This window comes from Nicotiana tabacum, chromosome 8 (genome assembly GCF_000715075.1).
Source record: "Nicotiana tabacum cultivar K326 chromosome 8, ASM71507v2, whole genome shotgun sequence".
Taxonomy (NCBI): domain Eukaryota; kingdom Viridiplantae; phylum Streptophyta; class Magnoliopsida; order Solanales; family Solanaceae; genus Nicotiana; species Nicotiana tabacum.
In genome coordinates, this window is record NC_134087.1 from 75,921,254 (window position 1) to 75,993,342 (window position 72,089).

The 72,089-nt window shown below is 40.8% G+C and overlaps 1 protein-coding gene and 1 long non-coding RNA gene across 2 annotated transcripts; both read left to right on the plus strand.

The window, feature by feature from the left end:
* Positions 1–21,242: 21,242 nt before the first annotated feature.
* Positions 21,243–21,880, plus strand: LOC107807125 (uncharacterized). The gene is made up of 3 exons (XR_001652832.2): positions 21,243–21,327; positions 21,547–21,663; positions 21,764–21,880. It is a non-coding gene; the product is annotated as an uncharacterized LOC107807125 (long non-coding RNA).
* A 2,096-nt stretch (positions 21,881–23,976) lies between these two features.
* LOC142163170 (uncharacterized) lies at positions 23,977–26,402 on the plus strand. Its single transcript, XM_075220430.1, has 3 exons — positions 23,977–24,243; positions 25,601–25,717; positions 25,818–26,402. Exons 1-3 carry the CDS (start codon positions 23,977–23,979, stop codon positions 26,400–26,402), a joined length of 969 nt encoding a protein of 322 aa, XP_075076531.1.
* The last annotated feature ends 45,687 nt before the right edge of the window (positions 26,403–72,089 follow it).

Sequence of the window (72,089 nt, forward strand, 5' to 3'; positions counted from 1 at the left end):
GGCATGCGATGGCGTTGGCTGGACTTGCTCCAGAATTTTGAGGACCCTCCTTAAAATTCTGCCCCAGTTTCTGATCTTGGGGGAAAAGAAAATTTTATTATGATATGACCGAAGCCATAAGGCTGCCTACATATCCCCTCTTAAATGGGAATCAGGTCAAGCGTACTTCAATTACATCAAATGAAGAAATGTAAGATATCTAAGCATAGTATCTCTTGACTGCGTCTGAATTGATTTGCTTTGGCCATATTTCTCCATCCATTTCTGCAAGTATGAGTGCTCATCCTGTCAGCACCCTATGAACCATGTACGGACCCTGCCAGTTGGGAGATAATTTCCTTTTGGCTTCATCTTGATACGGGAAGATTTTCTTCAATACCAGCTGCCCTGGTGCGAACTGTCTTGGTTTGACCCTTTTGTTAAAAGCTCTAGACATTCTGTTTTGATAAAGTTGGCCGTGACATACTGCGTTCATCCTCTTTCCATCGATAAGAGCCGATTGTTCATAATGACTTTTTATCCACTTTGCATCACTGAGTTCAGCTTCCTGTATGATTCTTAAAGAAGGAATCTCCACCTCGGCTGGGATGACAACCTCGGTACCATAAACCAGCATGTAGGGAATTGTCCTGGTTGATGTGTGAACCGTAGTGCGGTATCCCAATAGAGCAAAGGGTAACTTCTCATGCCATTATTTGTGGTTCTCTACCATTTTGCTTCGTATCTTCTTAATGTTTTTGTTGGCGGCTTCTATGACTTCATTCATCTAAGGTCTGTAGGCTGTGGAATTCTTGTGCTTGATTTTGAAAGCTTCATACATATCTTTCATTAGATCACTATTGAGATTGGCGGCGTTGTCAGTAATAATGGACTCGGGAACTCCGAATCGGCAGACAATACGATCCTTGACAAAGTCTGTGACGACTTTCTTGGTTACAGCTTCATAAGATGCAGCTTCTACCCATTTTGTGAAATAATCAATGGCTACCAAAATAAACCTGTGTCCGTTTGAAGCAGTGGGCTCAATCGGACCAATAACATCCATTCCCCAAGCGATGAATGGCCAAGGTGAGCTTGTTGCATTGAGCTCGTTTGGCGGCACTTTCATCATATCGGCATGCACCTGGCAGTGAAAGCATTTTCGGACATACTAGATGCAATCTGTGTCCATGGTCATCCAAAAGTAACCGGCCCTGAGTATTTTCTTAGCCAAGATGAAACCATTCATGTGTGGGCCATAGGTCCCCGCATGTACATACTCAAGTAGCTTAGAAGCTTCCTTCGCGTCGACACACATTAGTAAACCCAAATCAGGAGTTCTTCTGTATAAGTTCCCTCCACTGTGGAAGAAGTGATTGGACAATCTCCGGAGTGTGCGTTTCTGAGTGTGATTTGCACGCTCCGAGTATGCTCCTTTTGATAAGTACTCTTTGATGTCATGGAGCCAGGGCTTTCCATCCGTTTCTTCTTCAACATGAGCACAATATGCCGGCTGATTGTGGATCTTCACCGGAATAGGATCAATATAAATCTTATCTGGGTGTTGTATCATAGATGAAAAGGTGGCCAATGCATCAGCAAACTCATTCTAAATTCTGGGCACATGTCAGAATTCTATCTTCGTGAACCTCTTTCTCAATTCCTGCACATGGTGCAGATATGGCAATATCTTGGAATTCTTGGTGGCCCACTCTCCTTGTACCTAGTGCATGAGCAAATCTGAGTCACCGATCACCAGCAACTCCTGAACGTTCATGTCGACTGCCATGTTGAGCCCTAGTATACAGGCTTCATACTCTGCCATGTTGTTAGTGCAGGGAAAATTGACTTTAGCAGATACCAGATAATGCTGACCCGTTTCTGATACCAAAACTGCTCCAATGCCTGCTCCCTTAAAATATGCGGCTCCATCAAAGAACATCCTCCAATCATCATATGCTTTCTTCCCCTACGAATGACACTTCTTCATCAGGAAAAAATGTTTTCAAAGGTTCATATGCTCCTCCCACTGGATTTTCAGCAAGGTGATCTGCCAATGCTTGTCCTTTGACCGCCTTTTGAGTTACGTAGACGATATCGAATTCACTCAACAATATCTGCCATTTGGCCAACTTTCTAGTCAGCATGGGTTTCTAGAATATGTACTTCAGAGGGTCCATCCTGGATATGAGGTATGTAGCGTAGGCACAGAAGTAATGCCTCAAATTTTGAGTTGTCCAGGTCACAGCACAGCAAGTGCATTCAAGCAGAGAGTACCGTGCTTCGTAAGATGTGAACTTCTTACTCAAGTAGTATATGGCCTACTCCTTCCTTCCTGTCTCGTCATGTTGTCCCAAAACATACCCGAAGGCTCCATCTAATACAGATAGATAGAGTCGCAAAGGTCGTCCTGGTTCTGGTGGGACCAGAACTGGTGATGTGGACAGGTACTCCTTGATCTTGTCGAAAGCTTTCTGACAATCCTCGGTCCAGCTTGTTTTGGCATCTTTTCTTAGCATTTTGAAGATGGGCTTACATATGATGCTATGAAGTGACTGATATAGTTGAGATGCCCTAGGAAGCTCATCATATCCTTTTTGCTCTTAGGTGGTGGTAACTCCTGAATAGCTTTGACTTTAGACGGATCCAATTCGATCCCTCGACGACTGACGATGAATCCCATTAACTTTCCTGTGGGAAGCCCGAATACACACTTTGTGGGGTTCAATTTCAAATTGTACCTCCTTAGCCTATCAAAGAACTTTCTCAGATCCGCTATGTGGTCTGCGGCCTTCTTGGATTTGATAATGACATCGCTCACATACACCTCTATTTTTTTGTGTATCATATCATGGAAGATGGTTATAGTGGCCCCAACATTCTTCAGACCGAATGGCATCATCTTGTAACAGTATACACCCCACGGTGTGATGAAAGCTATCTTCTGTGCATCTTTTTCATCCATCAAACCTGGTGATAACCCGCGAAGTAATCTACAAAGGATTGAATTTCATGCTTGGCGCAGTTATCGATCAGGATGTGTATATTCGGTAGTGGGAAGTCGTCCTTGGGACTTGCTCTATTTAAATCTCAATAATCGACACATACTCTGACCTTCTCGTCCTTCTTCGGAACTGGCAGAATGTTAGCTAACTAGGTTGGTAACTTCCTCCTTGATTTTTAGGCTCATATTTGGTTTAAACTTTCTGAGTTTCTGCTTCACTGGCGGACATATGGGATTAGTAGGCAACTTGTGAGCTACTATGGACGTGCTCAAACCGGTCATGTCATCATATGACCATACGAAAATGTCCTCATACTCCTTTAGAAAACGGATGTACTCTTCATTCTCTATTGGCGATAAATGAATGCTGATGCGAGTCTCCTTGACAATCTCGGCGTCCCCCAAATTTACTGCTTCAGTCTCGTCTAGAATGGACTTAGGCTTATTCTCACAATTTTCAACCTCCCTGACAATTTTCTCGGGTATGTCATCCTCTTCCTCTAAATCACTATTCTCATGTTGCATTGCCTCATTACATGTCACAGTCACTTGTTCATCAAGACAAGTAATAATAATGCTGTAGAAAGGAAAAATGTAAAGATAGTAGTGAATAAGAAAGAGCAAATGCATTTGATTAAAACTCAAGAATCATCCAGACAAAGTACAGCTCGAGCATTTATTTTGAAACAAGTAAATCTTAAAACAAAATCACGGGAAATCTTAAATGCCTAGAACGGCTATAGAAGTAAAATTTGCCAAGATACCCACGGACTCGGTGGGCTCGGGATGGTGTAGCGGTCCAATTCCTGAGACCCGCTCCCTTCTTTACGGTCTAAATGGTGAGGCCTTCTTCCTCCTCCTCCTCAATTATGGCACCGCAGTCCATGTCCTCATCCTCCAAGAACAAATTCTTCAACCCAGATAGTGCTTCTTCTTCTGCAGTCCCCTATATTGTGTCAGCCTGGTGAAAAGCTTGTTCCAAACGTAGCACTGGTTTCTCAAGAGGGTAATACGGTCCACACCATGGAGGCGACCAATCATTGTACTCTTGCCATGTATACTGGTATCTGAGCCCAAAGGTGGTACCATGATTTTTCAGCTGTATTGGCTTGGTGATACCTTGGAGGTTCTTTCCTAACCCTTTGTCGGGTTCATATCCAGACCATACTAGTATGCTTTCTATTTTGTTACTCCACCACTTATCCTTTACGACAACATTGACCCATTCGATATGATGATATGTTTCCCCTCCTAGACTTCTTCTATGCCCAATGGCCGGGATGGTTAGCCTAGTGTAGATGGGGTTACTTCCATCTCCGTGAATGATTACCTTCTGGCGGTTCCATTCAAACTTCATGGCTTGATGTAGTGAGGAAGGCACGGCTCCAGTAGCATGGATCCATGGCCGGCCCAATAGGAGATTATATGACGCTGGTATGTCAAGCACCTGAAATTCAACGTCGAACCAAGTTGGCCCCATCTGCAAGCAAAGGTTGAGTTCCCCGATCGTGGCCCTCTGGGACCCATTGAAAGCCTTCACATTCATGCTTCCTACCCATATCTCATGGAAACCTTTGTACAACCTTTTCAAAGTGACCAATGGACAAATTTATGCTCAAACCTCCATCAACCAAGACCCTGGCAATAAACTTGTCTTCAAATTGCACCGTAATATGCAATGCTCGATTGTGATTCAGTCCCTTGGGTGGTAGCTCATCTTCGTGGAAGATGATCTTATGACTTTCTAGCACTTGCCCAACCATGTTGGCCATTTCTCCGCCGGTGATATTATTGGGTACATAAGCCTCGCTCAACACTTTTGTTAAGGCGTTCTTGTATGCCTCTGAATTCTGCAATAGTGACAGGATAAATATATGAGCTGGGACTTTGTTCAGATGGTCAACAACAAAGTACTCCTTTTCTTGTACTTTCCTCCACATGTCATCTGGCCCGGTCTCAATGATGGGCTACCTAGTAGTGGCATCCTTGCTTGATCCTCCCAAATGTTCCGGTGTATAGACTCTTCCAGTTCTAGTCATTCCTTGTGCGGCATCAGATTCCTCTATCTTGATCTTCTCTTTCCGCCGAGCCTCGGCAACATAATCCCAGGTTATTGCTTTTGAATTGAATGGGGGTGTGGTTGATACTGTCACAGCGAAAGGTGTGACCACTTTTACTTCAAATTGAGAAGGGGTGGCTGCGGGCGAAGCCACTTCCACCTCGAATGGAACTGATGTAGTTACCTCAACCTCGATTGGTGCCTAAGTCTGAACCACAATAGGAGTAAGTGTGACTGAAACCTTAAAGTCATCGCCTTCTCGAATAAGCCCGATCGACCACTCAGGGTCCCATTCTTCGTTCGTCTCTATCACATGTACTCCACCACCTTTATGATCAGGGAGGGGGTTGTCGCAAACATTAGGTGCAACTTCCTTTGCTTGTATGACCTTGTTGTCAATCAGTGCCTGGATCTTATCCTTCAATGTTCGGCACTCAGCAGTGGTGTGCCCCTTTATACCGGAATGGTATGCACAAGTTTTGTTTGGATTGACCCATTGGGATGGGTTTTCTAATTCCACAATGGAACAGGAGTGACGTAACCCGCGGCTTTCAACCTTTCATACAGTTGATCGATGGGCTTAGTAATGGCGGTGTATTGTCTGGGTGACTTGCGGTCGAATTTGGGTCTCGGTCTTGGAAAGTTTTGGCGAGTTGGAGGCGATTGGAAATGGGATGATTGGGAATTATAGGCGTGATGGACAGTGGCTAATTGGGAATATCTGGGAGATGAACGCTGATTTGTAGGCGATGATGCTTGGTATGTGGGTGGAGGTGTTTGATATGTGGGTGGAGGTGTTTGATAAACAAGTGGAGATTGTGGGCCCTGAGCCACCATTACTGCCCCAACCGCTCTCTTCTTTGATATGCCACCTGACTGTAATGCCTTATTTGTGGCATGTAGTGCCTCAAAATTTGTTACCATCCCGCTCTTGATTCCTTCTTCGATTTTTTCTCCAAGTTTTATGATGTCAGAGAATTTTATAATTTTTGATAACCATCAACCTCTCATAATATTGTAGATCCTGTGCCCTGACGAAGAGTTTATTCATCTGTTCTTCGTCCAAAGAGGGCCTGACCTTGGCCGCTTCCGACCTCCAACGAGTAGCGTATTCACAGAAAGTCTCAGTAGGTTTCTTCTTAAGATTCTGAATGTAGAAAACATCCAATTGCGTTTTCTGTGTTGAACCTAAACCGGTCCATGAAATCCGACGCCATGCTTACCCAATTGGACCATTTCTTGGAATTTTGGCTGATATACCAAGACAAAGCATCCCTAGTAAGACTCCTCATAAAGAGCTTCATCCGGATCTCTTCATCTTTTCCGACCTCGACAAGCTTGTCACAATAGGTCCTTAGATGAACCCTGGGATCATCTATGCCATCGAACATTTCGAACTTGGGAGGTTTGTACCCCTTTGGCAGTTCGACATCCGAATGTATGTACAGATCTTCATAGTTCAAACCTTCTATTCCTCTATCGCCTTCAACACCCTGAACTCGGCTTGTTAACTTCTTGAGCTCTTCAGCCATGTTTTTAATGAGCACGTCCTTCTCGGAGGATTCCGGTGTATATAAAATTGGTTGGGTAGAGTGAGGTACAGTTTTCACATATATAGGGTTGCTTTGATGGGTGCCAGGGACTTGGGTGTAATGATGGTCATTGGTGGAGTTTTGGGGGTCGGGAAGGGGTTATGGTGTGTTTTGGGGAGTGTAGTAAGTGGTGGTTGGTGGGTACTGAATCGGTTGATGATGATGTTGTGGCGGAGTTGGTATTGATAGCGGATTGATATTTTGGGGTGGTGTTGAGTATTGATTTGGTGCGGTAGGATTTTGTAGCTGTTGTTTTTGTGTGTTCTTAGGAGGTGCTAGGTTCTTTGTGTTTTGTTGGTGGATATCCAGGACATTGAGGGTGAGTGACAAGTTTGCCAAGTTGCGAACCTACTCAAGTTCTCCTTGCAATTCCAGTATCTTTTCTTCCAGTCTCAAGACTAGATCATTTGGGGCCGGAGTACTACGACCATCTGAAATCTCTGCATTCTCAATATTCTCCTTTCGGATGCCACTTAATTCGTCCATTTTTGCTTTTCCTTTGCCTTTTGTGTTGCTTGGAGGAGGAGGAGGTGGAGGGCCTCTGGATCTGGTGTGATACGCTGATGAGGCCAGTATGAGTGAACCAACCTAAGGGGATGGGAATAATAAAAATAATAAGAAGAAAAAAATAAAAAAAGTGACAAGTCAGTGAGGATCATGAAATGTTTGCAGTATTTAAACACATATTGCAGAAATGTAAATTCGCGTCTTAATTTAGGAATATCATTGTGCCCGAGGTAGGACTAGAAATAAATAGATTTGAAGAACTTTAAATGCCAATAAATGCTTCATTTCATAATGTAACAATAGACGAATCCCAAAACGACACTAAGATAATAATAAAATAAGTCACTACTAGCACTTGGCCTTATTACATTTTTAGGAAAAGGCAAATAAATCTAGCCTATTTGGTCCCAGAAGGACCTTTCCCAGATTCGATCTTCCGGATTCCATCATATAGATCCCCCAGCTCGCGCAGTCCCAGCTGCAAGTAGGCTCTGGCCAGATGTCCTCCTTCAACTCCTTCAACGTTCTGGCAATTTTCAATCCTCTTTATGATTTTACCTTCCAGCTCCATTATTCCTCGCTCCAGATATTCTAGTTTCCTGTTGGAAGTGACTGCCATTTCTTTCCATTCCTCGATTAACCTCACGTTCCTCTTATGTATTTCCCGGTGCTCATTCTTAGAGTCGTGGACCCTTTTGCGCAGCCTATTGTATTTGACTTGAGCGTCAGCTTCTTCATCTATGATTCTGTTTCCTCGACCGGACCCTGGTGTCACCATTTCTTTCAGATTGTCCTCTAACCATGCTGGGTAGAGAGGCTCGCACCCTACATGATACCTGTCTGGCTCAACGGTGTTCTTCTCCACAATGATTATGCAGTGCCACATATGCTGAGCTTGGCACTTGTAAGGGATGTCGTCGTCTTAAACGTTTGCCCTGAAATGACTCATCTTGACAACCCTTGGTACAACCTATTTCTTGCTTGCTTGTCTCATAACTTGGATAGGGACAAACGTGTATATCCCTCTCAACCCGATCAACACCAAGTGCGGAGCATCCCTGGATTTGATAATAAATTCATCTGTTGGGAACCATTCAAACATCCATTGCACCTATTCCTCGGTCAGATTGTCAAAGAAATCTACCCATTCTTTGCCACTTTATAGCTGAGCAAATCTGTCTGGAATATAAGTCATCTGCTTGGGGTGATGGAAGGCAATATGGTCGTTCCAAGCCCTTCGCGGAAATTCTTGGCTATAACGACCCTTTTGGAAATGCTCCAACAACTATAATTGCAACAACAAGTTACAACCCTCGAAATGCTTGACCCCTCTTTGACAGCGCTCCAAAGCCCTGTGGATGTCGGCTATGATCATGGGGACTATGGTATATGTCTGTCCATTAATCCCCTCCATCAAACTCTTGGCGACCATGGCCAAGCTAGTGTGGATTCTTCCCTTTTTATTGGGAACACTATCAAGCCTAGGAAGCATACAATGAGTATGAACACTCTGCGGTGGATGTGGCCCAGAGAAGTGAGAGAGATCTTATCATGGTAGGTACGAAAAGACTTGTTATGGCCATACCTCTCATACAAGTATTCGAAAGGTATGTAAGATTCCTTCAAGCACACTAGGTCGACATTCTTCTTCTACCCCATCATCTTTAAAAATCCCCTGCCAGTACGGTTTTCTGGTACCAATAGCTCGGGACTATCCCAAGTCAATCCCGCAAGACCTCCAATTTCTTCTAGAAGGGGTGTCATTTCTATGTTGCCGAAACGAAACATAGCCCTTTCACTATCCCAGAATAAAGTGGTAGCCTCAATCAACTTGTTGTTTGGCTCAATGTCTAGCAAGGTAGGCAAGTTACCCAGGTACTTTCTCACATGTTTCCTATCACTTGAGGAAAGGTCCTCCCACCAATCTAGTAGCAATGGTGGGATGTTGCTAACCATACCGAATCTGGGGACCTCATGCCTCATTTTCTGCAAAACAAAAGGGTTAGGCCTCACCCCCACCAGACTCGACTATTTATACATTTATGATCAACATATCGACATTTAGTTCTCCAAATTAATGCACATAACGTGGTTGTGTCGGTTGGGATTATGGAAAATCCGATGGACTTTTGGATAAGGCTTATCTTAAAGGATCATTGCGTGGACATCATATTGATCCGACTAGGTTTGACCATGATGCATGCGCAATTTTGACCAGAGTAAGACTACTATGGGGTTTTAGACTAGTACCCTCAAGCAGACAACTTGAGGGGGAAGGCACGGAACCGTCGACTGCACTGCTTGTCGCGCCCCCCTTTTCCCTCCATTTTGATGGGGAGCGGTCTGGGTTTCGACATTCACGGGGTGTATTGATTATGGGTTTCGACATCTGGGTCGCCACCTAACAGATTATGGTGCGTTAGGGCACCTAGAGCGATTAACTCTTGGATTGGTTTGCATTATCACAGATTAGGGTAAGGGCTCGAAGTAACCTCGAGGGAACGGTGTTAGGCACCCCTCTTGGTCCACAACTGTGGGTCCCGACAGAACTTATATTGACAAATTAGTCCATCACAAGTAAACAGTTGAATCATAGGTTGCAAGTAAAGTACGTTAGAATAACTCAAGTAGTAAGATAAATGTTTGAACAAGTTGTAAAATAAAGGTTTAAATAAAGAAAGGATTTGGTAAAGAGGGGTCCTAGGTTGGTTATCCTATAGGATCACCCCACACAATGTCCGTTAAACACTCCTCAATGAGGGGCTACACGTGACATTAGCACGTAGTCATCATATCACATGTCTACCCTTCCCATCCACTTATTGGTCATGCAAAGCGAGTGTTTGGTCAACGATTCCTATTGCATGCTGCTACCCGTCCCTCCTTAATGGTCTTAGAGGGAGTTAGGACCTCTACCTATAGGTGGTTCTAGACGTACCCCTAAGGTTTTAAAAGGCGAAAATTCTAAGGTGACTGTCAAAAGCATTTAGGACTTTCACACATAATGGGAGCAATTAAGAGGCTCAGAGTTTCCTCCTCAAATAAACACATAAGCAGCACGACTCAAGCACAGTTAAGGTCTTTTATTAGATAATGTCCTAAAGCAGGATATCTAAGTGAATATGCAGAAACAGACAAATAATTTTTTAGACTCAGAAGTTACAAAGGGACTCTTTTAAAAAGAAAAGCCTGTTAGGATCAGAAAACATTAAGCAATAGAGATAGTTTCAGAGAATGCAGTTTCTAAAACGCCCTAAAGGCTTGCCTACACGCGAAGTACTGATGTCTATATTAATGCAAAAACAAAATAGGTTTTGAAATAGACTCCTTTAATACCTATAGGCATGATATCTAATGAGATTGAGGCAGTTTGAAAGAACTTGTTTCAGAAAATGCCTAATACTTAATAAGACTAATTTAGAAATGAACTAGGCATAATTATTGAGACTAAATTAGATTAACAGACAGAATTGCGAGTAGGGCTCCCTATATGCATGGTATCTAAGTGTAATACTGATTTTAATGATTTGCAGGCCGTGACACTTGTTATAACTGAATCTGGATTAGGTCTTATAGGCATGTCATCTATTATTGAACTGATTTTAAGACATGATTGCTTGGAACCTATAAGCATGGTTTCTAAACATGACAGAATGTAAAACCTTATAGACATGGTGTCTACTTGATGAGCAAACAAACTTAAAAGTGAAATCCTATGGACATGATTTCTATTAGGAAAAGCAATCAGATTAAAGAGTAAAATCCTATGAGCATGTTTTCTATTTAGTAGAGCAAACAGACTTTAAAAGTAAGGTCCTAGGAGCAGGATTTGTACCCGTATTACCCCATAAAGTATGCACCCACCCTTTTCTACTAAATACCCCAATATCTGTTTACAAATTATTACAGGCCAATGAATGAATTACATAAGTACAAATAGAATATCAAGAAGCTATTTTATAGGAAGCCTTCAATTAGGCCCAGATTTCCCAAAGCCTCCAATGGCCTCGTACGCCTCAGTTCCATAGACAAATCAGAGTCTAAGTGCATCAAAGTTCCCTAAGGATCTCAATGATCCTGGGCAGTGCTTACACCTAGACTTAGTAACCAAAGATTGAACAAGTGCAGTGTGGAAAGGCCAGCCTCAGTATGACAGAGTTCAGAGGGTTCTCAAAAGGATCCCAAGGCAGTACACATATTAGAGGGGGCATAACTTATTGACTAAGAGTAGAGTGAAAAGTGATGGACACAAGTTGAAAAGGTTTTAGTAAGAAACTGTATTTAATAAAAGTATTTTTTTGAAAATAATCCAGTAAAGCAGCAGAGATTATTTGAAAAAAAAAGAGACTGGAGTAGTTAACAAAGTCCAAACACCTTAGGATAGGTTCATACACAGCTATGAGTCATAGCATCAAAGCAGGTTTGGTAGTCACAAACATGGGTACAAGGGGGCTTGGGAATACATAGGACACACATAGTTAGACCTGGGAATTAATAGTCATGCCCAGAAGTAGCTAATTAGACATAATCAAAGAATCAGACATAAAGAACAGACTTATATGCAAGGGGATAGGGATTTGGGAGATCCATGGTGGTAAACATATAACAAACAAGAGGTGACTAGTGTAGACATGCAGAAACAAACAGAAGGGGAAACATACCGATCTCAAGGGGAGGGGAAGACATGATATCATGCTAACAATGTAGCTATCAACTACAAGTTTCACAACAAAACCACAAATAGAAGCAAACTAGGAACAATGTGAACTGAAGCAACAAGAGAATCATATTGTATTTGGAACTTTTAATTGAAACTAGAACATACCAGTGAAGAGGATAGTAAGCAGAATGAAAGAACAAGAGAGAACAAATGGTTAGCCTCAACTTGCAGCCGACTAACTTAGAGCAGTAACAAGTAGCATAAGAGAGAGAGCAGAGATTTTTTAAGTATGAGAGATAGTTTTTGAACCCAAGAGTTCGTGTGTTGTGTGTGTCAATGAGAGAGCATATATATAGTTTGAAAGCAGGTAGTAAATAAGGTAAGAATCATAGCAGCATAGTAATTGAGTAACTCAGAATCAGTCAGTTAGAAAATCAAGGCAAGTACTCCCTTAAGTTAAGGGAATTAATTCAAACGACAAGAACCAGTAGCATATAAGGCAAGAAAATTAGTATATAACTGATAAGGAAAGAATCAAAGTTCAGTAAGCATAGGGAAACTAGGACTAAGTTCAGAAAACTCCAATTAGGGAAATGATTCAGTAAGAATAAAGTACCACAACAAATAAGGTAGGGGGATCAGTCAATTTAAACAGACGAGGTAGAATTTTAGGGTTTTAAAAGAAAGTCTTTCAATCAAACCACCAAATAAGGAAATCAGAATCAATCAAGAGGGAGTTATGATTCTATACTTCAACATATAAAATAGAGAAGAACAAACAGATGTAGCAAATAGGCAAGGCCAGCAATATCGACAGAAAGAGCGATTCTTGAACAATCAAGATGAATACAATCACATAAAGGTGATATAAGTGGGCTAAGAACTCAATAAAACCTATTCGAAGCATGGTAACCACAGAAACTTAACAAGAATCGAGTAGTCATGCTAACACAGAACCAAAACAAAGAAGATCTGAAAAAATTAGGGCTTTTAACATAGGCGAGTTGAAAAAGCAGTAAGAACATAGAATCAGTAAAGATATGCAAGGATAGAAGTTTCAACCATAAAGAATCAGTTTCAACTAAGTATAGAAGGAGTTCCAAAAAACCCTAATTGTAAAAAGGAGGTAAAACAACTTAAAGTTGATGATTTTTCAAAAGAGGTTTGAGAACAGTATAAAACACAAAGGAACAAGCCTGAATCGTTTAAAAAATGGACCGGATCTAAGAGATACAAATGAAAATTGGGGTTTCAAAGGAAATCCAAGTAGAGATAGAAGAACTTGCTTAGAACTTCATAGATCGTAACAAATATGGTGTGATTTTTTCCCAAAATCATACCGGAGAAGTCATGAACAACAAAAATAGCAACCCTAGATACAAGTCGGCATGGCCCAGGGCCCTTGAAGGCCTCAGAGATGATGAGCAAGGCAATGGAGGAACCATTGGAGGCTTGGGGTTGAAAGGTGGTCACCGGAGAAGGCAGGAGAAGGAGGCGGCGGTTGAAGAGGGATTAGGGTTAGGTTGAGAGAAGAGAGAGGACGAGAGCATCTGAAGCCGACAGAGGTTTGGAAATGAGGTAGGGTTAGGTGGTCTTTGAATTAAAAAAGGAAAGGGCTCGTGTGGACCGTTGATCTGAGAGATCAACGGTCAAGATTTGACCGGGTAAATGGATTCCGGGTCTAGGTAGGTGTTTATAGAATTTGGGTCGGGTTAATTGGGTAAGAAATTGGGCTGGGGAGTGGGTTTAGTTTGGGTTACAATTGAAAGCCAAATCTGGCTATAATTAAATAGCCAATTTTCCCTATTTAATTTATAATAAATAATAAATAGTTTTCTAAAAATAATTTTCTATACCAAAATGATTTAAAATATGTAATTATTATTTTAAAAATATAGGAACCAATTTTACGCATAATAATATAATTATACATTAAAAAGGGCTAATATTGCAATTATATGCAATTTAGCTTGAAAAATACCAAATGCAATTATAAAAAATATATCGGCCATATTTTGGCATAAGTATGGAGATTAAATGAACAAATCATCATAACAATAATTTAGGAAATAATTATTGGGGATTTATGAATAAAAGGGGAGAAAATAAATCATTTTAAATCCTTAAAATTGTGGGAAAAATTATAAAAACCTTGTGCATATATATGCTTATTGAAGGTATTTATGCATATTAAAAATATAGGGAAAATTGGGTATCAACAACTGCCCCTCTTTACCCGGGAAGGATAGAAGAGTTTTCGGGTAAATAAATGATGGCCAATTTTGACCCGATGGGATGTTTTGAAAGACAGAGACCGAACTCTAATTTTCGAGTTGCCTACATATCCCTGGTTTTATAGGAATCAGGCCATGTGTAATTCTGGATTCACCCGCGGAGTATGCCGATGAAATTATTGCAAGAACGGACACGAGATGCGGAAGCGGCTATGGTGAGCGGTTAAGGCTCGGGACGGTTGGAGGGAACTGGAGCGGAGCGAGATTGCTCCTGCTAGGATAAAGGTTGCTTACTGGTTTTCTGCAGATAAAAGATGCTACAAACGTATTTGCGAAAATTTACACATGATGCAAATTCCCTTTGGACCATGAAGGTTGTCTTCGGACGGTTAAAGATGGGCCATGAATTGTTTAGTGAGGGATTCACAGGCCATAAAATGGTGTTCTCGGGCCATGAAAATGGTGCCTTCGAACCATGACGCCTTTGAATAATGATATGCAAGCTCGAGAGATCCTCAGGCCATGACATGATGTCTTCCGGCTATGAGGATGATGCCTTTAGACTATGACACCTTTGGACAGATTGGCGATATTTCAGCCAATGAGATGCAATAATATGATGTAACAAGACAGGGCTTAGTCTTGTGTAATGGAGGGCAGAGCTTAGCCTGATTGAAAAACAAATAGATAGTAGTAGAAATAGAGCAATATCTGTGCAAAGAAGGGACATTGCTTAGTCCCGTGCAAGTGGGGAGGCAAGGATTAGACTTATGCAAATGGGGAGGCAAAGATTAGCCTCGTGCAAATATGGAGTCAAGGACTAGACTCATGCAAATATGGAGGCAAGGATTAGCCTCATGCAAATATGGAGTCAGGGCTTAGACTCATGCAAGTATGGAGTCAAGGATTAGACTCATGCAAACGTGGAGTCAGAGATTAGACTCATGCAAAAGGGAGGCAGGGGTTAGCCTTATGCAAATATGGAGTCCGGTATTAGACTCATGCAACTATGGAGGCAAAGAGTAGCCTCATGCAAATGTGGGGAGAATAGGGATGCAAATATGGAGCTCAGGATTAGACTCATGCAAATACGGAGTCAGGGATTAGACTCATGCAAGATTGGAGACAAAGCTTAGTCTCATGCAAAGAGAAGGCAGTGCTTAGCCTTATGCAAATATGGAGGTAGAGCTTAACCTCATGAAAGATTCGGGACAAGGCTTAGTCCCATCACTACAAGAAATTGGATTATTAGTGGCAACATATAGTAGCGACCGTATAGGTTGCTACAACAGCTATATTATTAGCAGCGACATCTAAAGTCGCTGCAGAAGGATAATTTTAAGCAGCGAGTTATTTTGGGTCACCTCTGATATGGCTGAAATTTTCAGTCCCGCTAAAAATAAAATTTTGGCTCCATAATATTTGTGGCGACTATGGCAAAGTCGCCGCTAAAAGTATTTGGCAGCGACTGGGTCGCTCCTATAACCTAGATTTTTACTTTTAAAATAATAAAGAAAATAAAAATTAAATAAGCTAATTAAAACTTATTTGTGAAACAGAACCCACAAAGCTGCGAGTGAAACAATAGAGGAGCAAAACTCTCTCGAGAATATCAGCCCTCTCTCTCTAAAAATTAAATCAGGTCTTCATCTAAAATTTCATCCAAATCAAAACCCCTCAAATCAAAATGTGAATCTCATTTGTCAGGTATGTTCAAATCCCTAATCTTTTCATTTTTTGGGGGGGAAAAGTTGATAATCGATCGATTTCGTGTTGTGGCGAAAGAATCAGAATTCTAGAAAACGCTACTTTGTTCTTCACGATCACCTTCTCAAGAGCTTTAAGTCAGACCCTGTTTCAAACAACGAGGTCCATCATTTTCTATCTCTCTCTCACTGTGTGTTGTCTTGTTGCCATATATAGTGCTAATTCTTGATAAACTATTTGGGTAAATTTCTGGGTTCTTGTTTTTTTTTATTAAAGTTTAGCATTGACAAGAATGGCTTAAGTTTAATTGATATCAAGTTCTTGCCAACTGATTTGCCTATGTGCTATGCTATTTTTTTGTGCTGATACTAACCATTAGAGGCAAGTAACGTTGCACCCAATTCTTTGTGACAATGTGTTCGGAATTAATACCCACCCACACAAACATTTATTTATATGCACGCCGGAGCGGATCCTGGGTTATAGATTTTAGCCCTTTTGAGTTATCACGTTCTAACTTAATAATTTGTATATTTGGAAATAAATTCTTTAAGAAAAATAACAGTCCAAAGTTACTGGGTTCTATCGAATCATACCTTCTAACTCTACATCTGCCCCTACATTTAACATATGGAGTTTTGAGATCTCAATTTTATGGACTTGAAGTTGTAGTTTAACAGCGTCGAGTGAACACCTTGTATGTTTGTTTAACAGCGTTCTGGCCTACTTCACCGATTAGGCATATACTGGATGCTTTAGTTGTGATGAAACCTGCATCTTCTGCTTGCTTATGTAAGATATAAGTAGTTTTGTACTAGCTAGAAAGAGCTTCAGCTAGTAATGGAGAGCAAGTAGCTAAGCAATTCAAATGCATCTAGTACAAATGATTTCATTGGCTATTGCTTGTAAAAAAGCAATATTTCCATTTGAATTCATGTCAATTCTTCAAGTTTATTTGGACTTTCTTGTTGAATTATCCAACAAAATGATAGAATAGGGATTGTTTTCCTCCTTGGTTTTTCTGACAAAAGTTTCAACATGCAGTTAGGGATAATTATTTTTTCAGCAATTTCACTTTTGTATTCTTAGATTTTATCTCGAATTTCTCTGAGCCATTTGATAATCTACAGGAATACCAAAAATATCACACAAAAAGAATCATTTGAAGCGTATTTGGTGTTGTTATTGTCGATTCTCGGTCTTGACAGAATCTCAGCTATCTCTTTTCCTAGGTAAGTTAAAATCTTCTTTTTGAGAGACGTTTTACATGTCGGCATTCAATTCAGTTTGAATTATTATATGAGCTTCGTAGGTTCTTTCAGTTATATCCCCTTACCACTTAGATATCGACTTTGATATCACAATAATTTGATTTTCTCTTCCTAGGATTTGAAAGGGAGTTGTTTTCAGTCCTTGCCATAGTTCTGTAGTTATTGCATTTGATATGAAGTTTAAAAAGAATTGCAAAGGAGCTGTTTATTAAATATATAGTATCTATTATATACAGTCTCATTTTCATCAACAATATGTAGTTTCATGCTCACAGAAGGTATAGTCTCATGCTCACAAAAGCACTACAGGTTAAAAATAATTGAATTGAACTAAAAGTAAAATTCATGACACTTTGAGTCTAGTTGGGTAAGATATGTTACATCTGTTTATCAAAAAGGTGTTTATATTATGTGGTAGTGTATAAATTCTTTTTATGAAACTATTTATTTTCCTTGTTAATCTAAAGGTGTGTGAGAAGAAAAAATTGCTACAATAATTCTATTTTATTTATAAGTGATTTGATTTGTTCATCTTTCTTTGGTATGCTAATTATTATAGATATTTTGATTATTATCATCCTTCCACTTTTAATTAGGTAATCATTTATTTATTTTTGAAAATAGATATGATGGAAAAGTTGGTTGAATAGGAATAGAGTCGACCAAAGGTATAGAGATGGAGTAGACAACTTTCTTAATTGGGAATTCAGTCAACCAACTGTGAACACTATGATTTGGTGTCCTTGTAAAGGGTGTATGAATACCGCGTTCAAGCTAAGGGTTGGTGTAAGAGTAGATTTATTGAGGAAGGGTTTTTGGGATTCTTATAAAGTGTGGGACTTGCATGGAGAAGTGTTAAATAGAGTTGACACTTCTAATACTGCAGTTAGTGATGAAGCAGAAGATGATAACATTGAAGAAGATAATATTACTGAAATGATTCACGATGCTTGTGGATATACGAATATGGAGGATAATAATAGTAATAATTCAGTGGAAAATGAAGAGATAAATGTACATGCAACAAAGTTCTACAAATTATTAGAAGATGCTGAGATAGAACTTGATCCTGGTTGTAAAAAGGTCTCGAAGTTGTCTTTTGTTGTTAAACTACTTCACTTGAAGTGTCTTAACCATTGGAGCAATAAATCGATGGATGCATTGTTGAGCTTCTTTAAAGAAGTTCTTCCCGAGGGGTCATTTGTGCCAAATTCTTTCTATGAAGCAAAGAAAGTTCTTTGTGACCTCGGCTTGGGGTACACCAAAATAGATGCATGTCGGAATGATTGTATTTTATATTGGCGTGCTTATGCCGATGTCCAAGCATGTCCTAAGTGTGGTAAGTCTAAATGGAAGTATGAAGAACACGGAGGCAAGAAAGTAGCTCATAAAATCTTGCGGCATTTTTCAATCAAACCAAGGCTTTAAAGATTGTACATGGCAAGAGAAACAACTAAAAAGTTGAGGTGGCACATGGAGGAAAATATTGATGATGGTGTCTTGCGACATCCGTCTGACTCAGTAGCATGGAAATCCTTTGATGCACAACATCCCACCTTTTCAGCTAAGTTAAGAAATGTTCGATTAGGTTTGGCAAATGACGGGTTCCAACCTTATGGGAACATGAGTTCTAATCATAGTATTTGGCCAGTCGTACTAGCTACGTATAACTTGCCACCATAGGTTTGCATGAAAAATCCATATTTCATGATGACACTTCTTATTCCAGGCCCCAAGTGTCCATGCAATGATATCGATGTATATTTACAACCAATGGTTGAAGAATTGGAAGAATTGAAAGAATTATGGGATGGGGTGGAGACTTATGATGCTCACTCAAAATCTAATTTTCTGATGCGTGTGGCTATTATGTGGACGATCAATAACTTTCCTGCATATGAGAATCTTTCAGGATGGTCAACCAAAGGCAAGCTTGCATGTCCTTGTTGCCATAAAGATACACAATCGACTTCTTTGCATAGTAAGTTGTGTTACATGGGTCATCGTCGCTTCCTTCCCATGGACCATCCATGGAGAAAAAGTAGGACGTTATTTGATGAGAAAGTTGAAATGGGAGTTGCACCTAACCCTGTAACCGGTGATGAAGTACTTGTGCAATTACAAGCTTTGGGTAATGTGACTTTTGGTAAAGGATAAAAGAGAAAGTGTGATGTTCATAAAAATGCTTACAACTGGAAGAAGAAAAGTATCTTTTTCCAATTGCCTTATTGGAAGAGTCTTATGTTATGATATAACCTTGATGTGATGCACATCGAAAGAAATGTGTCTGACAATATTATATCAACTGTCATGAATATGGTTGGAAAAACAAAAGACACATTGAAAAGTAGATATGACTTGATGGACCTTGGAATCAGACAAAGGTTGCATCCAATTGAGGATGAGAACAATATTTTGTTACCGGTAGCGTGCTATGCATTGTCCCCGGAAGAGAAGCTGAAGGTATGCAGTTTCATAGCTAATCTGAAGGTTCCTGATGCCTTTTCCTCAAACATTTCAAGGTGTGTCAATGTACAGGAAAAAAAGATACATGGATTGAAATGTCATGATCATCATGTATTGTTGCAAGATATTTTTCCAGTAGTTATACGTGGTTTGCTACCCAAGGAAGTGTGTGATCCAATTATAGCCTTAGAATTTTTTTTCAAGAATATATACTCTAAGTGCTTGATGATTGAAGATCTTGAAATCCAAGAGGCAGAAATTCCTATTATTTTGAGCAAACTTCACCTTGTTTTCCCTCCGGCGTTCTTTGATGTCATGGTTCATTTGTCAATTCACTTGACAAGTGAGGCAAAGCTTGGTGGACCAGCTCAATATTGGAATATGTATCCTATAGAGAGGTAATTTATTGTCTAATAATCTCGATACTATAGTTTTTGAATGACCTATATTATTTTAATGGGTTATTTTATATAGGTATTTACGAACACTTAAGTCTTATGTTCGCAACAAAAATCGTCCAGAAGGTTCAATTGTAGAAGGTTATTTGGCAGAGGAAAGCCTCACATTTTGCTCGCGATACTTGAAGAATATCTCAACCAAGTTTAATAAACCAACTAGGAATGACGATGGATCTGTGTCAAATGATGTGATGTCTATCTTCAAAAAAAGTGTTCAAACAAAAGGTGCTTCAGACGACATCAAGCTATCTCATGATGAGTTTAAATAAGCATGTACGTATGTGCTTTAAAATTGTGAAGAGGTTTCGCATTTCATGGAGTAAGTATCTTATTAACTCCACGGTAGTTTCACACTGATATAATTCGAACCCGATTTATCTTAACTAACTTAAAAATGTAGGGAATACACAAGAGAGATTGAAAGCCAAAGTTCAATGAGAGCTCATAAAAATGAGTTTCTTGATTGGTTTCGCGCACATGTAGGTGTCTACTTAATTACTAATATTGATATTAGTTTAATCATCCCATCATGTTATTGGTCATAATAGTGTTGTTCGTCTTTGCAGATATTTGTACTATCTTCACAAGGACGAACAAATGATGAGCTCATAAGCTTAGCCGTGGGCTCTGCACCATTAGTACATCGATATTCAATATTTGTAGTGAATGGATTTAAATTCCATACAAAAGAGCTTGCATTGAGAAGAAAAATGCAGAATAGTAGTGTTCTTGTGAGAGGAGATGATTCAGACTCTAATAAGGAGTATTATGGTGTATTAGAGGATATTTATGAGTTATCTTATGTGGGAAACATAAAAGTTTACTTATTCAAGTGTCATTGGTGGGATGTGACTCGCTTAGGAAGAGGATATAAGATAGACAAATATGGCTTCACAAGTGTGAATACTCGGTGTGCCTTGAATACAAATGAGCCATTTGTGTTGGCATCTCAGTCGGAACAAGTCTTTTACTTGGACGACATGGTCGATAATGATTAGCTTGTTATTGTGAAGACAAATCCTTGCGACCTTTTAAAATGGCTGTATAATTGTGTAGAAATTGAAGATGAAGAATTACTGAATGAAGAAGTCTATCAACAAGAGGAATCTGATTTTAATACTTCGTGCACCAATGACCAAGAAAATATTATTGAGGTAGACTACATAGGGATAATGTTGAACCACAAAGTATTAACTATGATAATGCAAGTACGCAAGCTCAAAACAATGTGCATAATGATGAAGCTGATTCATTAATGACAATCATATAGAAATATCAGAAAGTTGATATAATATTGTCAGACACATTTCTTGGAAGTCAGGATTTTAAGGTACTAACTTAATACCTGAAGATTCTGCCAACCAAAGGGCACCATTCACATCTTTGAAAGGTGATCTATTAATCTGTTTACTTACAGGTTGTAAGTGAGAGGAACAAAAGAAATAGAGAAAAGCAAATAACTAAGCATACTTGTGGTACAAAGTCTTTTGCAGAAGTAGAGGAATCTACAGTAAAAATATATTTAGTCCCCTACTATCACATACGCTTCTTTGTTATTTATATATTTATATATTTGCTTATATATTTTTTGTCCAAAATTATATTGCAGAGAAATCCTATTACTGGAGAAATAGACACACCAGATAAAGTTTGGGAGATCCAACATACACGCAAGGATGATAGAGGAGAATTGGTGTGGGTGGATCCACAATCCCAACAAATTCATGTAATTATCTAAAATCATAGACTATTATCTTTCTGTTTCTGTAAGTTACATTCAGTGTGTTTTATAATATTTTGATGTAAATGATTAAGCATAAATCCAGGGTCAACTCCAAGAAGTTGTCACTCAGCAACAATCTGAAGAGATCGAGCATCCTATGACTAGAGATGAGATTTTATCCACCGTTCTTGGTGAGAGAACAGGTTATGTTCGTGGAAAAGGATACGGAAAGAAGCCTCCTAAAAAGAGTAATATGCAGCAGGCAAGCATAGAGTCCAGCGTGTCTTTCGCTATGGAAATTATGCGTCCAAAGATGCAAGCCGAGATGGATAGAAAGTTGCAAGAAGAACGTGAACAAATGGCTGCTCAGTTGCAAAGAAATATGGAACTTGAGTTGCAAAGGAAGTTGGCAGAGGAGCGTGAACAGTCAAGTGTAGAAGTAGACAAGAGGATCCATCTAGAAGTGGACAAGAGGATGCATGAACAATTTGCTAGTTTGATGACCAGAATGCTACAACAGGTACTTGCTCCGCTGCTTCTTAACAATTCTTCTTCCTTCTCAGCATTTCTTCTTCCTTCATTCGGGACAATTCTTCTGTCACTTGCTCCATATTTTCTTGTCAACTTCTCCTTCTTTAACTTTTATCCTCTTGATAATAGACTATTGGGCTATTTTTTGTTTATGTGAAATCTAGATTTTTGCAAACGTTGGGCTTCAGGGGCTTAGTTGATAATAGACTATTGGGCTGTTTTTAGTCTATATGAAATGTGAATTTTGCAAACCTTAGTTTATGTGAAATATGTACAGTAGCTGCTTCAGGGGCTGCTGCTGCGGTTTCTTTGCAAACCTTAGTTGTGTGGGTTGCTGCTGCTGTTTAGTTGGTACTTGTGTGGTTTCTCCTGGTGTTGATTCATGACTATGAGGCTAGTAGAAGGATGTAAAGGGAATTGAGGGAGTGGACAAGATGCCAATGAAGCATAAGTTTGTCCTAAATATGAAACCAATAACTCTTTTTAGATAAAAAGAAGCACATCATCTTTAAACATAGTAGACCCCCTTTAAACTAAATCAAAAGGATCAGAATCTTTTGACAAGAAGTGCTTAATTAAATTCTAGCTGATGACTTAGGCTAATGCAAGAGCTAGGCATGAAAAAATTCAAGTGTTCACTCTTAATGTAGCATAACTGGAAAAAGTAGGATTCTTTTTTGTTTAAGTATCACTTCTTTTACATACTACCTGAAAGGACCAGAATAGTGATAAAACAAGGATATTTTGTTTAAGTATCACTTCTTTTATATACTAGTTGTGGACCAGAATGGTGATAAAATGTAACCATCATGGATTCAGTAAATGATATTTTGTGAAAGGATTAACGACCTGCAAAAGTAGGATTCAAGTTATAATTACATCATCTTCAACTGGTAGTAGAAAACTCGATCGGAAGGTTAGTTTTACTTACTGTTGTCCACACATCAACCTTAAAGCTATTAAACCTTTGGGCAAATTTAGAGTAAACTGGGAATCAGCTGAGACCCTTTTGTTATCCTTGAAGTTTTTCTATGCATGTTTTTTGATATAAAAAATATCATTATGTTCTATATATATATATATATATATATATATATATATATATATATATATATATATATATATATATATATATATATATATATATATATATATATATATATATATATATATATATATATATATATATATATATAATGGTATCGTGCAAGGATGGTGTCGACCAAGGAGCAGTTACAAGGCACTTAATATTTTGTCTTTTTTGGGATATGTATATGCGTACAATTATATTACAATGCATAATGAAGTGTAGATCTACGGTAAAAATATATTTAGTCCCCTACTATCACATACGCTTCTTTGTTATTTACATATTTATATATTTGCTTATATATTTTTTGTCCAAAATTATATTGCAGAGAAATCCTATTACTGGAGAAATAGACACACCAGATAAAGTTTGGGAGATCCAACATACACGCAAGGATGATAGAGGAGAATTGGTGTGGGTGGATCCACAATCCCAACAAATTCATGTAATTATCTAAAATCATAGACTATTATCTTTCTGTTTCTGTAAGTTACATTCAGTGTGTTTTATAATATTTTGATGTAAATGATTAAGCATAAATCCAGGGTCAACTCCAAGAAGTTGTCACTCAGCAACAATCTGAAGAGATCGAGCATCCTATGACTAGAGATGAGATTTTATCCACCGTTCTTGGTGAGAGAACAGGTTATGTTCGTGGAAAAGGATACGGAAAGAAGCCTCCTAAAAAGAGTAATATGCAGCAGGCAAGCATAGAGTCCAGTGTGTCTTTCGCTATGGAAATTATGCGTCCAAAGATGCAAGCCGAGATGGATAGAAAGTTGCAAGAAGAACGTGAACAAATGGCTGCTCAGTTGCAAAGAAATATGGAACTTGAGTTGCAAAGGAAGTTGGCAGAGGAGCGTGAACAGTCAAGTGTAGAAGTAGACAAGAGGATCCATCTAGAAGTGGACAAGAGGATGCATGAACAATTTGCTAGTTTGATGACTAGAATGCTAGAACAGGTACTTGCTCCGCTGCTTCTTAACAATTCTTCTTCCTTCTCGGCATTTCTTCTTCCTTCATTCGGGACAATTCTTCTGTCACTTGCTCCATATTTTCTTGTCAACTTCTCCTTCTTTAACTTTTATCCTCTTGATAATAGACTATTGGGCTATTTTTTGTTTATGTGAAATCTAGATTTTTGCAAACGTTGGGCTTCAGGGGCTTAGTTGATAATAGACTATTGGGCTGTTTTTAGTCTATATGAAATGTGAATTTTGCAAACCTTAGTTTATGTGAAATATGTACAGTAGCTGCTTCAGGGGCTGCTGCTGCGGTTTCTTTGCAAACCTTAGTTGTGTGGGCTGCTGCTGCTGCTGTTTAGTTGGTACTTGTGTGGTTTCTCCTGGTGTTGATTCATGACTATGAGGCTAGTAGAAGGATGTAAATGGAATTGAGGGAGTGGACAAGATGCCAATGAAGCATAAGTTTGTCCTAAATATGAAACCAATAACTCTTTTTAGATAAAAAGAAGCACATCATCTTTAAACTTAGTAGACCCCCTTTAAACTAAATCAAAAGGATCAGAATCTTTTGACAAGAAGTGCTTAATTAAATTCTAGCTGATGACTTAGGCTAATGCAAGAGCTAGGCATGAAAAAATTCAAGTGTTCACTCTTAATGTAGCATAACTGGAAAAAGTAGGATTCTTTTTTGTTTAAGTATCACTTCTTTTACATACTACCTGAAAGGACCAGAATAGTGATAAAACAAGGATATTTTGTTTAAGTATCACTTCTTTTATATACTAGTTGTGGACCAGAATGGTGATAAAATGTAACCATCATGGATTCAGTAAAGGATATTTTGTGAAAGGATTAACGACCTGCAAAAGTAGGATTCAAGTTATAATTACATCATCTTCAACTGGTAGTAGAAAACTCGATCGGAAGGTTAGTTTTACTTACTGTTGTCCACACATCAACCTTAAAGCTATTAAACCTTTGGGCAAATTTAGAGTAAACTGGGAATCAGCTGAGACCCTTTTGTTATCCTTGAAGTTTTTCTATGCATGTTTTTTGATATAAAAAATATCATTATGTTCCTTATATATATATATATATATAGTTTTTTTAGGAGGGACAATGCACTTAAACAATGGTATCGTGTAAGGATGGTGTCGACCAAGGAGCAGTTACAAGGCACTTAATATTTTGTCTTTTTTGGGATATGTATATGCGTACAATTATATTACAATGCATAATGAAGTGTAGATCTACGGTAAAAATATATTTAGTCCCCTACTATTACATACGCTTCTTTGTTATTTACATATTTATATATTTGCTTATATATTTTTTGTCCAAAATTATATTGCAGAGAAATCCTATTACTGGAGAAATAGACACACCAGATAAAGTTTGGGAGATCCAACATACACGCAAAGATGATAGAGGAGAATTGGTGTGGGTGGATCCACAATCCCAACAAATTCATGTAATTATCTAAAATCATAGACTATTATCTTTCTGTTTCTGCAAATTACATTCAGTGTGTTTTATAATATTTTGATGTAAATGATTAAGCATAAATCCAGGGTCAACTCCAAGAAGTTGTCACTCAGCAACAATCTGAAGAGATCGAGCATCCTATGACTAGAGATGAGATTTTATCCACCGTTCTTGGTGAGAGAACAGGTTATGTTCACGGAAAAGGATACGGAAAGAAGCCTCCTAAAAAGAGTAATATGCAGCAGGCAAGCGTAGAGTCCAGCGTGTCTTTCGCTATGGAAATTATGCGTCCAAAGATGCAAGCCGAGATGGATAGAAAGTTGCAAGAAGAACGTGAACAAATGGCTGCTCAGTTGCAAAGAAATATGGAACTTGAGTTGCAAAGGAAGTTGGCAGAGGAGCGTGAAAAGTCAAGTGTAGAAGTAGACAAGAGGATCCATCTAGAAGTGGACAAGAGGATGCATGAACAATTTGCTAGTTTGATGACCAGAATGCTACAACAGGTACTTGCTCCGCTGCTTCTTAACAATTCTTCTTCCTTCTCGGCATTTCTTCTTCCTTCATTCGGGACAATTCTTCTGTCACTTGCTCCATATCTTCTTGTCAACTTCTCCTTCTTTAACTTTTATCCTCTTGATAATAGACTATTGAGCTGTTTTTTGTTTATGTGAAATCTAGATTTTTGCAAACGTTGGGCTTCAGGGGCTTAGTTGATAATAGACTATTGGGCTGTTTTTAGTCTATATGAAATCTGAATTTTGCAAACCTTAGTTTATGTGAAATATGTACCATAGCAAAGAAATATGGAACTTGGGTTGCAAAGGAAGTTGGCAGAGGAGCGTGAACAGTCAAGTGTAGAAGTAGACAAGAGCAGTTACAAGACACTTAATATTTTATCTTTTTTGGGATATGTATATGCGTACAATTATATTACAATGCATAATGAAGTGTAGTTTTGTATTATGAATTGACCTTTTTAGTAATGAAAATATTTATAATATTCAGTTTGAGAAATTCTTTTGGTATTTTTAAATATTATTGGTTGCTTTTTATATTGGTATTCAATTTATGTGAATATACAGTCATTAAATTTAGAGAATTCGGTTCCTACCGGAAATATATATAATTTCGTCATTATGTAGTTTTTGAGAAGATAAGTTTTAGTGGCGACATTATTTTGTCACAAAATATAATGTTAAATTTGCCAATCTTCATTTTGCAGCGACTTTAGTTGCTACAGAAAGATATTGTGTATTTCATGGTTTATTATATTGTAGCAACACGGGTCGCTACTAATAGTTATTTATAGTGGCGGACCTTAACTTGCCACTAAAAAAAAGTTTTGGCAGCGATAGTACTCACCACTAAAGATGAATATCAGTGGCGACAAAGCTAATTTTCTATTCTTGTGGAGCCAATTTTGTAGCGAGGTTTCTCACCTTTTGTGGCAACTGTATCGCCGCAAAATGTACCGCTTTTAGCGGCGACTTTGCTTTGTCGCCACAAATACATTTCAGGCACGCTTTTTCTTGTAGCAACACAAATGTAGCCACTGATAACATGTAGCAGCGACTTTAGTCGCCGCAATAAAGCTAATTTCTTGTAGTGCATGAATGGAAGGCAATGCTTAGCCTTATGCAGATATGGAGTTAGGGATTAGACTCATGTAAGATTGGAGATAGGGCTTAGTCTCATGCAGAGAGAAGGCAGTGCTTAGCCTTATGCAGATATGGAGTCAGAGATTAGACTCATGCAAGATTGGAGACAGGGCTTAGTCTCATGTAGAGAGAAGGCAGTGCTTAGCCTTACACAGGTATGGAGGTAGAGCTTAACCTCATGCAAAGAAAGGGTAGTGCTTAGCCTTATGCGAATATGGAGTTAGGGATTAGACTCATGCAAGCGTGGAGTAAGAGATTAGACTCATGCAAAGAGCGAATAACAGATAAGGGTAGGGTATGTCTTAACTTTGATATATTCAATGTCTGATGGCCGGATGGATGGTGAATTTGCTTTGTGTATACAGGTTTCACAAATGCTACCGTTACGTCAAATGTGCCTGCGTTCAAAGAAAAATTGTAAGTTTTAGGAGGGAAGGTTGCTTCTTGCTTCGTCAGCCGACCTTGCTCTGCTCTGCTCTGGAAGCCCCCTTCGAGTTCCCCTAGGTAGCACCTGACCATTATGAAAAGTAGAATTTTCGAAAAATATGAATTCATTGATAAGATAGAATCATTTTGGAAGCGTATTGATATATCAAGTAATTTTTGATGAACTAGCGACTGTGACACATTTCAGAGGCATTGCAGCTCTCTTATGTTGGAATTTTGAGGGTCCTCATCAAAATTCTGCCCAAGTTTGGTAGATGATTTTTAACTGTTTGCGGATGGCGGACCCTGCTGAGTCTTCTTCAAAATTTTGAGAATCCTTCTCAAAATTCTGCCCCAGTTCTTGACTGATTACTAACTTCCTGGCATGTGATGACGCTGGATGGACTTGCTCCGGAATTTTGAGGACCCTCCTCAAAATTCTGCCCCAGTTTCTGATTTTGGGGAGAAATAAAAATTATATTATGATATGTCCGAACCCATAAGGCTGCCTATGTATCCCCTCTTAAACGGGAATCAGGTCAAGCGTAGTTCAATTACATCAGAAAAGAAAAATGTGAAATAATCTAGGCATAGTATCTCTTGACTGCGTCTTAATTGATTGGTTTTGGCCAGATCTCTCAATCCATCTCTGCAAGTATGAGTGCTCCTCCTATCAGGACCTGTGAACCATGTACGGACCTTGCCAGTTGGGAGAGAATTTCCCTTTGGCTTCGTTTTGATGCGGGAAGATTTCTTCAATACCAGCTGCCTTGGTGTAAACTGTCTTGGTGTGACTCTTTTGTTGAAAGCTCTAGACATTTTGTTCTGGTAAAGTTAGCCGTGACATATTGTGTTCATCCTCTTTCCATCGATAAAGGCCAATTGTTCATAGCGGCTCCTTGTCCATTTCACATCGCTGAGTTTAGCTTCCTGTATGACTCTTAAAGAAGGAATCTCTACCTCAGCTGGGATGACAGCCTCGATACCATAAACCAGCATATAGGGGGTTGCCCCGGTTGACGTGCGAACTGTGGTGCGGTACCCTAACAGAGCAAAGGGAAACTTCTCATGCCACTGCTTGTGATTCTCTACCATTTTCCTTAGTATCTTCTTAATATTTTTGTTGGCAGCTTCTACGGCTCCATTCATCTGAGGTCTGTAGGCGGTGCAATTCTTGTGCTTGATTTTGAAAGTTTCACATATAGCTTTCATTAGATCACTGTTGAGGTTGGCGTCATTTTCAGTAATAATGGACTTAGGAACTTCGAATTGGCATACAATACGATCCTTGACAAAATCTGCAACGACTTTCTTAGTTTCAGCTTTGTAAGATGCGGTTTCTACCCATTTTGTTAAGTAATCAATGGCTACCAGAATAAACCGGTGTCCGTTCGAAGCAGTGGGCTCAATCGGACCGATAACATCCATTCCCCAGGCGGCGAATGGCCAAGGTGAGCTTGCTGCATTGAGCTCATTTGCGGCACTTTTATCATGTCGGCATGCACTTGACATTGAAAGCATTTGCGGACATACTAAAAACAATCCGTCTCCATGGTCATCCAAAAGTAACCTGCTCTGAGTATTTTCTTGGCCAAGACAAAACCGTTCATGTGTGGACCACAAGTCCCAGCATGCACATCCTCAAGTAGCTTAGAAGCTTCCTTTGCATTGACACACCTTAGTAAACCCAAATCCGGAGTTCTTCTATACAAGTTTCCTCCGCTGTGGAAGAAGTGATTTGACAATCTCTGGAGTGTGCGTTTCTGAATGTGATTTGCATGCTCCGGGTATTCTCCTTTTGATAAGTACTCCTTGATGTCATGGACCCAAGGCTTTCTATCTGTTTCTTTGTAAGGCCTCGGAAAATTTTTGCTAAGTAATTTAGGATTTCGAGGTGCCATGTTGGCTAATTATAATATTTTATGTGCTATTAACATGATGGATATCAATTGGCTATGATAATAAGTATATGAGGCACATTATAAGTCATATGGGGTCTAAGGAGAGTCATAAGTCTAATCAAGTTGGAAGATTACATGATAAGTCTAATGTTACAAATGTATACGCACCAGGCCAAATTTTGGACAAGCATATATACATATACCTAAGGAGTTATGGGATGTACAACTTATCAAATGAAAGATCTTCAAGTCTAATTTTTAATGCTTCAAACCGTTCGACATTCGGACACTGCTACCAGAAGTTATGACCAAATTACCAAAAGCAGCGCATAATTTTACACTACCGCGGCGCACCATGCAGTGCGCCTGTGGGGAGGTACAGAGAGCATTCAAAAACGTTTTCTGAGCACATTTTTCACAACCGCGGTGCCCCATGCGCGCCGGCTATGCAAAAAATTGGGCTTTTGTTATAAAACGACCTCATTTTGCTAAATGAATTCAATGGGTCATTTCTTTTTAGCTAAAACCGGATATTTTTAGAGTGAGAGAGTGCCCTAGTGTGGGAAAGTGTTCCTCATCAATTTTTCTTCAATTCTTGCTCAAATCTTGAAAGATTAACAAGGAAAAACACACTAGGTCTTCATCTTTGAGGTAAGATTCTACACCCTAACCCTTAATTTCGAATTTTAGCTAAAGATGGGTATTTATCAAGAAAGTTTGTGGGTATTGGAGTTGTTATCTTGCTTGCATGTGTTGTCAAAGGGTGTAGGAACATTGTTGAGCTAAAAATGGTAAAGTATGGGTTGTGGGTTGATGAAATCCTCTATAAAAGGACCATAAAGATTTAACGCACACATAGTGTTTGATGAAATGCTCAAATGAGCTAGAATTATGATCATATTCCTAATTTTTGTTCAAATTGTTATATTTCCAAAATAGATTGGGGTTGCTAAGAATTCTGGAACATTGTAGAGTCTAAGGAAGCTCAATTGAGGTATGTATGGCTAAAACCCCGTCTTTTAGAAATTGAGCTCCGTCGGTGTTTTTGTAAATACGGTAAGATTAAAGTTGAACTGTTGTATTGATTATTGTTTCACATGAATTTGGGGTTGCGACCTTATATGCGTGAAAGATGTATCTCAATATGATTAATATATTATTCTTGATAACTTGAAAAGGTGCAAGGAATATGAATCATGTATTGAAATGCTTAACCTTAAATTGAGATTGAAGCTGCATATATTGTGCCATCTATGTGAAGTCTCATCTATGATTACAATTTTATTTGCTCTTGTGTGCACATATTATCCTAAATTACAAGCCTAACATTGAAAGTGGAAATGATGTGATAATTGTGTCCCTAAGTGCCAATGAGTTGATATGATAGATATGAAATAAAGATTCAAATGAGATGATTAATGAGAAAGGAACAACGCCTAGGTAAGGCAGCCTAGCCGATCGGGCCGTGATCGGACACCATGCCGCACACATGGTGGTACTGTGCTGATATTGAATTCTGGAAAAAGGGAAATGAAATGGTGATTGAAGTATATGCCTCAAATGAGGCAATCTAGCCGATCGGGTCGTGATCGGACTCCGCTCAAGATAGCGGTGGTATTGTGAACAATGTTGAACAATATGAAATGTCCCAAACTAAAGGCTATGGAAACATGATGTGAAAATTATATGATTCTTTTACCTTGATAATGTTGTGATCGTTTAAAGCTTTTGAGTTATACTTGTGATTTCCTTATTTTTGTATGAAAGTTCATTCTAACTAGATGGTGTTTAGTTATACATACTAGAACTATTCCATGGTACTAACGTCCCTTTTGCTGGGAGCGCTACATTTTTAAATTAATGTACGTGGCTCCATTGCGAATAGTGCCGATTGCACGTAGCGGAGTACCTTCTTCTCAAAGTCTTGGTGAGACCCTTTCTCCTTGAAGGGGTTATATTGCACATCTTTTGTTGCGGACTTCCACTTTTGAGGTATAGCCGGAGCTTTGTTGCCGGCATTATCACACTTGTCTTTTGTATCCTTAGAGGCTCCGTAGACGTATGTGTGGGTTATGTACGGGTGTTGGATGGGTCTATGAACTAGGTTGTATCTCAAACTCTTGTTTCTCTAAATTGTGACTGTATGTAATCTTGGAACTTAACTACGGTTTAAGGTTGTAATATGAAATGATCTAACAATGTTGAATGTACAACTTTCCCTATTGTCTAAATAAACGGAAGCATGATTTCCTTAATCATATTGAGTTGGGTAGAAAGTGTTTGATAAGGCTTATTCAGTTGGGTTCACTCGATTGAGCGCCGGTCACGTCTCCCGAAGTTGGGGCGTGACACTATTTCTCTCTTAGCATTCAATAAAGCACTGCTGAAATTAGTGTGTAGGCTAAAAGCATTGAGGGGGAAAGAGTGCTGGCACTTCTCAAAAGCTATATCATTGATGACAAAGTGGCTAATGCGTCAGCAAACTCATTCTGAATTCTGGGCACATGTCGAAATTCTATCTTTGTGAACCTCTTTCTCAATTCCTGCACATGGTGCAAAATGGCAATATCTTGGAATTTTTGGTGGCCCACTCTCCTTCTACCTGGTGTACAAGCAAATCTGAGTCACCAATCACTAGCAATTCCTGAATGTTCCTGTCGATTGCCATGTTGAGCCCTAGTACGCAGGCTTCGTACTCTGTCATGTTGTTGGTGTAGGGAAATCTGAGTTTTAGCAGATACGGGATAATGCTGACCCGTTTCTGATACCAAAACTGCTCCAATGCCTACTCCTTTGAAATCTGCCGCTCCGTCAAAGAACATCCTCCAACCGTCATATGCTTCAATAATATATTCTCCTATAATGATATTTCTTCATCAGGAAAATACGTTTTCAAGGGTTCGTATTCTCCTTCCACCGGATTTTCAGCGAGGTGATCTGCCAATGCTTGTCCCTTGACTGCCTTTTGAGTTACATAGACGATGTCAAACTCACTCAGTAGTATCTGCCATTTAGCCAACTTCCCAGTAGGCATGGGCTTCTGAAATATGTACTTTAGGGGATCCATCCTGGATATGAGGTATGTAGTGTAGGCACAGAAATAATGCCTCAATTTCTGGGTTGTCCTGGTCAAAGCACAACAAGTGTGTTCAAACAGAGAATACCGTGCTTCGTAAGGTGTGAATTTCTTACTCAGGTAATATATGGCATGCTCCTTTCTTCCTGTCTCATCATGTTGTCTTAAAACACATCCGAAGGCTCCATCTAACACGGATAGATAAAGTAGTAGCAGTCATCCTGGTTCTAGAGGGACCAGAACTGGCGGTGTGGACAGGTATTCCTTGATCTTGTCAAAAGTTTTCTGACAGTCCTCGGTCCAACTGTCCCGACATTTTTCCTCAACATCTTGAAGATGGGTTCACATATTACTGTGGATTGTGCAATGAATCGACTGATGTAGTTGAGCTGTCCTAGAAAGCTCATCACGTCCTTTTTGCTTTTAGGTGGTGGTAGCTCCTGAATAGCTTTGACTTTAGATGGATCAAGCTCGATCCCACGGCGACTGACAATGAATCCCAATAACTTTCTTGCGGTAACCCTGAATGCACACTTTGCAGGGTTCAACTTCAAATTATATCTCCTGAGCCTGTCGAAGAATTTCCTCAAGTCTGCTATGTGATCTGTGACCCTCTTGGATTTAATAATAACTCCATCCACATACACCTCTATTTCTTTGTGTATCTTATCATGGAAAATGGTTGTCATGGCTCTCATGTAAGTGGCCCCAGCATTCTTCAGACTGAATGGCATCATCTTGTAACAGTATACACCCCAAGGTGTAATAAAAGTTGTCTTCTCGGCATTTTCTTCATCCATCCAGATCTGCTGATAACCTGCGAAGCAATCTACAAAGGATTGGAGTTCATGCTTGGCGCAGTTATCAATCAGGGTGTGTATAGTCAACAGTGGAAAATCATCCTTGGGACTTGCTCTATTTAAATCCCGATAATCAACACATACCCTGACCTTCCCGTCTTTCTTCAGAACTGGCACAATGTTAGCTAACCATGTTGGGTATTCAACCACCCTGAGAACATTGGCTTTGATCTGCTTGGTAACTTCCTCCTTGATTTTCAAACTCATGTCTGGTTTGAATTTCCTGAGTTTCTGTTTGACTGGCGGACACATGGGATTGGTAGGCAACTTGTGAGCTACTATAGATGTGCTCAAATCGGTCATATCATCATATGACCATGCAAAGATATCCTCATATTCCTTTAGAAAATGGATGTATTCTTCCTTCTCTGTTGGCGATAAGTGAATGCTGATGCGGGTCTCTTTGACGGTCTTGGCGTCTTCCAAATTTACTGCTTCTATTTCGTCCAAGTTGGATTTAGGCTTGTTCTCAAAATTCTCAACTTCTCTGACAATTTCCTCGGGTATCTCATCTTCTTCCTCTGAGTCACTATTCTCATATTGTATTGCCTCATTACACGTCACAGTCACTGATTCATCAGGAAAAGTAATAATAATACTGTAGAAGGGAAAAGTATAAAATAGTAATGCATAATGATAAAGGATAAATTCATTTGATTAAAAGTGAGAAAATTGTTCAAACAAAGCTTGGCTCGGTGGATCGAGCATTTATTTTGAAACAAAGAAATCTTAAAACAAAATTGCTGAAAAATTTAAATGCCTAGAATGGCTATAAATTCTGCCAAGCTACCCAGGGACTCAGCGGAGTCGGGATGGTGTGGCAGTGAAGTTTCTGAGGACAACTCCCTTTGCCACAGTCTGAATGGTGAGGCCTTCTTCCTCCTCCTCCTCTATTATGGCACAACAATCCATGTCATCACTTCCAAGAACAGATCATTTAGCCCAGCTAGTGCTTCTTCTTCTGCAGTTCCCTTCCGCCTGATGGAAAGTTTGTTCCAAACGGGGTACCTGTTGCTCAAGAAGATAATATGGTCCACGCCATGGAAGCGACCACTCCCTGTACTCTTGCCATATATACTGATATCCGAGCCCAAAGGTGGTACCATGATTTTTCAGTCGTATCGGCTTGGTGATACCCTGGATGTTCTTTCCCAACCCTTTGCCGGATCGGGCCATGCTAGTATGCTTTCTATTTTGTTACTCCACCACTTATCCTTCTCGGTGGCATTGACCCATTCAATGTGATGATAGGTTTCCCCTCCTAGCCTCCTTCTAAGTCCGATGGCCGGGATGGTTTGACTAGTGTAGATGGGGTTACTCCCATCTCCATGAATGATTACCTCCTAACGGTTCCATTCGAACTTCACGGCTTGATGTAGCGTGGAGGGCACGACTCCAGCAACATGGATCCATATGTGGCCCAACAAAAGATTATATGAGGCTAGTATGTCAAGGACTTGGAATTCAACGTCGAACCAAGTTGGTCCCATCTACAAGCAAAGGTTGATTTCCCCCATTGTGGCCCTCTAGGACCCATGGAAAGCCTTCACATTCATGCTTCCGATCTGTATTTCGTGGAAACATTTGTCCAGCCTTTTCAGGGTATCTAGTGGACAAATATATAGACTCAAACCTCCATCAACCAGGACCCCGGCAATGAAATTGTCTTCAAATTGTACCGTAATATGCAATGCTCGATTGTGATTCTGACCTTCGAGCGGCAGCTCATCTTCGTGGAAGATAATCTTATGGCTCTCCAGCACCTGACCGACCATGTTGGCCATTTCTCCACCAGTGATATTATTGGGTACATAAGCCTCACACAGTACTTTCATCAAGGCATTCTTGTGTGCCTCTGAATTCTGTAATAGTGACAGGATAGATATCTGAGCAGGGACTTTGTTCAGATGGTCAATAATAGAATACTCCTTTGCCTGAACTTTCCTCCACAGGTCATCCGGCCCAGTCTCAATGACAGGATGCCTAGCAGTGGCATCCTTACTTGAACCTCCTAGGTGTTCAGGTGTGTAGACTCTTCCAGTTCTAGTCATTCCTTCTGCGGCGTCAGATTCTTCTATCTTAGTCTTCCCTTTTCGCCGAGCCTCGGCAACATAATCCTAGGGTATTGCTTTTGAGTTGAATGGGGGTGTGGTTGACACCATTACAGTAAAAGGTATGACCACTTCTACTTCAAATGGAGCGGAGGTGGCTGCGGGCGGAGCTACTTCTACCTCGAATGGAACTGGTGTAGTTATCTCAACATCAATAGGTGCTTGAGTCTGAACTACGATAGGAGTAAGTGTGACTGCAACCTTACGTCATCGCCTTCTCGAATAAGCCTGATTGACCCCTCAGGGTCCCATTCCTCATTTGTTTCTATAACATATACGCCATCACCTCTGTGATCAGGGACGGGGTTATTGCGGACATTAGGTGCGGCTTCCTTCGCTTGTATGACCTTGTTGTCAATGAGTGTCTGGATCTTATCCTTCAATGTTCGGCACTCAGCAGTGGTGTGCCCTTTCATACCGGAGTGGTATGCACAGGTTTTGATCGGATTGACCCTTTGGGATGGATTTTCTAGTGCCACAAAGAGAACAAGAGTGACGTAACCTGCAGCCTTTAACCTTTCATACAATTGGTCGATGGGCTCAGCAATGGTAGTGTATTGTCTGGGTGGCTTGCGGTCGAAGCTGGATCTTGGCATTGGATAATTTTGGCGAGTTGGTGGTGATTGTAAGTGGGATGGTTGGGAATTATAGGTGTGATGGACAGTGACTGGTTGAGAATATTTGGGAGATGAAGGTTGATATGTAGGTGGTAATACTTGGTACGTGGGTAGAGGTGTTTGGTATGTGGGTGGAGGTGTTTGATAGGTGGGTGGAGGTGTTTGATACGTAGGTGGAGGTGTTTGATATTTGAGTGGAGTTTTTGGGCCCTGGACCACCATTACTGCCCCAACATCTCTCTTCTTCGATATGCCACCTGATTGGAGTGCCTTATTCGTGGCTTGTAGTGCCTCGAAATTTGTTAACATCTCGCTCTTGATTCCTTCCTTGATCCTTTCCCCGAGCTTGATGATATCAAAGAATTTATGATTTTCGATGACCATCAGTCTCTCATAATATTGTGGATCCTATGCCCTGACGAAGAATTTATTCAATTGTTCTTCGCCCAAAATGGGCCTGACCTTGGCGGCTTCTGACCTCCAACGAGTAGCATATTCGCAAAAATTTCAGTGGGTTTCTTCTTGAGATTCTGAATGTAAAAGATATCGGGTGCATTCTCTGTGTTGAACCTGAATTGGTCCATGAAATTCGACGCTATGCTCACCTAATTGGACCATTTCTTAGGATTCTGGCTGATATACCAAGACAAAACATCCCTAATAAGACTCCTCATAAAGAGCTTCATTCGAATCTTTTCATCTTTTCCAACCCCGACAAGCTTGTCACAGTAGGTCCTTAGGTGAACCCTGGGATCACCTGTACCATCGAACATTTTGAACTTGGGAGGTTTGTAACCCTCTGGCAATTGCACATCGGGTTGTATGCGCAGATCTTCATAGTTCAAACCTTCTATTCCTCTATCGCCTTCGACATCTTGAACTCGGTTTGTTAGCTTCTTGAGTTCTTCGGCCATGTTCTTAATGAGTAGGTCATTTTCGGAGGGTTCCGGTGCACAGGAGATTGGTTGGGTAGAATATGGTATAGTTTCCACATATATGGGGATGCTCTGATGGGTGCCAGGGACTTAGGTATAATGATGGTCGTTGGTGGAGTTTTGTGGATCGGGAATGAGTGGTGGTGTATTTTGGGGAGTGTGATAAGTGGTGGTTGGTGGGTACAGAATTGGTTGATGATGATGTTGTGGTGGAGTTGAGTATTGATTTGGTGCTGTAGGATTTTGTGGTTGTTGGTTTTGTGTGTTCTGAGGAGGTGTTGGGTTCTTTGCGTTCTGTTGGTGGATATCAGGAACATTGAGGGTGAGTGACAAGTTTGCCAAATTGCGAACCTGCTCGAGTTCTCCTTGCAGTTCTAGTATCTTTTGTTCCAATCTCAAAACCATGTCATTCGGGGCTGGAGTACTGCGGTCGTCGGAAGTCTCTGCGTTATCAACGTTTTCCTTTTGTATTCCACTTAAGTCGTCCATCTTTGATTTTCCTTTGCCCTTTGTGTTGCTTGGAGGAGGAGGAGGTGGAGGGCCTTTAGATTTGGTATGATATGCTGATGAGGATAGTATGGATGAACCAACCTAAGGGGATGGGAATAATAATAATAATAATAAGCAAAACAAAAAGGTAACAAGTTAGTGAGGATTCTGAAATGTTTGCAGTATTTAAACACATATTGCGAAATATAAACTCGTATCCTAATTTGGGAGTCTTGTTGTGCCCGAGGTAGGCCAAGGACAAATAAATTTGGAGAACTTCAAATGCCAATAAATGCTTCATTTCATAATATAAAAGTAGACGAATCCAAAACGACACTAACATAATAATAAAACAAGTTGTTATTGGCACTCGGTCTTATTAAATTTTAGGAAAAGCAAGTAAATCTAATTTATTTGGTCCCAGAAGGACCTTCCCCAGATTCGATCTTCCGGACTCCATCAAACAGATCTCGTAGCTCGCGCAGTCCTAGCAGCAAGTAGGCTCATGCCAGATGTCCTCCCTCAGTTCCCTCAGCATTCTGGTAGTTTTCAATCCTCTTTATGACCTTGCCCTCCAGCTCCACTATTCCTTGCTCCAGATATTCCAGTTTCCTATTGGAAGTGACTGCCATCTCTTTCCACTCCTCAATCAACCTCACATTCCTCTCATGTATTTCCCGATGCTCATTCTCAGAGTCGTGGACTCTTTTGTGCAGCCTGTTGTGTTTGACTTGGGTTTCAGCTTCCTCGTCTATGATTATGTTCCCTCGACCAGTCGTCGGTGTCACCGTTCCTTTTAAATTGTCCTCCAACCATCCCGGGTAGAAAGGCTCGCACCCCGCGTGATATTTGTCTGGCTCAACAGTGCTTTTCTCCACAATGATTTTGTAGTGCCCCATGTGCTGAGCTTGGCACTTGTAAGGTATGTCGTCGTCTTGGAAATCCACCCTGAAATGACTCATCTTGACGACCCTTGGTACAACCTGTTTTCTGCCTGCTTACCTCATAACTCGCATAGGGACATATGGATATATCTCTCTAAACACAATCGACACCGAGTGCGGAGAATCCCTGGACCTGATAATAAACTCGTCTGGTGGGAACCATTCAACCATCCACTACACCAGTCCCTCGGTCAGATTGTCGAAGAACTCTACCCATTCGCTGGCACTTTCTGGCTGGGCAAATCTGTCTGGAATGTAGGTCATCTGCTTAAGGGTGATGGAAGGCAATGTGGTCGTTCCAAGCCCTTCGCGAAAATTCTTGACGATAGCAACCCTTTTGGAGATGCTCCAACAACCATAACTGCAGCAATAAATTACAGCCCCTTTTTGACAGCGCTCCAGGGCCCGGTAGATGTCAGCTATGATCATGGGGACTATGGTATGTGTCTGTCAATTAATCCTTTCCATCAGAGTTTTGGCGACCATGGCCAACCTAGTGTGGATTCTTCCCTTTTTCATTGGGAACACTATCAGGCCTAGAACGCACACAATGAACACGAACACTCTATGGTAGATGTGACCTAGTGAGTGAGGGTGATCTCATCATGGTAAGTGCGTAAAGACTTGCTATGGCCATACCTCTCGTCCAGATATTCGAAAGGTATGTAGGAGTCCTTCAGGCACACTAGGTCGACATTTTTTTCCAGCCCCATCATCTTCAAAAATCCCTTGCCCGTACGGTTTTCTGGCACCAAAAGCCCAGGACTATCCCAAATCAACCCTGCAAGTCCTCCTATTTCCTCTAGAAGTGGTGTCATCTCTATGTCACTGAAAATGAACACTGCTTTTTCACTATCCCAGAATAAGGTGGCGGCCTCGATCAATTTGTTGTTTGGTTCAATATCTAGCAAGGAAGGCAAGTTACCCAGGTACTTTTTCACATGCTTCTTGTCACTTGAGGAAAGGTCCTCCCACCAATCTAATGCAATGGAGGGATGTTGCTAACCATACCGAATCCGGGGACCTCGTGCCTCATTTTCTGCAAATAAAAGGTAACCCTTACCCCTACCGGACTCGACTATTTATACATTTATGATCAATATATCGGCATTTAGATTTCCAAATTAATGCACAAAATGTGGTTGCGCCCGTTGGGATTATGGAAAACCCGAAGGACTTTGGATAAGGCTTATCTTAAAAGATCATTATATGGACAACATAACTGATCCAACTAGGTTTGACCATGATGCATGCACAATTTAAATAGAGTAAGGTTTCTATGGGGTTTTAGACTGATACCCTCAAGCAGACAACTTGAGAGGGAAGGCACAGAACCGTCGACTGCACCGATGATCGACTGGTTTTATCGCAAATAAGCCTTTCCAAATTTAAGGGTAGTAAATAGGAAGAGCACAACCACTCATTAAAGCGTTGCTATAGGATTTGATACGCACGAGTGGAACATGTGGGGCATGATTTATGCAGTAATTAATAACATGAAGTCAAGTATTTTCACGTAGGAAAAATAAATACAGTATTTAAATAATTGAAAGACAGTTGCAGGAAAAAGAAAACAAAGAGACAAGTCAGTTTCAGGGCAATAAAAAATCATAAATGCTTAAAAAATAGGCAGTTAAATTCAAATAAGGGAACAGAGTGCGGGATAAGCATGCTTGGACTAATTTGTAAAATACAAGTTTGTTATGCTAAGATCCTAAAAAAATCCCCAGCGGAGTCGCCATGCTGTCGCGCCCCTTTTTCCCTCCCTTTTTGACGGGGAGAGGTTCGGGTTTCGACATTCACGGGGTGTAATGAATCATTTCCTTTAGGGAATTGGGTAATTGAAGAGTCGCCACCTAGCGAATTATGGTGCGTTAGGGCACCTAGAGCGATTAACGCTTGGGTTGGCTTGCATTACCAGAGATTAGGGTAAGGGCTCAAAGTAACCTCGAGGGGAAGGTGTTAGGCACCCCTCTTGGTCTGCAACTGTGGGTCTAGCCGAACTTATATTCACAAATTAGTCCATCACAAGTAAACAGTTGAATCAAATAGGTTGCAAGTAAAGTACGTTAGAATAACTCAAGTAGTAAGATAAATGTTTGAACAAGTTGTAAAACAAAGGTTTAAATAAAGAAAGTATTTGGTAAAGAGGGGTCCTAGGTTGGTTATCCTATAGGATCACCCCACACAAGGGTAAACACTCCTCAATGAGGGGCTACACGTGATATTAGCGCGTAGTCATCATATCCCATGTCTACCCTTCCCATCCCCTTATTGGTCATGCAAAGCGAGTGTTTGGTCAACGATTCCCATTGCGTGCTGCTACCCATCCCTCCTTAATGGTCCTGGAGGGAGTTAGGACCTCTACTTATAGGTGGTTCTAGATGTACCCCTAAGGTTTTAAAAGGCAAAAATTCTAAGGCGGCAGTCAAAAGCTTTTAGGACTTTCATACATAATGGGAGCAATTAAGAGGCTCAGAGTTTCTTCCTCAAACAAACACATAAGAGCATGACTCAAGCACAGTTAAGGTCTTTTATTATACAATATCCTAAAGCAGGATATCTAAGTTAATATGCAGAAATAGACAAACCCTTTTTTTAGACTTAGAAGTTACACCCTAGTAGCTACCTAGGGACTCTTTTAAAAAGAAAAGCATATTAGGATCAGAAAACATTAAGCAATAGAGACAGTTTCAGAGAATGCAGTTTTGAAAACGCCCTAAGGCGCCTACATGCGAAGTACTGATGTCTATATTAATGCAGAAACAAAACAGGTTATGAAATAGACTCCTTTATATAGGCATGATATCTAATGAGATTGAGGCAGTTTGAAAGAACTTGTTTCAGAAAATGCCTAATACATAATAAGACCACTTTAGAAATGAACTAGGCGTAATCAAGTTGATTATTTAGACTAAATTAGATTAACAGACAGAATTGCAAGTAGGGCTCCCTATATGCATGATATCTAAGTGTAATACTGATTTTAACGATTTGCAGGCCATGACACTTGTTATAACTAAATCCTGATTAGGTCCTATAGGCATGACATCTATTATTGAACTGATTTTAAGACATGATTGCTTGGAACCTATAAGCATGATTTCTAAACATGACAGAATGTAAAACCTTATAAACATGGTTTCTACTTGATGAGCAAACAAACTTTAAAGTGAAATCCTATGGACATGATTTCTATTAGGCAAAGCAATCAGATTAACGAGTAAAATCCTATGAGCATGTTTTCTATTTAGTAGAGCAAATAGACTTTTAAAAGTAAGGTTCTAGGAGCAGGATTTCTACCCGTATTACCCCATAAAGTATGCATCTACCCACCTTTTTCTTTTCTACTAAATACCCCAATATCTGTTTACAAATTATTACAGGCCAATGAATGAATTACACAAGTAGAAATAGGAAATCAAGAAGCTATTATATTGGGAGCCTTCAATTAGGCCCAGATTTTCCAAAGCCTCCAATGGCCTCGTATGCCTTAGTTCCATAGACAAATCAGAGTCTAGGTGAATCAAAGTTCCCTAAGGATCTCAAGAATCCCGGGCAGTGCTTACACCTAGACTTAGTAACCAAAGATTGAACAAGTGCAGTGTGGAAAGGCCAGCCTCAGTATGCCAGAGTTCAGAGGGTTCTCAAAAGGATCCCAAAGAAGTACACATACTAGAGGGGTAGAACTTATTGACTAAGAGTAGAGTGAAAAGTGATGGACACAAGTTGAAAAGGTTTTAGTAAGAAATTGTATTTAATAAAAGTCTTTTTTTGAAAATAGTTCAGTAAAGCAGAAGAGTTTGAAAAAAAAAGAGATTGGAGTAGTTAACAAAGTCCAAACACCTTAGGATAGGTTCATACACAGCTAGGAGTCATATCATCAAAGCAGGTTTGGTAGTCACAAACAGGGGTACAGTGATAGCAATTAGGTCGGGAATCCAAACTATTGTAAGAATTTGAGAAGTAAATGCGGAAGCAATAACAACAAGGAATTGAACAACTGGAATTAAAGAGATGAAAATAAAGGATATGGGAAAATTCAAGGAAAGAATTTCCAAGAACTTCCAAGAACGCAAGTTCTATAGCCTTGACAAGATCAAAGTAACAACGTCTTGATTTATGGAAGAAATCAAACGCCTTTACTTAAAAGCAAATCAAAACAATAGATTCGGATCTTGACCGCTTTACGAGTAACTTGAGACAACAATTAATAACTAGTATTAATCGCCTTCTAAGAATACCACAAAGGAATCAAAGATATCATAAAAGAGAAGTAATCTTACTACCTTGAACTATGAACTAGTAAAGGTTGAAAGATAAATCTCAAAGCACAAGTAACAAAGGTTCAAAAGAACTCTCAAAGTATGATATACTTAATCAATAATGTAGTCCCTTATGAATGAGAAGAACTCCCTATTTATAGGAGTACTAAGGCATAAAAGTCCTTAAAATTAGGCAGGGTGGTTGCTAAGGCATACAAAGTCATTACAATTAGGTAGGGTGGTTGCTAAAGAGTAAGAAAAGTCATTAAAATTAGGCGGGGGCAGCCAAGACCCTTTGGGGCAGATTTGGGCCTTAAAAAACTAGTTTGGGCCATTGGTTTGGACTCCAATTGGGCTCCTTTTGTAACACCTCCTTTTAGACCTTTTTTAACCTCATTTTGAGCCCATTTGGTGGACTTCAAGGGCTGATTTGGTGACCTAATCTTCTTCCTCTTGGACTTCAATTTGGACCACCATATAATTGTAAAATTTGGACAATTCATCTCCTTTGGTCTTGAGCTCTTCCTCTACAATTAAAAGCTTCTTTATTTGCCATTGAAGTCTAGCAACCTTAGTTTGCAGCTCTTTAGCTTGAGATCTTGTATATGGCCTTGGAGCTTCCAAAACTCTATCCTTGTCCTGTTATCACCTTGTTTTGTAATTCTTTAGCTTGACATCTTGTTAAAGGTCATCTTTGAGATTCTAAAGCTTCATCCTTGTCCTTGAATAGAGTTGAGCTTCCTAGGATGCTATCATACAGGGGGGCTTGGGAATACATAGGACACACCTACCTGGGAATTAATAGTCATGCCCAGAAGTAGCTAACTAGACATAATCACAGAATCAGACATAAAGAACAGACTTATATGCAAGGGGATATGGATTTGGGAGATCCATGGTGGTAAACATATAACAAGCAAGAGGTGACTAGTGTAGACGCAGAAACAAACAGAAGGGGAAACATACCAATCTCAAGGGGAGGGGAAGACATGATATCATGCTAACAATGTAGCTATCAACTACAAGTTTCACAACAAAACCACAAATAGAAGCAAACTAGGAACAAAATGAACTGAAGCAACAAGAGAATCATATTGTATTTGGAACTTTGAATTGAAACTAGAACATACTAGTGAAGAGGATAGTAAGCAGAATGAAAGAACAAGAGAGCACAAATGGTTAGTCTCGCAGCCAGCTAACTTAGAGCAGTAGCAAGTAGCACAAGAGAGAGAGCAGAGATTTTATAAGTATGAGAGATAGTTTTTGAACCCAAGAGTTCGTGTTGTTTGTGTTAATGAGAGAGCATATATATAGTTTGAAAGCATATAGTAAATAAGGTAAAAATCATAGTAGCATAGTAATTGAGGAACTTAGAATCAGTCAGTTAAAAAATCAAGGCAAGTACTCCCGTTAAGGGAATTAATTTTAATAGCAAGAACCAATAGCATATAAAGCAAGAAAATTAGTATATGACTGATAAGGAAAGAATCAAAATTCAGTAAGCATGGGGTAGTCAATTAGGACTAAGTTCAGAAAACTCCAATTAAGGAAATGATTCAGTAAGAATAAAGTACCATAGCAAATAAGGTAGGGGGATCAGTCAATTTAAGCAGACGAGGTAGAATTTTAGGGTTTTAAAAGAAAGTCTTTTAATCAAACCACCAAATAAGGAAATCAGAATCAATCAAGAGGGAGTTATGATTATATACTTCAACATATAAAATAGAGAAGAACAAACAGACTTAGCAAACAGGCAAGGTCAACAATATCGACAGAAAGAGGCGAGTATTGAACAATCAAGATGAATACAATCATATAGAGGTGATATAAGTAGGCTATGGACTCACTAAAACCTATTCGAAGCATGGTAACCACAGAAACTTAACAAGAATCAAGTAGTAAAGCTAACACACAGAACCAAAACAAAGAAGATCTAAACAAACTAGGGCTTTTAACATAGGCGAGTTGAAAAACCAGTAAGAACATAGAATCAGTCAAGATATGCAAGGATAGAAGTTTCAACCATAAAGAATCAGTTTAAACAAAGTGTAGAAGGAGTTCCGAAAAAAATCCTAATTTTAAAAAGGAAGTAAAACAACTTAAAGTTGATGATTTTTCAAAAGAGTTGGAGAACAGTGTAGAACATAAAGGAACAGGCCTGGATCGTTTAAAAAATGGACTAGATCTAAGAGATACAAACGAAAATTAGGGTTTCAACGAAAACCCAAGTAGAGATAGAAGAACCTGCTTAGTACTTCATAGATTGCAACAAATATGGTGTGATTTTACCCAAAATCACACTGGAGAAGTCATGAACAGCAAAAACAACAACCCTAGATACAAGTCGGCATGGCCCAGGGCCCTTGAAGGCATCAGAGATGATGAGCAAGGCGATGGAGGAACCATTTAGCAAAAGAGGAAATTGGCCGTCGGTGTTTGTGGCAAGCCTATGAAGAGGGCAGACTAGCCAATGCAACACCACCTACTCAGCTCTGTTCTAAGAAATGTTTTTGAAGGAGTTTGCCTCCCGGATTCTCTGCAATATGTGGTATATATGATCTGAACGGTTGTGTCAGGTTACCATGACACTGTCCGAATATGTCATCAGGTTCAATAAGTTAGTCGAACCCTCAAAGGGGTTGTTATGAATGTCACTAGGCACATCATGGGAAAATTGTAGACTTGGGAGAAACATAATTTATAAAAGCACTCAGGTTACGTGCCCCATTGCAGTCAATACTCAGCTTACATGACCAGCCAGAGGTAGGGGTCAGGATGTTAGAGGTGGAGATGAGACTCCTAGAGGTGGACACCCAGCCGTTGATATATTTTCTATGGTATGGCTGAGGTTGCAACACTAGATGGTGTCGTTACAAGTACGTTTCGAATAACTATAAAGTAACAATTTTCTTCATTTGATTCGGTTCTGAGTATCGAGGCAAGTCCTTCTATTGTGCTCCACTTATGAGTGAGCTTCGTAATTCTGAAATCTGCTTATGTGAATGCTCCTGTTGGGAGATTCGATGGAGATGGCTATGTCTATCATTATATGTTGTGATTTTGTTAAACGGAAAATATTTGAAAGAAGAAAATGAAATATTTCGATTGGCACGCTGTGCGTAATACTTGTGATTCAGAACTGAGGACGAGATCCTCGCATTTTAATATAATGAGAAATATTTAAACTGGGCTACAAGCTGCGGTAGATGTTATATAAGGATGAGGTCCTTGCGGTGAAAAAAAATTATGTGTTTAATTGCTCCCTTTTTGAAATTAAGTATTAGAACAACCGAACCCATGTGCTGGTAAGTGCCTAGCCTAACCTCGGCAAATTAGTAACGAGGCTAGGACCAGACTACCAAATAAACCTGTGCAGTTATATAATATACAGCGGAAAGTAAAACATAAATATACAAGTAAAGATGGGAGGTGGAAAACATGCTTCGGGGAATAATAGGTAACAACAGAATATCAAGAGGATTACAAAGGAACCAAAATCCAACTATGTACAAAGATAAGGAAAGCAAAGGCCTCACTTTCATTTCACATCTTGTTGCAGGCGTGCAACCCGCTCCCATTTCTCGTATGTCATTGCAAGCATGCAACCGCTCACATTTCATATATCTCGTAGCAGGCATGCCACCCGTTCCCATTTCATGTATCTCGTGGCAGGCGTGCCACCCGCTCCCATTTCATTTATCTTGTGGCAGGCATGCCACCCGTTCCCATTTCATGTATCTCGTGGCAGGCGTGCCACCCGCACCCATTTCATTTATCTTGTGGCAGGCGTGCCACCCGCTCCAAGTTACAAATCAACAACAATCTCAAAGAATCCCGGCAAGGGAACAAGAGCAATATAACAACATCCTATCAAGGGAACAATAATCTTTCAATAACATCCCGGCAATGGAACAACAATATTTTATAAAGGAACAACACTATCCCGACAAGGGAATCAATAATAAAAGTAAATACGTCAATTATTTACCAACACTCAATCATAAGTAATTTCCACGAGAATTACCATAATCCTTGCTCAACAGAGAGAATCAACAACTTAGGCATTCGTAGCATTTATTTAGAACACAACAATATCACTTTAAGACTCACAGTCATGCTTGACACCAACGTATAGATACTCGTCACCATGCCTATACGTCGTACTCAACAAAAATCACATAGCAAATAGGACTCGACTCCTAATCCCTCAAGCTAAGGTTAGACCAAACACTTACCTCGCTTTGAAACCAATTCAAAATTCCAACAAGCTTTTGCCTCGCGAATTTGTACCCGAAATTCTCAAATCCAGTCATAAATAATTCGATTCAGTTAATAAAAATTAAAGGAATTAATTCCATAAGAAATTCTACATTTTCCATTAAAAATCAGAAATTGCATTAAAAATTCGCCCGTGGGGCCCACATCTCGGAATTCGATGAAAGTTGCGAAATATGAAACCTTATCCAACCCCGAGTCTAACCATACCAAAATTACTAAATTTCGATAATATTTCGACCCTCAAATCCTCAAATCTATCCGAGAGGGTTTTCAAACAAGACAACTAAATTCAAAGATTTAATGCCAAAACTAGTAATAGCTTCGGGTAATCTAACCAAAATTAAGTTAAGAACACTTACCCCGTTGTTTTCTCTAAAAATCTCCCGAAAATCGCCTCTCCCCGAGCTCCAATTTGGTAAAAATGGAAAATGGGACAAAGTCCCAGTTTCAGAACTTCACATTCTGTCCAGAAAATTTCGGGTACTGTTCACGGATTGTTCACGGGTACTATTTACGGGTACTGTTCACATGCTGTAAAAAAATCAGCAGCTATCCAAAAAGAAAATTCAGTAGCCTTTTTATATCCGTTAGCCTTCCGAAATCCACCTGAGGCCCCGGTACTTCAACAAAATACACCAACAAGTCCTAAAACATGATACGAACTTAGTCGAAACCTCAAATCGCATCAAATAATGCTAAAACCGTAAATCACACCACAATTCAAGCCTAATGAAACTAAGAACGTCCAACTTCTAAATTCGATGCAAAAACCTATCAAATCAAGTCCGATTGACTTCAAATTTTTCACACAAGTCATAAATGACCTAACAAATCTATGAAAATTTTCAGAACCGGATTCCGACCCTGATATCAAAAAGTCAACTCTCGGTCAAACTTTTCCAAAAATCTTCTATTTTCCAACTTTTGCCAAAATGCGCTGAATTGTCCTACGGACTTCCAAATCCAAATCTGAACATGCTCCTAAGTCCAAAATCACCATACGAAACTATTGGAATCATCAAAATTCCATTCCGGGGTCTTTTTCTCGAAAGTCAAATCTCTGGTCAAACTTAAGAAACCTTTAGCCTTAGATTTCTAGATTCCGTTAAATGACAATAATTTGATCTAGGGACCTCCAAATTGGATTTCGGGCATATGACCAAGTCCCAAATCATGATACGGAACTACCGAAATGGTCAAAACTTTATCCGGGTTCATTTTGCTCAAAATGTTGACCGAAGTCAACTCAGTTGAGTTTTTAAAGCTCTAGTTCACAATTTAATCCATATTTTACATAAAAACCTTCCGGAAAATTATACGGACTGTGCACGCAAGTCAAGAAATTATTGATAGCACTTTTCAAGGTCTTAAAATATCGAGATAATAATTTAAATTAAAGATAACATTTTGGGTCATCACGTTCTCCACCTCTAAAACAAACGTTCGTCCTCGAACGTACTAAGAATTATTCTCAGGTTACCAAATCGATGATTTTACTTTTACACAAATATTCGCGATTTATCTCACATTACCACATTCGACACAAATTCGACAACACCATTTTAATTGAGATTATTTCCTTTATCCATATTTGTAAACTTGAAGACCAAATTTCTTACACTCCAATCATTTTCAGAAAGGTTCGATTTTCACGTCAACATACGATATTAGTCTCGACTGACTATAGCAACTCGTGTCTACGCACCCATCAAATATGTGATATTACGTTCTCCCCCACTTAGGGTCATTCATCCTCAAATGAGAAGTAGAGTCCGTCCTCAAACACATAATGTAACTTATCTCTTTCTTTGCACATCTCAATGTCCCAAATTTTTCTAACTCCCAAATTTTTCAGAAATTTTTGCAGAGTCTCCCCTATAATTGGACCTATCCACCTGCCAGAGTAATACCAAAACAACTCCTAACAACATTTTCACAACCCGACAAAGCACCACAAAGTATATATCAATAACACTAATCTCAGCATTACAAGCACGACATTATCGCAATGATATCTTGACATAAAACGTATCATATGTCTGACCATAACCACATCTCTAGTCTTAATAGTTGTTCATAATAGGTTACAACATCACCAATTAACCTCATGTCAACAAAAATTCCATTTCAAACCTCCAGTTTACTAACAACAAAGCATGAAGATCTCATAATTACTTACCCGAATTAACGAGTAATAATTTACGTCCTCCGGGCACTCACCTCGTAGTCTAAACTCAATAATTACAATATAAATTTGGCAAATTATGCACAAACTGCACTGTGTGCAGATACTGATACCGGAGTGCTTGGACCGCAGTGAGAGTGCTGTCTTCAACCCACATAGGCGACACGAGGTAGTCCTGCAGACGTCTGTGGACCTTGGCGTCATCTCCTATCTTTTCTTTATCCCGTTTCCTTTACTCATTTCAGAAACAGTGTATATTTTATCTTTCAGACTTTGTATGTAGTATTCTTAGACCGTCTGTGAAGCTGTGACACCAAATTCTGGGTAGAGTTGTATTTAGACTTCCGCAGTTTTATATTAAGATAAATTGTCAGATTTTGTCTTCCGCTTAATTATTTTCGCTATTTGCATGATATCTACTCATCACTGATAATGGTTTAAAACTAGAAAAGGTTAAGTAATTAGGATAATTTGGCTTGCCTAGCTTTCACCAGTAGGCACCATCACGGCTCTTGAGGGTGGAAAATCCGAATCGTGACAAATGCAATCTCCAACTAAAACAAATACCCAAAAATAAGGGATTATCTTTATTTAAGGTAACATGCAATCAATTATTTCCTAAACAATCTCCTTTTTCTTGCTACCTCTTCGAGCTATAATTCCACTTATATATAATTCAACTCCAATTTTTCATTCTCCTTGGACTGATAGGGTATGTTTTTCTTTTTCTTTCTTTATTCTTAAAAGTGTAACTTTCAATCATTTAATACAAAAGTGTGGTATCAGTGGCATATTGGCTTTGACCAAACTCTCACTTTCAACAAAAAAACTGAAAAAGTTTCTCTGATTTTTTTCTTTCTTTGTAAGTACCTTAGCTATGAGTCAATATTATCTCAAATATATATACACACACAAACAGAGCATTTATATACCTTTTTATATGTGATGACCCAAAAGGTCATCACTTATTTTTAAAATGAATTCTGCGTTCTGAGGCCTTAAAAACCTCTTTTAGCATCACTTCGATTTGCGAGTCCGGACGCGTAGCCGGAAAGCTTATATGTGAAAATCTATGAAAATGATAAATTTTAACTATAAAATGAATTAATTTGACTTCGTTCAACGTTATGGGTAAACGGACCGGACCCGTGATTTGACGGTCCCGGATTGTCCGTAGGAAAATATGGGACTTGGGCATGTGCCTGGAATCGAATTCCGAGGTCCCAAACCCGAGAAATAAAGTTTTTGAAAGAAATTATTTTCTGAAAAATATAAAGGTTTTTGAAAGTGAAATGTTATGTGAAACCTATAGTATCGGGCCCGTATTATGATTCCGGAGCCCGGTACGGGTTCAATATGATTCATATGTGTTGTCGGTAAAGTTTGGTAAGAAAGGGAATCCATTTGACGTGATTCAGACCTTAAATGCAAATTTGATGTTTAAAGAAGTTTTGAGAAACTTCATTGATTTTGAGGTTTAATTCGATGTTCATGATGTTAAGTCCGTAGGATGTTTTTGAGGTTGTGTTTGTATTTGGTATGGAGCCCCGAGGGCTCGGGTGAGTTTTGGATATGCCACGGGGTGGATTTTTAGACTTAGAAAGTTGCAGATTTTAGCTGGTGTGCCCAGGAAAATGCAAAGGCTGGATTTTCGCAAATGCAAAGGCTGGATCGCAAATACGAAAACAACCTAGGCCTGTCTTGCTCGCAAATGCGAGGCTTCGATCGCAAATGCGGTTACCCCTTGTTTCAGCCTTGAGTCGCAAATGCGACGCCCCTCTTGCAATTCCCAACTCGCAAATGCGAGCTTCCCGTCGCAATTCCCAACAGAGGTCGGGGTTCACAATTGCGAACCCCTGTTCGCAATTCCCACATCTAAGACCTGCAACGTTTATACTTAGATGAATTTTAACCCATTTTCATATCTTTTTAAAACACAAACTACCTAGGACGATTTTTCAAGAACAACTCTTCTTCCAAATCGATTGTAAGTTAAATTTTACTCATTTCGTTCAATCATTAACATCTTTTAACATGATTTCAACTCAAAATCAATGATTTTCATGGGGAAAATTGGGAGTTTTGGGTAGAACCTAGGTTTTTCAAAAATTAGGGATTTGGACCTCGATTTGAGGACCGATTTCAAAACAAATTATATATTTGGGTACGTGGGAGAATGGATAATCGGGTTTTGGTTCGAACCTCGGGTTTTGACCATGTGGGCCCGGGGCAATTTTTGATTTTTTGGGAAAAACTTTAGAAAACTTATTTCCAAGCATTAGAATTGATTCATTTAGCATTTATTAATATAATTAACTTATGGCTAGAAACGAGCGAGTTGGTGGTGGAATCAAGAGGTAAAGCTATAGTTGAGGCTTGAATTATGTTCGTGACATCGAGGTAAGTGTTTGGTCTAACATTAGCTTGAGGGATTAGGAGTTGTGTCTTATTCGCTACGTGTTAATTGTGGAGTATGACGTATAGGTATGTGGACGAGTATCTATACGTCGGTGTCAAGCATGCCCGTGGGTCTTGTATTATAATTATTATGATTTTGTTGTGGTTTATTGTGCCTTACATGTTATTATCATCATTGTTCCCTTGCCGGGACGTTTGTTTGATATTATTGTTCCCTTGCCGTGACGTTTGCTTGATATTATTGTTCCCTTGCCGGGATATTATTGAAATATCATTGTTCCCTTGCCGGGATATTGTTGAAATATCATTGTTCCCTTGCCGGGATGTTGTTGAAATATTAATGTTCCCTTGCCGGGAAGTTGTTATATTGTTCTTGTTCCCTTGCCGGGATTCTTTGTGATTGTTGTTGATTTGTAATATGGGAGCGGGTGGCACACTTGCCACAAGATGAAATGGGAGCGGGTGGCATGCCTGCCACAAGATATATGAAATGGGAGTGGTTGGCACGCCTACCATAAGATATATGAAATGGGAGTGGGTGACACGCCCGCCACGAGATATTCGAAATGGGAGCGGGTGGCACGCCTGCCACGAGATATTTGAAATGGGAGTGGGTGGCATGCCTGCCACAAGATATGTGAAATGGGATCGGGTTGCACGCCTGCGACGAGATAAATGAATTGGGATCGGGTTGTACGCCTGCAACGAGATGTGGAATGAAAGTGAATTCTGCCTTCATTTTTCCTTACCCTTGTTAGTAGTTGGATTTTGGTTCCTTTATAATTCTCTTGATATTCTGTTGTTACCTGTTATTCCCCGGAGCATGTTTTTTCCCTCTCCCATCTTTACTTGTATATTTCAGCTTTACTTTCCGTTGTATATTATATAACTGCCCAGGTTTATTTGGTAGTCTGGTCTTAGCCTCGTCACTACTTCGTCGAGGTTAGGCTAGGGCAGTGCTTACACCTAGACTTAGTAACCAAAAATTGAATAAGTGCAGTGTGAAAAGGCCAGCCTCAGTATGATAGAGTTCAGAAGGTTCTCAAAAGGATCCCAAGGCAGTACACATACTAGAGGGGGCAGAACTTATTGACTAAGAGTAGAGTGAAAAGTGAAGGACACAAGTTGAAAAGGTTTTAATAAGATTCCGTATGAGCTCTCTTCTAACCAAAGGAAGAAGCTCAGGCGGGATTGTTTGGACTACTATTGGGATGAGCCATATCTTTTCAAATTTTGCACCGATTGTGTAATTCGCCGGTGTGTTCCCGAAGAAGAGCAATTGAGTATTGTGGAAGCTTGTCACTCTTCGCCCTATGGTGGCCATCATGGCGGGGCGAGGACAGCGTCTAAAGTGTTGAGTTGTGGTTTCTATTAGCCTTCTTTGTTCAAGGATGCCGGTGACTTTGTGAAAAGATGTGATGAATGCCAACGTGCCGGAGGGATTTCGAAGAAAGATGAGATGCCCCTTAACACGATTCTAGAGGTTGACATTTTTGATGTTTGGGGGATAGACTTTATGGGACTATTCGTAAGTTCTTATGGCAACACCTACATCTTGGTAGCGGTTGATTATGTGTCGAAATGGGTTGAGGCCATAGCTTTGCCAAATAATGAAGCTCGAAGTGTGGTGGCGTTCTTGAAAAAGAGTATCTTCACGAGGTTTGGCACTCCACGTGCTATCATCAGTGATGGGGGTTCTCATTTTTGCAACCGGGCTTTTGACGCTTTGCTAGCCAAGTATGGGTAAATCACAAGGTGACCACTCCTTATCATCCTCAAGCGAGTGGTCAAGTTGAGGTGTCCAACCGTGAGATCAAGAGTATTTTGTCCAAGACTGTCAATGCAAATAGGACCAACTGGTCGAAGAAATTGGATGATGCTCTTTGGGCTTATCATACAGCTTTCAAGACTCCGATTGGTATGTCGCCGTATCGGTTGGTGTTTGGGAAGGCTTGTCATCTTCCGGTAGAATTGGAACATAAGGCTATGTGGGCCCTGAAAAAGTTGAACTTAGAATGGGATGTCGCGGCAAATCTCCGGGTTGAGCAATTGAATGAACTTGATGAATTTAGGTTTCATGCTTACTCCAGCTCGTCCTTGTATAAGGACAAGATGAAGTACCTTCACGACAAGTATGCCCGAGGGAAGGAATTCAAAGTTGGTGACATGGTTCTTCTTTTCAACTCCCGGTTGAGGTTATTTCCGGGCAAGCTGAAGTCTAAGTGGAGCGGCCCATTTGAAGTGGTTGGTGTAACTCTCTTTGGTGCCATTGATCTCAAAAATAAGAATGGTGAAGTTTTCCGAGTCAATGGGCATCGTGGCAAGCACTATTTGGGAAAGATTGATGATAGCCATGTGGTGGCACTGATTCATTTGAAATGACTGTGATGGTATCACGCGTCGTGCCGCGATGTTAAATCAGGCGCTTCTTGGGAGGCAACCCATGTCTTTTTCTTTTTCTTTGTTTTTCTGTTGAAGAGTAGGATTTTTGAGTTGATAATTTGTGAAGTGTTGCAGGGATAATGTTGAACCAGTGTAGGGCAAATGTGCAAAAAGAAAAAAATAATGGTCAATCTCTGAATATGGCCTACGCGGTCGCGCAGCAAAACAGTGCGGTCCGCGTAGGTGTGAGCAGCTGAAAGGCTGAGATCCAGAAAACCCAGCGCGACCGCGTGACATTTCTGTGCGGTCCGCGCTGACCAAGAAGTACCAAGTCTCTGACAAAGTCCCACGCGGCCGCGCACCAAAACAGTGCGGTCCACGTGGATTGAACAGCTAAAGTGAAAGATGCAACCAAGAAGTACCAAGTCTCTGACAAAGTCCCACGCGGCCGCGCACCAAAACAATGCGGTCCGCGTGTATTGAACATCTAAAGTGAAAGATGCAAAATCCAGCGCGGTCCGCATCCATTTTTGCGCGGCCGCGCTGGTAGGTGGGTACTGGGTCCCAGGGCTTTTCTATAAATAGAGGCCTTGGGCCTTATTTTAACCTTTTTGCCAATTTTATGCCTGAGATATAATTTTCACTGTTCATCAACATTAAGTGTGCACATCGTTGAAATCTCATTAATCCCTGGTAACAACTCTCATTCATTTTAATCATAGTCTAATTTTTGTCTTGTTTAATTGCTCTCCACAAGTGTAACTTCTTACTTTCGTCTTTTTCTTCTTAGTTTAACTGTTAGATTAGATTTTTGTGTATTTTTTTTAATTATGGGCATGAAATCTTGTTAAATAACTGAGTAGGGACACTTAGCACCCAAGAAGGTGAAAAAAAATTGGATTTATTTGAACAAACACCCGGCTCAGTTAAATTAGCCCTACGCAGCCGCGCAGCATTTGTGCGCGGTCCGCGTGGCTCTGGTAAAGAGATGATGAACCTCTCTGCGCGGACCACATACCATCTTTGTGCGGTCCGCGTGAGCCCAGTGCGGCCGCGGTCCAAAACAGTGCAGACCGCGTGTGAAGAGTTCAGAGGGGCCAACATTTTGGTATTTCACCTGTGCGGACCGTAGACCATTTCTGTGCGGTCCGCGCTGTACCAACACGACCGTGTACCATTTCTGCGCGGACCGCGTCGGTTTATTCAGAGAGGTATGTGTTGGTGTCAGTATACTGCACGGATCGTGTGCCTTTTGGTGCGGTCCGCGCCCCTCTGCCTGTGTAACTGTGTCTGCACTCTTTTCATTTAACTGAACTGTCTACTTCACCTTATGTGCTTCTACTAACAATGTTAGACATGTATTCCTTGCAAACAATGGTTCAAAAACGAGTGGCTAAAAAACAAGTGGGAAAAGAAATACAACCCGGGAGAGGTGGTTCCTCCCGAGGAGGGAAAAGCAGGCAGATTGTGAAACTCACTCCTCAAACCAGGGAACTGATAAAGAAAACCCGGAAGATAATCCGGGAAGCTGATAGAGCTGCATCTCATTCCACAGGGAGTGAGTATGCACCTTCACGGAGCATTACCTCAGAGTCTGCCCCCACCCACATGTCCACTTCATTTCAGCTCCGTGATTCTCCTTCCCCGGATCATGATAATGTAGCCTCCTCCAAGAAGCCGGTTAATGTCATCTCGGACTCGTCTGATGAGTCTGTAGCAAGAGAAGAAGAGCAATACTCCACATCTCCCACAACTTCATTATCAGGGGAGAGTGGAGGGTATGCTGAGGGAGGTGAGCCATAGGTCGGGGGATTGAGCGTACTAGAAAACCGGAGGCATGGGCAGACAGGTTTGTTAGTGAGGTTGCTTTCCACAGATTCCAGGAGTGGTGGCCAAAAAGGAAACTGATTCCGGAGAGGAAGTTCATAGATGCCGATCTTGTCCCTCTCAACCCTCATGTGCAAGCACAATTCCGCACTAGAGAGGGTTGGGGCTTCTTCAAAGAACGTGTTGAAATGGCTAATGAGCATATGGTGAAAGAGTTCTACAACAATGTTCACCATATAGTTCGGGACTCAAAAGTAACTAAAGTGAGGGACAAGATAGTGATGTTTGATGGAAAATCGTTGAATGAATTCCTGGGGTTCGGAGAAGAGGATGAATCGCAATATTTAGAAAAGCTAGCAATGAAAGAGGAGGTTCGTCCTTGGTTGGCCGACCACTTGGCAGCCCCGGGTACAGTCCCAGTCTGGTTGAACACAAGAAAAGATCTTTCGGAACACCCTGAACTTTGAAGCCAAAGGGTGGTTGACTTTTGTGTGTTGTCGACTTGACCCGTCTACACACGGTCACTCCATTCCCCTCCCTCGTGCTGTCTTGGTAGCATCTATCATGGCGGGCTTCCCTCTGAATGTGGGTAATATTATGTCGAGAGTGATTTCTACAATGGGTAATGAGACTCAAACAAACTACCCCTTCCCGAATACACTCTCTTTGTACTTCAAAGAATTGAAGGTGAAGAAAAAGAAATATGATGTCAAGGTACCTCCGGTGGCCCCGTACTCATGGTATAGTCAGTCGGGTCCGGACAACCCGAACAGGGGCAAGAAAAATGTGGCATCCACTTCCACCACATCTGGCCAGTCCGAGGAGCCAGCGATCATTGAGCAGCCTAGTGAGCCTTCCACCATTCCTTCTACGGATGAGGCATTGCCTCCAGGTCCGTCGTTAGCAGCTGGTCCTTCTATTGCAGCTGACCCGGTAGTTCCTTCATCAAAGACTCACCAGTTCACCGCAAACCAGCAAACCAGCTGCCCCGGCCGCGTGACAAAATAGTGCGGACCGCACAGGTCATTTTGTTCCCCCCTTTTGTTGTCTTTTGACACTTGGCAGATTTCACTCCTTTTTGAGCCGATCTTTCGTATTTGTCATCTTGTCGCTCAAACCTGCAATCAAGCACAACTTGTAAGCATTTTGGGACTAATTTATGGCAGTTACTGCACAAAGCTTAGGTAAGAATGGGTATAAAGCATGTAGAAAAAGCATGTAGAAATCACAATTATCAACTCCCCCAAACTTAAACCTTTGCTTGTCCTCAAGCAAATAAAATGAGACCTACCCCTCAATGGAAAACACCCAAGTAATTCCTGTTTATCCTAAAGTAACCTCAACGAGCATCAATTGGGACTAACAATTTCCCTCAATGCGAATGCATCATTAACACATTTAAACTTTGAAAACTTGTGGATCAAGTGCGACACAAGAGCATCAAGAGTTGATACATTTCATCAAGGAACCTTTCTCAATTTCTTTGGTCATTGTGGAACCCAAACTCACACATCCTCGACTTTCCCTGAGTGAACCTCACCTTTTAGAGTATTTGCACACAAATCGAGGTGAATGGACTTCTCTCTCATCTCTCACAAAGAAAAGGCCCTAAGTCCGGCTCTAAGTACCATATGCTTGCCCCTTATGTAAGTATCCACTAATGTAGGCTTCCCTCAACTCAAGATCATATAGGGCTTTTGAGGAGTTATTGTGAAGGCTTTGGGTAAAGGTAGGACGTGTTTTTGTTCAAATGGGTTCAATCTTCCCTCAAACACTTCTTTTGATTTATTTTGGCACACTTTCTTGACTAAATTGAGTAATTCACTTCCTTCAAGGGGTTAGAGAGACACATTGTCACTCTTTCTTTTGCAATTCAAACCCTTTCTCCTTTTTATCACTTTTCCTCACCTTTTTCACTTTTTTGTTGTCCTTGGATTCCCTTTTTGGTTCTTATTTATTTTTGTCTTTCTTTTTGTCTTTTTCTCTTTCTTTTTTTTCATTGCCTTCTTTTTCTTTTTGCTTTTGCGTCTTTTTACCATATTGATGCCTTTCTTGTCTCCCCCCCACACCCCAAACTTAGACATTTGCCATTTACTCAAGGGAAGATTTGGGTGCCAAGAGAGGGATTCGTTAAGAACGAGTATAGGCTTGTAGTGGTTTATGAACGAAAAAGGTTTAAGGCTCAAAAGGGTTGAACTAGGGATTATTTCATTGGCAGGTCATGGAAATTGTTCAAATTTTGCATTTTGGATCAAGGAGAGCCTATAATCACATCTCAAGGCAAGTTCCACCTATGATTTCGCCTCAAGAAACATTCAGGGCAAGTTCTAGACCATCGGCTCGGTACTTGGGCTCACGATTTGAATTCTCACTACACACACTCAAGGATTGCCTAAGACGGAGTCGAGGGCCCACAACGACCTTATATATGATTCAAGCGCACAATGGCCCAAAATGACCACATGATGATTGTTTGGTCAACACAAGAGTCTCAAGGCCACAACTTTCACCATCCTACACACAACATAATGTCTTTGACCATAGGATCAAAGGCAAATATGCTAGGCCCAAGTGAAGCTTTACCTGAGGTACCCTTAACTACAAAAACTTGAAAATCAAAAAGAAAAATAAAAAACGGACGCAAACCCTTAAGAAGGTTGTCACGCCATCTATCATTGGGAAGAGCCACCCGGTTCGCACAACACTCTACCCTTGGAAAGAACCGTGGCATTAAGAAAACCAAGGGCTTATTGCAAACGCCAAAATAAAACAAAAAGGCTACGAGCCTAACTTTGCAACTAAAACGAAAAATTTTAACGAAAAATAGAAAACCAAAATGAAAACCGAATGAATATGTACAAAAGGGGAGTAGAATATACAACCAAGGGGAATGAATATATACATAGAGTTTGAGAGCATCTGGAATGAACAGTTATATACAAGCCAACTACAACTACGAATGTGCAGAAAGTAAAAGAATATATACAGTAATCCAACAGTCAATCCAAATAGTAGGGCCACACCCCCACGAATAAAAGCTAGCATTGTCCCCAATGCTAACTATCAAGATAAGCACAAAAATGAAAGAAAGGATATAGAAAGGCCCCTCAAGCCTCATCCGTCACCCTGTGCTGGTCAGTGGCTCCTAAGTCCTCTGTACTGGCGGGGACCTCAGACTGGTCTCCGGCCTGTTGTTGCTGTGCTGCTGGGATAGATGCCTGCTCAAGAGCTGACTCATCAACTAGTGGGGCAGTGGAGGGACTTTCCTGAACTGGTGCTACCTCAATCACAACTCCCTTAGTGCTAGGGAGTTTCCTCTTCTTCCTCGGCCTCTGCTCCTCCTCATGTACCTGTGCAGCTCCTGGCTCTACAGCCGGGTCCCCAAATAGTAAATCAAGTGGCAACTAATCCCCCATGAGCTTGTCCACATCCACTCTCAACTGTGTCACTGACTCCTTGGAAGCCTTCTGCTTCCTCACCTTCTTGTGCTCCCGAGCCAATTTCTCCAATGCTTTGCCATGTGCCCCAACCGCCTTAGTCAAGGCATCCTGTGTCGCCATCATCTTTTCCTGGTTGGCCAGGATCTTCTTCAATGCATCCTCAATGGAGGAAGGAATCTCAACAGTAGTTGGCGCTCCCTGTGCCTGTACAACAGTGGTCAATGTAGATAACTTGGATGTCATAACTGACATCCAGTTGTTCAAACTGGAAAGGGAATGGGTGAGCTAGTTTGCGGTGAACCGGAGAGTCTTTGATGAAGGAACTACCGGGTCAGCTGCAATAGAAGGACCCGAAGAGGGACCCTAGCTGGTCCTTCTATTGCAGTTGACCCGGTAGTTCCTTCATCAAAGACTCACCGGTTCACCGCAAACCAGCTCACCCATTCCCTTGCCAGTTTGAACAACTGGATGTCAGTTGCGACATCCAAGTTGTCTACATTGACCACTGTTGTACAGGCACAGGAAGCGCCAGCTACTGTTGAGATTCCTTCCTCCATTGAGGATGCATTGAAGAAGATCCTGGCCAACCAGGAAAAGATGATGGTGACGCAGGATGCCTTGACTAAGGCGGTTGGGGCACATGGCAAAGCATTGGAGAAATTGGCTCGGGAGCACAAGAAGTTGAGGAAGCAGAAGGCTTCCAAAGAGTCAGTGACACAGTTGAGAGTGGATGTGGACAAGCTCATGGCGGATCAGTTGCCACTTAATTTACTATTTGGGGACCCGGCTGTAGAGCCAGCAGCTGCACAGGTACGGGAGGAGGAGCAGAGGCCGAGGAAGAAGAGGAAACTCCCTAGCACTAAGGGAGTTGTCATTGAGGTAGCACCAGTTCAAGAGAGTCACTCCACTGCCCCACTAGTTGATGAGTCAGTTCTTGAGCAGGCATCTATCCCAGCAGCACAACAGCAGCAGGCTGGAGACCAGTCTGAGGTCCCCGCCAGTACAGAGGACTTAGGAGCCACTGACCAGCACAGGGTGACGGATGAGGCTTGAGGGGCCTTTCTATATCCTTTCTTTCATTTTTGTGCTTATCTTGATAGTTAGCATTGGGGACAATGCTAGCTTTTATTCGTGGGGGTGTGGCCCTACTATTTGGATTGACTGTTGGATTACTGTATATATTCTTTTACTTTCTGCACATTCGTAGTTGTAGTTGGCTTGTATATAACTGTTCATTCCAGATGCTCTCAAACTCTATGCATATATTCATTCCCCCTGGTTGTATATTCTACTCCCCTTTTGTACATATTCATTCGGTTGTCATTTTGGTTTTCTATTTTTCGTTAAAATTTTTTGTTTTAGTTGCAAAGTTAGGCTCGTAGCCTTTTTATTTTGTTTTGGCGTTTGCAATAAGCCCTTGGTTTTCTTAATGCCACGGTTCTTTCCAAGGGTAGAGTGTTGTGCGAACCGGGTGGCTCTTCCCAATGATAGATGGCGTGACAACCTTCTTAAGGGTTTGAATCCGTTTTTGATTTTTCTTTTTGATTTTCAAGTTTTTGTAGGTAAGGGTACCTCAGGCAAAACTTCACTTGGGCCTAGCACATTTGCCTTTGATCCTATGGTCAAAGACATTATCTTGTGTGTAGGATGGTGAAAGTTGTGGCCTTGAGACTCTTGTGTTGACCAAACAATCATCATGCGGTCATTTTGGGCCATTGTGCGCTTGAATCATATATAAGGTCGTTGTGGGCCCTCGACTCCGTCTTAGGCAATCCTTGAGTGTGTGTAGTGAGAATTCAAATCGTGAGCCCAAGTACCGAGCCGATGGTCTAGAACTTGCCTTGTATGTTTGTTGAGGCGAAATCATAGGTGGAACTTGCCTTGAGACGTGATTATAAGCTCTCCTTGATCCAAAATGCAAAATTTGAACAATTTCCATGACCTGCCAATGAAATAATCCCTAGTTCAACACTTTTGAGCCTTAAACCTTTTTCGTTCATAAACCACTACAAGCCTATACCCGTTCTTAACGAATCCCTCTCTTTGCACCCAAATCTTCCCTTCAGTAAATGGAAAATGTCTAAGTTTGGGGTGTGGGGGGGGGAGACAAGAAAGGCATCAATATGGTAAAAAGACGCAAAAGCAAAAAGAAAAGGAAGGCAATGAAAAAAAAGAAGAGAAAAAGACAAAACGAAAGACAAAAATGAATAAGAACCAAAAAGGGAATCCAAGGACAACAAAAAAGTGAAAAAGGTGTGGAAAATTGATAAAAAGGAGAAAGGGTTTGAATTGCAAAAGAAAGAGTGACAATGTGTCTCTCTAACCCCTTGAAGGAAGTGAATTACTCAATTGAGTCAAAAAAGTGTGCCAAAATAAATCAAAAGAAGTGTTTGAGGGAAGATTGAACCCATTTGAACAAAAACACGTCCTACCTTTACCCAAAGCCTTCACAATAACTCCTCAAAAGCCCTATATGATCTTGAGTTGAGGGAAGCCTACATTAGTGGATACTTACATAAGGGGCAAGCATATGGTACTTAGAGCCGGACTTAGGGCCTTTTCTTTGTGAGAGATGAGAGAGAAGTCCATTCACCTCGATTTGTGTGCAAATACTCTAAAAGGTGAGGTTCACTCAGGGAAAGTCGAGGATGTGTGAGTTTGGGTTCCACAATGACCAAAGAAATTGAGAAAGGTTCCTTGATGAAATGTGTCAACTCTTGATGCTCTTGTGTCGCACTTGATCCACAAGTTTTCAAAGTTTAAATGTGTTAATGATGCATTCGCATTGAGGGCAATTGTTAGTCCCAATTGATGCTTGTTGAGGTTACTTTAGGATAAACAGGAATTACATGGGTGTTTTCCATTGAGGGGTAGGTCTCATTTTATTTGCTTGAGGACAAGCAAAGGTTTATGTTTGGGGGAGTTAATAACTGTGATTTCTACATGCTTTATACCCATTCTTACCTAAGCTTTGTGCATTAACTGCCATAAATTAGTCCCAAAATGCTTACAAGTTGTGCTTGATTGCAGGTTTGAGTGACAAGATGACAAATACTAAAGATCGGCTCAAAAAGAAGTGAAATATGCCAAGTGTCAAAAGACAACAAAAGGGGGGAACAAAATGACCTGTGCGGTTCGCACTGTTTTGTCATGCAGCCGCACAGGAGAGTTCAGAGGCTGGGCATTTTCAAGGTAAACCTGCACGGTCCGCACTATTTTGCCACGCGGCCGCACAGGAAAGTTCAGAGGCCATTCCATTTTTAAGTCAAGTTGCGCGGTCCGTGCTCCTTTTCATGTGTCCGCGCCCCTTTCCGTGCGGTCCGCGCCCCTTTTCATGCGGTCTGCGCCTAAGAGTGTTAGAGACTCAATCATTCAAGGCAAAAGCCCACGCGGCCGCACACCTAATCAGTGCGGTCCGCGTGGATGAAGTTCACGCGGTCACGCGTCACTTTTGTGCGGTCTGCGTCCCCAGTGCCAGAAGCAAGATATGAAGACCCAAAACCCTCCGCGGTCGCGCGTCATTTGTGCGCGGTCCGCGTTAGGCCCTCAGGGGTATTTTTGTCTGGTTTTTCTTGTGTAGTATAAATAGAACATTTTACTTTTTAAGAGCAGTTTTTTAGTTTTGGTTTTTTATCAGATAGGAGTTGAACTCGTGACTACATGGTTTTAGCCTATTTTGGGCAATTTCTTCTAGTATTAACGTGGATTTGAGTAGATTAACATTGTAATTAATTATTATGTCAATTTTATCTACTATTTCTTCAATTTCTGTTTCTATTATGGCTAGCTAAACCTATTAGCTAGGGTTGTGGCTCAACCCTAGTGTGGGTAATTAATGGGTGTGATTGTTTAGTGCATGAATAATGTTGGGTATTTGTTATTTGGATTAATCTTATGTTTTCATTAAGATTTGGTGGTTGCAAACCCTAAGTCTAGCTTAGTGAGTCTTGACTCTTCTTGAGAAAGAGAGTCTATGACCCCAAGATTAATTCCAACAAGGAATTGGGAAGGACCCATAAGAATGGTAGCCCCAATTAACGGGTTAAACCTCGAGAGAGTAATTACCCAACTTGAACCATGAGTTGCTTGGGCAAATTGGCCTACCCAATTGGTCTCGAGAGAGTCAATTGGGCAAAATCACTCTCTCTACCGAGAGGTGTGAGAGTGGGTGCAAAAGTGCAACAGTTATATCATAAGTCCCATATTCATCATTCTTGCATTAGGAATCTCTACCCATTAGTTGACCACCTAGATGCATGCCACGACCCTAGTGCCTTTCTCTATATTGCATATAACTTAGAATTAATATCTTAGCATAACTTAGCTTTAAATTTGTAGTTGCTATATTGTATTTGATAGTCAAAAGAAAACCAAAAATATTAGAAGATTAATTAGGAGCTAAAACATAGTCCTAGACCATACAAACACTCAACTCCAAATTGAAGCTCCCTGTGGAAAATTGACCCTGATACCGCTATTGGGTAAAAGTATTAGCGCCCACTCTTCCTTAGGTTGAGTCCGCTGCGATCATGCCACGGATTGAGTGGCGAAGTTCGACTGATTTTGTTCCCAGTAGGGTAATTTCATTCTTGAAGGCCAAGCGTATGGTTGGGAAAGGTTGTCTTTCATACTTGGCCTTTGTGAGGGATGTCGGTGCAAAGACTCCTAGTATTGTCTCTGTTCCTGGTGTGAGGGATTTTCTCGATGTGTTTCCTGTAGACCTGTCGGGCATGCCATCAGACAAGGATATTGATTTTGGTATTGATCTGGTGCCGGACACTCAGCCCATTTCTATTCCACTGTATCGTATGGCACCAGTGGAGTTGAATGAGTTGACAGAGTAGCTTCAGGAACTCCTTGATAAGGGTTCATTCGGCCTAGTGTGTCGCCTTGGAGTGCGCCTGTTCTATTTGTGAAGAAGAAGGATGGCACGATGAGAATGTGCATTGATTACAGGTAGTTGAACAAAGTAACAATCAAGAACAAGTATCCTTTGCCTCGTATCGATGATTTTTTTGACCAGCTTTATGGAGCGAGGGTGTTCTCCAAGATTGATCTTCGTTCAGGTTATCACCAGTTGAAGATCAGGGACTCAAATATTCTTAAGACGGTCTTCAAGACTAGATATGGTCAATATGAGTTCCTTGTTATGTCTTTTAGGCTGACCAATGCCCCGGCAATGTTCATGCATTTGATGAACAACGTGTTTCGGCCTTATCTCGACTCATTCGTGATTGTTTTTATTGATGATATTCTGGTGTACTCGTGTAGTCTGGAGGAGCACGCGGACCATTGAGAGTTGTGTTGCAGAGATTGAGGGAGGAGAAATTGTATGCAAAGTTCTCCAAGTGCGAGTTTTGGCTGAGTTCAGTGGCTTTCTTGGGGCACGTGGTGTCCAACGAAGGTATTCAGGTTGATCCGAAGAAGATAGAGGTGGTTCAGAGTTGGCCCAGACCGTCCTCAGCCATAGAGATTTGCAACTTTCTTGGTTTAGCGGGTTATTATCGTCGGTTTATTCAGGAATTTTCATCTATCGCATCACCCTTGACCAAGTTGACTCAAAAGGGTGCTCCATTCAGGTGGTCGGATGAGTGTGAGGAGAGCTTTCAGAAGCTCAAGACTGCCTTGACCACAACTCCAGTGTTAGTTTTTCCATCAGCTTCAGGTTCATATACAGTGTATTGCGATGCTTCGAGAGTTGGTATTGGGTGTATGTTGATGCAGGAGGGTAGAGTTATTGCTTATGCTTCTCGTCAGTCGAACCCCAATGAGAAAAACTACCTTGTTCATGATTTGGAGTCGGCTGCCATTGTTCACGCATTGAAGATTTGGAGGCATTATTTGTATGGTGTGTCTTGTGAGGTGTACTAATCATCGTAGTCTCCAGCACTTGTTCAAGTAGAAGGATCTCAATTTGAGGCAACGGAGATGGTTGGAGCTGCTAAAGGATTATGATATTACTATCTTGTACCATCCGGGGAAGGCCAATGTGGTGGCCGATGCTTTGAGCCGGAAGGCGGTGAGTATGGGGAGTTTGGCATATATTCCAGTTGGGGAGAGACCTCTTGCAGTTGATGTTCAGGCCTTGGCCAATCGGTTCGTGAGGTTGGATATTTCGAAGCCCAGTCGGGTATTGGCTTGTGTGATTTCTCCGTCTTCCTTATTTGATCGCATCAGGGAGCACCAATATGATGATCCTCATTTGCTTGTACTTAAGGGCAAAGTTCGGCACGACGATGCCAGAGATGTGACTATTGGTGATGATGGGGTGTTGAGGATGCAGGTCCGGATATGCGTGCCCAATGTAGATGGGCTTCGAGAGTTGATTTTGGAGGAGACCCATAGCTCGCGGTATTCCATTCATCCGGGTGCCGCGAAGATGTATCAGGATCTGAGACAACATTATTGGTAGAGGAGAATGAAGAAGGACATTGTGAGGTTTGTGACTCGTGTCTCAATTGTCAGCAGGTGAAATATGAGCATCATAAACCAGGTAGCTTGCTTCAGCAGATGGATATTCCAGAGTGGAAGTGGGAGCGGATCATTATGGATTTTGTAGTTGGACCCCTACGGACTTCGAAGAAGTTCGATGCTATTTGGGTGATTGTGGATTGACTGACCAAGTCCGCGCATTTCATTCCTATGTGTACTACCTATTCTTTAGAGCGGTTGGCAGGGATCTATATCCGGGAGATTGTTCGCTTGCATGGCATTCCGGTTTCCATCATTTCAGATAGAGGTACTCAGTTTACATTGCAGTTTTAGAGAGCGGTGCAGAGAGAGTTAGGTACTCAGGTTAAGTTGAGCACAGCTTTTCACCCTCAGACAGACGGGCAGTCCGAGCACACTGTTCAGATATTGGAGGACATGTTGCGTGCTTGTGTCATTGATTTTGGAGGGTCATGGGATCAATTTCTACCGCTCGTAGAATTTGCTTATAACAACAATTACCAGTCGAGTATTCAGATGGCTCCATACAAGGCTTTGTATGGGAGGCGGTGTAGATCTCCAGTTGGTTGGTTTGAGTCGGGTGAGGCTAGGCTATTGGGTACAGACTTGGTATAGGATGCTTTAGACAAGGTGAAGGTGATTCATGAGAGGCTTCGTACAGCGCAGTCGAGACAAAAGAGTTATGCTGACAGGAAGGTACGGGATGTGTCCTACATGGTCGGTGAGAAGGTTCTGTTGAAGGTTTCACCCATGAAGAGTGTTATGAGATTTGGGAGGAAGGGTAAATTGACTTCTCGGTTCATTGGACATTTTGAGGAGCTTCGGAGGATTGGGGAGGTGGCTTATGAGCTTGCTTTGCCACCCATCTTCTCAAGTGTGCATCCGGTATTTCATGTTTCTATGCTTCAGAAGTATATTGGCGACCCGTCTCATGTTTTGGATTTTAGCACGGTTTAGTTGGATGATGATTTGACTTATGATGTGGAGCCAATAGCTATTTTGGAGCGTCAGGTTCGAAAGTTTAGGTCAAAGGATATATAGCTTCAGTGAAAGTGCAGTAGAGAGGTCGGCCCATGGAGGAAGCTACCTGGGAGACCAAGCAGGAGATGCAGAGCAGATATCCTCACCTATTTGAGGCTTCAGGTATGTTTCTTGACTCGTTCGAGGACGAACGTTTGTTTAAGAGTGGGAGGATGTAACGACCCGGCCGGTTGTTTCATGAGTTACCGCTCCATTTCCCCCATTTCTGCTTCTTATTGCTTTATTTATCGGTATTATGTGTTATCAGGTTGGTTGGCTCGGGTTTGGAAAGGTTTTGGTGAGGTCTGAGACACTTAGTCTCTTATGGGTGAGCTTAAGTTGGAAAAGTCAACCGGATATTGACTTATGTGAAAAGGGCTTGAATGTGAAGTCTGATGGTTCGGATAGCTTCGGGAGATGATTTGGGACTTAGGAGAGTGATCGGAATGTGTTTTGGAGGTCCAGAGTAGATTTAAGCTTGAACTGGCAAAGTTGGAATTTTGGCTTTTTCCGATTAATAGGTGAGATTTTGATATAGGAGTCTGTCGTGCCATTTGGGATGTGTGTGCAAAATTTCAGATCATTCGGACATGGTTTGATAGACTTTTTAATCAAAAGCGAAATTCGGAAGATTTTGGAACCTTAGGCTTGAATCCAATGTGAATTGGTTGATTCGATGTTGTTTGAGGTGTTTTGGAGATTGGTATAAGTTTGGATAGTTGTATATGACTTGTTCGTGTTTTTCGTTGAGGTCCCGGCGGCCTCGGGATGGATTCGGATGGTTGACAGAGAGTTTGGAGTTTTGGAGAAGTTGCAGAATTTTCTGCTCCTATTGTTTCCGTACCTGCGGATTGGGGACCGCAGGTGCGACGCTGCAGATGCGTAGAAAGGACCGCATATGCGGTCAAGGACGTGAAGGGTAGGAGCTGCAGATGCGGAGCGCTGAGCGCACATGCGATAGCGCAGGTGCGAGTATTTGATCGCAGATGCGGAATTGGGCCTTAAGTGAAAACCGCAGGTGCGGTGGGTTAGACCGCAGAAGCGGGAAATGACCGTAGGTGCGGAATCCCTGGGTCAGAAGGTATATATTTCACCCTTCGCGATTTTTGGCCATTTTTCTCAATATTTCATTCGGGGTGAAGCTTTTGGGAGCCATTTCAAGGGAGATTTTCAGAGGGATTCATTGAGGTAAGGTCCTTGGTTCCTAAGCTCGTTATTATGGTGATTGTTATTGTTGTTAGCATGAAATTTAAGGAAAAATCTGTGGTAAATTTGGGGATTAGGGATTGGTTAATTGGAGAGCTTTGAGTGATGATTTGAGGGGCCATTTGGGTCCGATTTTGGTACTCTCGATATGCATGAACTCGTGGCGGAATAAGGGTTCTATTGATGTAAAATTTATCGAATTCCGAGATGTGGGCCCGAGGGTCGGGTTTGGTTAATTTCGGGATTTGTGTTGTAATTTGATTACTTTCGAGTGGGTTTTGTTCCCTTAGCATTTTTTGTTGGGTATTGATTGATTTTGGTTAGATTTGGAGCATCCGGAGGCCGATTCGAGAGGCAAAGGCATCGTAGGCTAGAGTTTTGACCGGATAGAGGTGAGTAATGATTGTAAATGTTGTCCTGAGGGTATGAAACCCCGGATTTCACATCGTTATGCTACTTTGAGGTGACGCACATGCTAGATGACGAGTGTGGGGTCATGCACCATTGGGGATTGTGACATAGTCCGTCTCGTATGACTGTTTAGACACGTATTTGATTGAAAACTATTTGCTGTCATCATGTTTTGGGCTGAATTCCATATTTGGGCCTCGTACCAACTGTTTGGACCCTTAGGAGGATTTTTACTACTATTCCTCACTATTTTGACTTCGTATTTGCACTCAGTCATTATATGATCTACTGTTTTCATAACTCAGCCATCTTTGCTCCTTTTTGATATTTAAATGATATTTTGGGCTGAACATCATGTTTTTATTGTTGCCCGAGTGGCTTGTGAGATTCTGATTGAGTAAGGTCGAGGGCCTGTGTTGTGAGGATACTATGAGATCGGGCTGTGCACCGCAGCAGTATTATACCGATTCATGATTATGAGGCCGAGGGCCTGAGTTGTTATGCCACAAGGTGGCTTGATATGCGACCGAGAGCCTGTTTGATTATGCCACGAGATGGCTTGTTATTGCGCTTGGGCCGTAAGGGGCCCTTCCCGAAGTCTGTACACCCCCAGTGAGCGCGTGTACCTAGTGTGATATGTGATATAACCCGAGGGGCTGATGTTGTTCCATGTTATTGCCCGAGGGGCTGATACGAGTGATTGTGAGATATCCCGAAGGACTGATTTTTATGTGTATATCTTTTTCTCACTGCTTTTCATTCACCCGTTTAACTTACTAAAAAATGTGTTAAAGGGGTTTTCATTGAACTAAGGTGTTTTTAGGAGCTTTCACTATTTTATTGCATTGTACTGGTTTTATACTGCCTCGTTGTAGCATTTTATTGTGTTTTACGTATTTTCTTATCGCTCAGCTTCCTTTACTTTTATTACTCACTGAGTTGGCATACTCACATTACTCCCTACACTCTATGTGCAGATTCAGGAGCCTCGGGTCACGCTAGCGAGGGCTGATTGCTTACAGCAAGTTGTTCGGAGTTCACTAGGTAGCTACTCGGCGTTCGCAGCCTAGTGCTTTTCCCTTATATCTTTATTTCTTTCCTTTGTACTAGCTCTGTAATAGACTGTGTAGTACTTTTTCATACTCTTAGTCGGATATTTAGATTCTCATGACTGGTGACACCCCGATGTCGGGTTGTATTTGTTTCTGCATTTGTTCCATTTCACTCTATTTTAGGATTTATCACTTATTAATGACTTAATTATGAATTATTATAACTGTTAATTGGTATTGGGGGTTTGTGTTGGCTGGCCTTATTTCACGAGAGGCGCCATCACGACCGGGTCCGGTTTGGGGTCGTGACAGCTAAGGAGGAGATGAGACCTTCAGTTAAGTTGCATTGTCAGTTCAGCTTAGGTTGGGTGATGGGGAATCAGCCCCGGGTGTATGTATGGTGAGCTCACGCAGTGTTTTGATGGCTTTGGAATGACTCCGGGCACGTTCGAGGATGAACGAATGTTTAAGTGGAGGAGGATGTAACGAGCCGACTGGTCATTTTGAGCAATTTCGTTTGGTTCGGCAGTTTGATATCACGAGTAGCTTCATAATATGTGTGCGACTCGTGTGCATGGTTGAACTTAGTTAACGGATGATTTAGAGTCAAATTGGAAGAAGGAAACTAGTTTTGGAAGCTTAAAAGGTGAGAATTTGACCGAAATTGGACTTTCGATTAAACGGCCACGGAATGGGTTTTGGGTGATCTCAACAGCTTCAGATGGTGATTTTGGATTTAGGCGAGCATCCAGATTCAGATTTGGAGGTCTGTAGGGTAATTTGAGGCATTTCAGCGAAAGTTGGAAAAGTTGAAGTTTGGAAAATGGAGAAGTTTGACCTATCGTTGACTTTTGTGATATCGGGGTCGGAATGTGATTTCAAGAGTTGGAACAGCTCCGTTATGTCATTTTGGATTTGTCTGCAAAATTTGGCGTCAATCCGGGTTGATTGATAGGTTTCGGCACGAGTTTTGGAAGTTGGAAGGTTTGAAAGTTCCTAAGTTCGATTCAAGGTATGATTCGTTGTTTCGGCATTGTTTGATGTGATTTGAGACCTCGATCGAGTCCGTGTTAGGTTATATGACTTGTTTATGTTTTTAGACGGGGTCCCGGGAGCCTCGGATGTGCTCTGGGTGGGCTACGGGTCATTTTCCCTTGTTTTTGAACTGTTGTTTTTTTCTAGTATCCTCTTTTGCGTTTGCGAAGCTTTGTTGCTGACCACCTGGAAATCCTTCTTCGCGTTCACGTTTTACACCTTGCGTTCGCGAAGCACTGCCTTCTCCTTCATCGCGTTCCCATTCTCCTCACACGTTCGTGTAGTTATGCCGCTCCACTCTTCACGTTCGCGTACTAGTTCACGCGTTCGCGAAGAGCAGTCTCTAGGCCATAAGATTTTTCTTCATTGCGTTCGAGGACGTGTTGTCGCGTTCGCGATGAGTAACCTGGGCACCTTCCTTTTTCTTCTTCGCGAACGCGATACTTCCTTTGCGTTCGCGATGCTTTAAGATCTGGGCAGAATAAATAGTACTCTATTCCGAGGGTTTGCCATTTTCACCATTTTTGGAGTTGTAGGGCTCGGTTTTGGGCGATTCTTTGTGGGTTTTTCAAGCAAAACGATTGGGTAAGTGTTCTTCACCTAGAATTGATTATATTCCATGATTTTGTCTTCATTTTTATCATTTAATTTGTGAATTGGGTTGAGGAAAATGTTTGTTTTTGATGAAAAATCCTAAAATGATAAATTTTGTATGGTTAAACTCGTATTGGAAATTCGATTTTTGTCAAATTTGTCGGGTTTCGAGGTGCGGGCCCGGGGGTCGACTTTTGGACCGATTTTTGGATTTTGTTTAAGATTGATACTTTATGATCTGGAATAGTTTTTTATGTGTTTTATTTGTGCTTTGAAGTTAATTTGGTTAGATTTGAGTCGTCCGGAGGTCTTTTCACCCGAGAAGTGCATATTAGAGTATCGGTTTGTCGTCTTTAAGGTATGTATCTTGCCTAACCTTGTGTGGGGGACTTCCCCATAGGATTTGAGTTTTCTATACTAATTGTAGTCCGTGCATACGAGGTGACGAGTGTGTGCTCAGACTTATTTGTGGGAAATTTGCCTTTAGGATTCTTAGGTCCTTATGTTCATTATGTGGGAAGTACCCCGTTATGATTGAGTTTCCTAATTGCTTAATTTACCTCTGTATGCTCCATATGATATTGTTAACTTTCCTCTAACTCTTACTTGTTACTTGACCCTTATTTGCCTTAATTGAAGTGATTGCCTTCCTTATTGTTTGATACTTCTTGATTGTGAGTTCCTCTATGACTTCGTGCAAATATGTTACATGTCCAATTATTGTGGTTACCGGTGTAGTTATCACGTGCTTATTATGTCTTGTTGTTTTGTTAAGGTT

What these genes read in the sequence shown, in the direction of transcription:
- LOC142163170 (XM_075220430.1), top strand. Translation starts at nt 23,977, where the DNA reads ATGCAGCAGGCAAGCATAGAGTCCAGTGTGTCTTTCGCTATGGAAATT. An exon ending in TGACTAGAATGCTAGAACAG is followed by an intron (nt 24,244 to 25,600) that starts GTACTTGCTCCG and finishes ATTATATTGCAG; the next exon opens with AGAAATCCTATTACTGGAGA. An exon ending in CACAATCCCAACAAATTCAT is followed by an intron (nt 25,718 to 25,817) that starts GTAATTATCTAA and finishes GCATAAATCCAG; the next exon opens with GGTCAACTCCAAGAAGTTGT.